The sequence below is a fragment of the Carya illinoinensis genome, chromosome 7 (genome assembly GCF_018687715.1).
Source record: "Carya illinoinensis cultivar Pawnee chromosome 7, C.illinoinensisPawnee_v1, whole genome shotgun sequence".
NCBI classification, from domain to species: Eukaryota; Viridiplantae; Streptophyta; class Magnoliopsida; order Fagales; family Juglandaceae; genus Carya; species Carya illinoinensis.
The window spans coordinates 16,084,646-16,142,500 of NC_056758.1; the positions used below are offsets into that span (position 1 = coordinate 16,084,646).

Below are 57,855 nucleotides of genomic sequence, written 5' to 3' on the forward strand. Positions count from 1 at the left end.
ACCCTTAACAATAATGGCAAAAATCCAATTCTGGCTTTATGTTACCAAATATTTAATGAGTATAAAATAGTTTCATAAGGTTATCAAAACTTTATGTTATTATATTACTTATCAAAAAAAAAAGAAAAATATTCAAGATTATAACATTAAGAAGTTGGGTAGGGGCCCTCCTGAGCAGGAGGTTAAAAGGCTCCCTAGAGACCCCAATTTGGGCAAGAAAGGCATTGAAAGGAGACCCTACAGGTGGGTTGCTCCTGGCTGATCTGGTCCTTGTGAACAAGGCAGCGCAGTGAAGGTGACAAATTTGCTAGCGGAGATGTCTTTTACCTCGGGAATTAGTCGAGAACCAGAGCCTTATCTAGGGCAGTGAAAGTTCTCAGATACCTCGTCATCAAAAAAAGAAGTTGGGTAGGGTCAGCACCCCACTGTCACTCCACTGTAGAGGCTGAGGCAGCCTTCACACTTCCCATCGAGATAGAAAGGTAGAAATTAACTAATTACAAAAACCCAACAATAAAATTTTTAATACCATTCAGATCCACTCAGCAGATGCAGAATTCTTAAGACCAGAGACGATATTATCATCATGCAAGTAACGCCAATAAGTTATAAAGTTTAGTGAACCAATAGCAACTGATTCTATGAAACCCAGTTTTTATTTTATATGTATAAACCCAGTTGTTCAAGTAAGCCTATAGAATAAAAAGGCATGGAAGGAGCTAGCAATTTTTAAAAATTTACAAATGTAATTTAACTTTATTTCAGAAACAACAAGCCTAATATGCACTTAGATGAATCCTACTCTTCCCTCACTAAATAAATGTTTTACATATATAATTATGTTTAAAACATGATACACACCTAATTATGCCACTGAATTTTTCTCGAACAGACTTGGGACCAACACACATGATATCAGCTGAAGCCATCTTAGCCATCACTTTCGTAACCTACCATAATCAGGAAAACAATATGAGATTCGCACACACGTACGCGCACGCATGCTAGTGAACATAGTTCAGATAAACAAAGCAAGTTATTAATTATTAAACTTGATAGCAACAAGAAAGCACCTGACAAATAATGAAGCAGAGAGCTAGAAACATATATTCAGTGGCCACAATTTAAAGCATGTAGCCAAATTTGAAATACTTTTAAGGAAAGAAAAAAAAAGGCTTTAAGAGGATAATGAATATGACCAAAGAGTGAAACTTTGTCTTTATCTCTTACCTGAAAACTTAATAACATGATTCATTCTCTGATTATAAGACAACCAGAAGTTAATTTTTTTTTTTTTTTTTTTTTTTTACAGGTAAACCCCTAGGGGCTGGCTCAAGCAGTAAGGGCCTTGGTCAAGGAGGTATGCTCCCTTAAGGTCTAAAGTTCGAGCCCTTGGGTGCAAACAATTTTTAGGGGCTATCAAACTGGGGGTATTTCCCCTTGAATTACCGAATGTGCACTTGTAGGAAAGTCCTTATCAAGAGCTTGTGCATCCCCGGTATTAGTCGAGACTTTGTTCCAAGACACACAGCGCCAATCAAAATAAAAATTTATCAGTAATAATAGTCTTTATTAACAAGTGTGAAAGGGGGACAACCAGAAGATGAGTGGCATAACATATCGAGGGAGGCCCCAAATATGTCTATAAATAGATATGCATACAGATGTTATATTCTTGGAAGAACCTTTCAGCTCTTATACATATTATTAACATATGTGGATAATAATTGAAAATAATTTATCCACACATAATATTTTCAATTATTTTCAATTATTGTTTAATATTTCTTATAACATAAGTTCTCAAAAAGGAAATGCTTCACCTTACGACACGCCTATTCTTGAGTACTTTTGGACTTGCTTTCTCGTGAGCGGCAATAGATTTCTAACAATTCCTTTGTTCTTAACACCCCTTAATCGATGAATTAGTCATTTAACAGTCTTTGATGATTTCAATTCATAAACCATTAAGGATATATATCAACCAAATACTGGTATAATGATTGGCTTTCAGATACCAACATTACAATGGAAGGGTCTGCAAACAGGCCACTTACTCTGGCAATAACAATGGATCCCGGTTCTGGAACGGCACCATGGGCCTTGTGATCAGTTATTTCCACAGTGGGTCTCTGTAAATAATAAGGAACCAAGTCAACAACAAGAACCCAATAGAACAAGTGCGTATGAGATAAACTTCCACTGAGTTAAATTAGCAATTGAAGAGAAATATTAACTGTTTTCGTACATCCATGTGGGTTCTTTTTCCTCATGAATATTTTCTAAGCTCAAAACTCTGATTAATTGTTAAGACCACAGAGTTTGCACCAGCATAGAGACTCGGGGGGGCCAGCCCTTATCAGTTGGCATATGCTACCAGTCAGATTGTCACTTATTTAAAAACTCGAATCCTAGCTATAAAATATATAGTATTTATTACACAAATCGATCATTTAAAGAAAAATGAATGAGCAAAGAAGGTGGTACTTGTCACTAGTTAATAACACGGGCCACTATTGCAGATACGTTAGAATCTAAAAAGGTATGTTAGTTCAGTAATTAAATAATAATAATTAAATCCTACAATTGTGTTATGGGTACCACGACCGGCAAGACAATACATAAACCGAACAGAGGAAAGAGAGAGAGAGAGAGAGAGAGAGAGAGAGAGAGAGAGAGAGAGGGGGGGAGGAGGAGGAGGGGGGGGGGGGGGGGGGGGGCGCAAGAAAAGCTTTGTTTCGAATAACTGATTATGTTTCTCTGGCAAATGAAACACTTAAGTCAGTCCAGTCCAAAACATTCCCTAGGCTTTTGTTTTACAAATCATAAATTTCAATTACAATACAACTTTTGAATATGATAATTCACCTATTATTTCTTATTTTCATGTATACAGAGTCTTAAACTTCAAACTTACGCATCAATTCAGAAATTCAATTCCAAATCCGAGTATCTCCAAAATGTCCAACCAGTCGCTCAACTGATACAAATAATGAATACAAATTCTATGCCTAGTCGATTAAGGAAAAATAGCAATATGATATAAGTTTTCCAGCATTTCCAAAGATAATTCACGACTCTAAGCAGATTTTCCCACTGAACAGCCAAGTTGATACTTTTTTTAGCGTAGATAACAAAAACAGTACAAGTATAGAAATTTGTTGATGCAAGAGAAAAAGTACCTGGTCGGGGGAGTCGGGGGAAGGGGATAAGGCACGGCGGAAGCCGGTGAGTGAAGCGTAGACCAAGTTGTTGTGGGGCGCCAAGTAGGCACCTCTCCCTGCTCTCACATCGGATGCCTTCCCCAGCACTTCCCCAGGTGTCACCACCTCTCGCTCTCCCTCTTCTTTCATTCTCTCACTCTCTCTCTCTCTCTCTCTCTCTAAACAGGTTACAGCAGAAGCAGCAGCAGCAATAGAGGGTTCATTACTAACTAGACTTCTCTGTTCCAGATGCAATGGAGAAAGAGCAGTTAGAGCGGCGGGGAACCGGACGCTATGTCCTCTTGTTTGAAAAAAAAAAACCCCAACCAATAAAAAAATAGATATTGAGATTTTTCGTTTTAGGGTTCGGTTAAACAGTATTGTGCAACTTTCACCGTTTTAATCAAATAAAAAAGAAATTAAAAAAGAGAACTGCTATACAAAAACCGCGCACACCCCCACACCAAATTTTACTTGCCAACGTGACTTTTTTAAAATAATAAATAGAACTTAAACCCATTGTTTCTAAAGCAAACCCACCGTACGCTTTTTCTCTCTAAACTCATCGTTTTACTTATGATTTGATAGAAAGCAAACCCATCGTTTTTATTTTCAGAAAATCAGAAGAAGCTTATCAGAACTTTAGCTCTTCAAATGTTGGTTTTGATTTAGTTCACTTTCTTCGGCTAAGTATTGTGGATTATTGGATTTGGTTCTTTTTTCTTTTCGGTTTCCTTGTTTGATGTCTGAAAGTGAATAACGGGAAGTAAATGAAGGAAAGCAAATGTTGCACTGGGTCTCAATCTTTGTATGTTTGTCTAGAGATAGGGCTACTTCATGAAGTGGGAAGTAAATGGAGTAAACGATAACACAAACTTCACAGAGAGATTCTGCAGGATTTTGAGGGATGGTGTTGAGGGAGGATTTTTCTCAGATCTTGAGGGATGTCGACGGCATACAGGGATTTGACAGAGGGATTTTCTTTAGGGCACGCAAAGAACCCAATTTCTACAAATTCTAACAAATGTTTCGATCATCCCAATTTCTACAAACTTCTCACCGTGTTCTCTCCCCTATTTTACAAACACAACAGCTCTCTCTCTCTCTCATCTGCACATTCTCAATGATATAAAAAAATTATAGTTTATTTTGCTCTCTTCAAAACAAGAAAAATGGTGGATGTGTTAAAGAGGACTTTTTTCGCAGATGGAGGGAGAGAAGGAGGGAGGGGGGAGGGTAGAGAGGGAAGTGGATTTGGAGGGAGAGCAAAGAAGTCAGGAGGGGAGAGGGCAGATAGGAAAGTGGATTCGCAAGATTAGACCATTTTCACCTAAACCCAGTTTGCCACATCAGCTGGTGTGTGGAGTTGGAGAGGAGACCGGCTTTGGAGTAAATTTTTTCTTAATTATATTTCTCTCCCCAGCCAAGTTTCTCTCCAACGTTCTCATTGCTGCACCCAGAGTTGTTGCTTCGGCTCCACCCACCTCCCCTCCCTGCCAGCCACAACATTTATTTTTATTTATCTTTGTTTTTTTCTTTTTTTTTTCAATTTTTTTTTCGTTAGCATTGTTCAAATTTGTCGATTTGCTACTTTCCAACGACCTAGGGTGGACACATGCCCCTTCATTAGCTTCCCCAAGTGTCGATCGTCAAGCTGGCAAAAGAAATCTGCCCATACGTGTGGCGCATACGCCTCACGTGCAACTTATGCTACACGTGATCTTCACATGTTGCCGCACCTTGGAGAGCTCTCTACCACCACGTGCGACAATTTCAGGATCAATAGCATCGTATCTTCTAGATCCGACTGTTTTCTTCACTCCATATGTGGTGCGTGGCCTGCATGCATTGCCACCGCCAGTATCATCCCCTCGCCTGCGATTCATTATAGTTTTTGATTGCTACACTATCTTCCCGTTTTCCCTAACCAAGGATCGAGTAAGAGTGGATGTGACAGTTCCTTCCAGCTAATCCAAACCAACACATTGCAGCACACACACCCCTCTGTACTGCAACTTCTAACTGCAATTTTATAGTTTGTTCATCACACTATTTAAAAGTCGTCACCATGCAGTCTTCTCTTGTGGAAACTGGGTGGGAGCCAACCTTTTGGTTCCAATCACCCCTTTTATTCTTTCTTTTTTGTGTTGTAATGTGTATTGGTTTTGGGAAGACAGTAAAGGATTCTCACGCCATCAAACTTGTATCCGCTAGTTTATCTATAAATATCTTATTTGCTGAGGAAAAAAAAAAAACTACCTATTTTCAGTACACACTTGGATATTAAAATTTTCTATATTTTCCTTTTCTTAAATTTTCTCTCTCCGTCTTCTTTATTATTTTGGTTTGAAGAATTATATATTCAAATATTTATTATTTAACAATACTATTTTAACTTCTCTCCAAAGACTCAACCCTAGAAAAACCCCGTCTAGAGGAGGGTGGAGCTTCGACTCCTCCCTCCATCCTCCCATCTGATTAGACCAGAAAATGTATAGCCCTTTATTTTTCAGTTTTATATTTGTTTTTCCTTCCAAAGTATGGCGAAATGCCGATTTGTTATTTTTCGGAGCCAAGTGACCACCACGCGCCCCACCGCAGGATTCCCAGGCCACCGATATTTTAGATGGCCAAAGATTTTCGTCGAACGGAGCAACATGTGAGTCACATGCGCTGGTAAAGTGCGCAAGAGATCCAAGTGCCATTGCATTGAGAAGCTCATACTACCGCCACGCCCAGCATTTCTAGAGTCAAGGACCTTGGGTTTTTCAAACTCGACTGTTGCCACACTCCTAGTGTGGTGCATGTCCTTCACGCGCCACCACAATCTCTTCGTTTCATGTATTTTACTTTCCTTCAAGATGAAAAGGCGGATATACAGTTTCCTCATACACAGGAGGTGTCCTAGGCCGTATGGCTAGTTTCGAAGTCTACTAAAGTAGATCTAAGTTGTAATTCGTCATCTTCATATCCGACTTTATGTTTATTTTTATTTCCTTTTATTTAGGTAAAAATAAAAAAGAAATAGTCTATTGGATTTTTTGTCTATAGAGTGAAAGTCCTCTCCTTATCTGGATGGTGGGATATGAAATTTTTACTTTAGGCAAAGTGTCATCTCTCAGATAGCTTATCTGTAGAGAGTTACAGAAATTAAGATCATATCAGTCACAAAGGAATTTGTGTGTGAGTGGAGTCCCAAATGTGAGTAGTTGGCTTGCAATCTAGAAATTTTCCTACATGTATCATGTCAAAATTGTAACTTCGCTTTCATGAATGAATGAAGTCTAATTCTCTTTAAAAAAAAAAATACTATTTTAATGGGTACATATTTTTTTCCCTAGAGTCATATTTTTTGAAGTATATACAAAGAGAAATGACATTCGTAGTTGTGGAGTGCGCAAGCACCGTGTAATCCATTTGAAATAAATAAGCAAATATAAAAAATAAAAAAATAAAAACTAATTTTTTGAAAGTGGAGCCCACTCTTTTTTAAAAAGATTGCGTGACGCTTGCGTACTCCATGACTAAAATGGATATTTAGGGCCTTGAAGGAATAAGGCCATGTGTTGAAGGGCCCAAGTCTGAGATGTCGGGGCTAATCTACGGGATTGAGGATTGATGATATTGATATACATTGTATAATAGAGAATAGATAACACCTCTGATTGATCAATAAGGTGATCAATCCACTCAATTCAGAGAGTCTTCAAGATAAACTAGTCGTTATCACCATCATCACACTCCTATAAATAACACATAAAAGAAATGTATTCACTCACTCACAAACTTATATTGAGATCACTTCTCTGTAATTTAGGCATTGGAGTTCTACTAGACACCCCATACCGCCCTTTCATTTTGTTGCAAGTCATCCATGCAGTTTGTGGTATGGAACATGTCCTTAACAACGGCGTAGCATTACTAATATACAAAACACTCATTGATGATTCAAGTAATCAATTGAAATAATTTATCATTTGAATTGATATAGCACTGAACTTTTGAATGGTACAAAAGGTATTTATAATTTTATAGCACATTTGTCCAGTGTTTAAATTAAACAAGGAATCAAAACGTATAATAGCACATGAACTTTTGAATAACGAAGGAGGGGAGCACGACATTATTTTTTTTGGGTCAAACGTTCATCAAGAGTGATTCTTTACAAGGCCACTAAAGATCTTTAGTTAGAACATTCTCAATGGATATTATAAAATACATTTTTATATAAAATATAAACAATGTTGATCAAAACAGAATTCAATAGATGTTGTAAATGTAACCCCGCTACACCTAGAGAGTTGAAATACCGTTAACCCAAATAAAAAAATAAAAAGACGTAATTCATTCATCTCTCCTAAATTCTTTTTTTCCCCCGGCCTTTATCCTAATTTCGTTTCAGCCCGTCTTTGAAGTCATCTTCCATTGAAAATGAAATATCATCATATCCATCCTGCTTTGTCTCAGATCCATGCTCAAAGCAGCACCCCTGATTTCGCTCTGCATAGTCCTTTTCTTTTCTACAATCAACTTGATTATCAAATTTAGATATAAAGATATCATTGGTAGTTAGAGAAAATATTTGAAATAAATAAAAATTTTAAAAAGTATAATATTTAAATAATATATAGAAAAAATAGATAAACTGATATATAGTATATTGTAAGAGTTAATATGTAAAATAAAAAAAAAAATGAGTTTTTGTGATATATTTTAAATGATTAGATAAAGAAGTCATTGTGAATGATCTTATTTTGTTGATCCATCAGTATTCTCAAATGTATTTGGAGGATGTTTATCATGAATTTTTCTTTTATCTACATATTCAATTTGGGTTAAGACCTCCCAAGACACTTTGCCATTCTACTTGAAGTTAGTTAGTGCTAGATCTATATATATGTACACGGTGGAAGAAATATACCTCATGCTTAATCGTTGCAGTTGTTCCACTAGAGAATCTAACGTTCCATATTTCGTTGAATCTGAATTTTTTCTACATGATGGTTGATTGTACTAAGGACAAGTTTGGAGAGTGATAAGATGAAATGAGGATTTTATAAATAGTAGTAAGATAATTTGTAAATAGTAGTGAGATAGTTTGAATTAATGTTTTATGAGATTTTGATAAATGAGACAAAAATAGTTAAATAAAAAATATTATAAAGTTAAAATATTGTTTATATAAAGCTTTTTAATATTATCTTTATTTAGAAATTTTAAAAAGTTGAATTATTTTTTAATTTTTATTTAAAAATTTGAAAAAGTTGTAATGATTTGTTTGAAAAAGTTATATTGATTAATTTAAAAAACTTTGTAATGATTAGTTTAAAAGTATTTTGTTTTTGAATGATGTTTGAGAATGATATGAGATGAGATAAAATTGATTTTCTAAGTGCAGGTTATTAGACGTCATTGGCAAGAGTGCGAAACACGTCTACAACAAGTCCATGGGAAGCTAGGCAACAATAATATTTGAACTTAAAATAGTAAAAAACATTGATATATTAAAATATTTAATATTTGATTTTCATGTTATTTTGTCAAAAATAAAAAATAAAAAATTGAGGACTACTTATTACGTAAGCAAACAAATTGGTCTGCATTGCATTAAGACAATTTATAACTTGCTTGACTTGTGCTTGTTATGTAATCAATGTATTTTATTCTTTTAGCATATTTCGATATATCATTTTGTTTTCAAATTCATGATATTCCATCCACAAGAAATTTTGGACTTTTCAAATTACGATCCACATCTTGTGTCATAATATATATATATATATATATATATATAAGGTCTTCACTTATGAAAACATACAATTATTCAAGCCATACATTGGGACAAGAATAGTTATTACTATTGTTCGGGTTTTGTTGTTTCAGTTGACGCATCAGGACAAAACAACTTTTGACGACCATTATCATATTACTGTATACTTTTTAATATTTTTGTCACATGCAATTATAGAATGCACTATTAGGATACCTATAAAAGGAAGGGTATGTAGAGGGGGAAAGGCATTTTAAAATGATTATCTACATTATCATTTTGGTATAGACACTTATCTTGCAAGTACCCTCCAACTAGTGACATTAAACTCATAAAAGAAAATTTTATATACCATACTATCAACTTACTTGTATCTTACTAAATAAGATGTGACACATTTATTATTGCTGAATGATTTTTTTTTACTCAACTATTGAATAATCATTTATTGCATGTTTCTTTATCATCAAATGGTAATAAATGTACCACATCATATATAGTAGGATGTAAGTGAGATGATGATGTAGTGTATAACATTACTTTTATATAAAATAGAAAAAAATACACAACCTCTTACTATTCACACCACCTTCACACACTACATTTTTTCTAATTATTATTATTATTTTTATGAAAAATTTAAAATATAGATAATGAATAAAAGAATTCAATTAATTTAAGAAAAATAAACTAAAAAATTAAAAAAAAATTAAAAAATTTGAAAAAAATGTGGTATTTTTGAGGTTTTGAGAGGTTGAGGAGCCTTGCTTACTTAATGATTTTTTAGCAAACAAATTCTAATATTAATAATATTGCTCTGGTCAGTTGCATTTATGAATTTCGAAATACCTATCTAGACTTTTGTCTCTCACTTAAATTGGAACTCCAAAATCCATTTCGTCAACCAAAACAAGCTGTCAAAACTCAAGGATCTGTTAGTTTGCTTGGGGGTCAAGTTGGGTTTATGACTTTTAGTTTTAAATATGTTAACTTATATATATATATATATTTTAATAATTAAGAAAATAACTATTAATAAATTTTTATTTTTTTTCTTACTAGTTGTGGATATTTAAAAAAATACTTCAAAGAAAAAGAAAAAAATAACTTACACTGATATGCATATTTGACATACACATTTAGTGTACACCCTAATATTGTCCTTGCCAAAAATATGCTCGGTAACTTCAAAATGTTGGAAGATTTTCCGAGGAGTGGCTCTACAACCACTGACTCGAGACTAAAACAAGTGTAAATTTTATTTTATTTTATTTTTACTTTTTTTCTCATATATTTTTAAAATACTCATAAATATTTTTTTAAATAAAATAAAAGTCACAACATCAATAAAAATTACTTAATCGCTAAGTAAAAAAAAAAAAAATGGTATCGAGAGAAATGCTCAAGATGCTCCATTGAAGTTCTAAGCATTTCTCTTTTCCGAGATTTCCAGATGGGGGGCGTATTGGTCCAACACATACTTGTTCAATAAAAAAAAGTATTCAATGCCATACTATCTTGACAATAGTATATGTCTTTAATCAGTGTTTGTAAAGAAAACTTCATGTATTGAAAAATAAATAAATAGAACATTTTGTTGTAATGGGACCTACATATTTTTGAAAATCTGATATGCTCATATTCAATTTGAAAGCAGAAATGCTAAACCCACTGAGTAAATCTCCTAAGGCTTCCATCCTTACTGACGTGTCTACAGCCACGTGGCTCCTTCAATTACGAGAAAATCGAGCTAAAATTAAAAACAAAAAATGAAATCCTTTCGTAAATCTCCCTCCCTCCCAAATCAGAAACCCTAAAACTAATCTCATATCTCCTCCCTTCCTCCCGTTCATCCATCCCTCCCTCATTTTCGTCCACAACTCCACCCTCTCCCAAATCAGAAACACATTGACTCCCCAAGGCCTAGAGCGTCACCAATGAGCCACCGTCTCCTCCATCCCCCAGATTTGTGGTTGTAACCTCGTCGCTCCATCCCAAAGCTTGAAACCGAAGTCTCTCCAGTGTCCTCTTCCAAATTTGAAATCCTAAGAACTCTGTCGTCTCCCCTCTATTGGACTCCCCAAAGCCTGAGGCCAACCCCCTCACCACCAAGCCTACCATCGCTGATGGTTGAGACCGTGGTGTAGATCTCCATTTACGTCGTGGTTTGGGTTCCCTCACATAAAAACCAAGGTCATCACTCTATATCTATCTATTATGTAATTTCTTCTTTATTATAATTTTTCTTGCATGGATTGTCCCTTGAATTATTCTATGGATTTATGTTTTATAAGATATGACTCCTGCTCGATGTGAAAGCTAAATTGAGCCTAGAAAATCTAGCTGAAATGGAAAGTAGTTTATGAAATTGTCTGCTGAAATGGCCTTAGGATTATAGTAGTTTATAAATTTATAGAATGTATAGAAAGAGGATAAAAATAGTTTAGTTTTCTAAAATTGGATTAAAATTTAGGAAAGTATTCAACTCGTGGCATTGGCAATTTGGCATTTAGGAAGTTATAGAATGTATTTCAAGTGGAGAAAAATAGTTTAATTTAGGAAAGTATGAATCATAGAATATGTGTATTATATTACTGTTCAATCACTTTACATTAGAAGAAGAAGCAAAACAAGTGTATTTTTACTAAGAAAAAAGGAAGTGTATAGACTTTTTAACTTTTTATAGCGCAAATTTGGAGCCAACTTGGGCTAGCTTTTGGTCTTTGGAATTTGGTTTGGGAGTAACTTCATTTCAATCTATACAAAGTCAACCAGTTTGTAACCATGGATTCAATGCCATTGGGCGAGATTAGACATATTGTATGTGCTATGAGTTTTATAATGCATAAAATGCCACAGCCAGTGGCGGAGCCAGGAATTCATTCTGGGAGGGGGGGGGCAAACAAAACTAGAACAATATTTATAAAATATTTTTTATTGTACTTTTATAAAAAATTTTACGATTTATAATAATTTGATAGGAAGATTTTCAATAAAAATAAAATACATTTAATACAACTTATGTATTAAAAAAGTATTTGATATGTCAAGAAGAACATATCATTTTGAGTGTCATGTTGGAAAATTCTAGCACATGTCTTTAAATCTATTAGAAATTGCATGTGCTTGTCTCACTTCTGGATTGAGCACAATGTAGACAGAGTGGAGGAAGGGCCATAACACGCTTCTTTTTCACACTTTACAATACAAACTGCGTAGTCAAACTAAAATAATCAATAAAGTATATATGGGGAGTTGAATATGTTATCTACTATATAATCTTGAAAATGAGTGTTGTAGGAGACAAGGAGTTACACTGCAAACGTATAGCGGGGATAATTTAGATAATGCTTTGCAAATCAGCTATAAACAAACGTCTATGTGAGCACTTGCTATAAATTTCTTCATAATCAAATGAAGGGTTAATCTTCTACACTTGTAATCAATGCTGGCCTGCCGAGTTACTACTTTTAAGCACAAGATGACAGTCAGGAAGAACTGAATTGTATTAATAGACATAAAGCAGATTATGAAATAGCTAATATAAACTTTATATCTTGTATTCATGCATTTTTTCTTTTGAAAAAATATTAATGGGGTGTAATTGCTGGGTTGATAGTTCTGAAAATGTCATTGGGGGTGAAAGATTTTTGTAGTTCATATTGACACAATGTCTGAAGCACGTAGTAGCACTAGCATATCTTACGATCAAGAAACTCTCATAAAAATGAATATCTAGTATGTCATTGTGGTATTAAAGCATGTTGGCGAACTGCTCATATAGAGGATAATGAGGGGCGCCAATTTTTCGGTTGCTAAAACTTTGAGGTATGTTATTTGTTGGTACTCTTGTTTGCTAAAAAGTAATTGGTAATCTTGGTTTGCTAATATGTATTCTTTGATTTTGTAGGCTGGGCATTCTTCCAGGTTTTTTTTTGTTTGTTAATATGACCCAGAAATATTACTGTATGGTGAAAAGAGAGTCAACCAACTAAAAACTGAACTTTAAAAGATACAACTACTAATGGATATCGAAACAACTCGACATCGACTGGAAATAGAGACCGAGAGGCTCAAGAGAAAACTTGAGTGTCAGTTTAGTGATAGTAATTTCAATATTGTGGGTACTTTGTTTACGATTTTATTTTGGAAAATTCTGTGAAAATAATGTGACCAACTCCTTGAAGCCTGAAACAGTTCCTTCCAAAAGGAACTAGTGAATGTGGAACCACGATAAAAAATAATTGCTTTTGGTAAGCCATGAAGCTTAAAAAATTGTTTAAAAATAATGAAGCTACATGAGCAACTGTGGTAGTTGCTCATGGGTGTTTTAAAGGCATAAAGTGAGCATATTTAGATAATCTGTCTACCACCACCATGATGACAAAAAACCCTCTAGAAATAGGTAAACATTCCACAAAATCTATGGAAAGGTCAGTCCAAATTTGATCAAGAATTGGTAAAAGCTGCAAAAAACTTGTTGGAAGCACATTCTGAATCTTATTTCTCTGGCAAGTATCACACTCCCTAATAAACTGCTCGACATCATTTTTAAGACTAAGCCAAAAAAACTTAGCTCGAGCTCTATGTAGACACTTGTGAAAGCCAAAATATCTAGCAGCAGGAATAGTATGCAGATATCTCAGAATTTGTTGCTTCAAAGGAAGAGAATCAAGGACAAAAATATGTTCCTTCTTAAACAACAACCCATGCATGAGTTTAAATGAAGGAACAAAAGAAGGATCTTTTTGCAATGCAGCAAGTAGTTGCTGATCATTCTGATCTGCAGAATAAGCCAACTTCAAGTCTGAAATCCAAGTGGGAGTAGGGAAAGAAAGGGTTGCCGAGTCAGCAACTACATCAAGCTGGTCCCTTCTAGATAAGGCATCTACTACCCTATTTTCAATGGTGAACTCATATCCAAGTAGCTTGGATAGCCATTTCTACTGTGCTATAATCCTAATTTTCTGCTCAAGTAGATACTTAAGCTGTGATGATCAGCTCGAATGACAAAAACACTGCCCACAAGATAAGGCCACCATTTCTTAACAGCTAACACTAAGGCTAGCAATTCTTTTTCATAAGTAGAGAGAGTTAAGTTTTTTCCTTTCAAAGCTTGACTCAGAAAAGCTAAGGGCCTTTGGCTTTGCATCAAAACTACTCCTACTCTAGTGGCACAAGTATTACACTCAATAACAAAAGGCTTGCGAAAATCAGGAAGAACAAGAACTGGAGGACTCGTATCAACAAGCTTCAATTCATTAAAAGATGTTGTGGCAGAATCTGACCACACAAAAGCATCTTTCTTCAATAGGGCAGTTAAAGGGGCAACAATTAGACCATAACCCTTAATGAATTTTCTAAAATAGCCTGTCAAACCTAAAAACCCTCTTAAGACTTAAGAGTTTTAGGTATAGGCCAATTAAGCATGGGATCCAGGTTCTTAGGATCTGTTCTTACTCCCTCCTTAGAAATTAAGTGCCCCAAATATTCAATTTCCTGACATGCAAACTTGCACTTGGACTCCTTGGCATAAAGCTGATGCAAGCGCAATGTATCCAACACAATTGCTAGATGAGATAAATGAGAAGCCATATCCTTGCTGTAGACCAGAATGTCATCAAAGAAGACAATGACAAACAGTCTAAGAAAGGGCCTGAAAACCTCATTCATGAGGCCTTGAAAAGTGGAGGGGGCATTAATGAGACCAAAAGGCAGGACAAAGAACTCATAATACCCTTCATGAGTCCTAAATGCAGTTTTTGGAATATCCTCATCCCTCATGCGTATATGATGATACCCAGCTCTTAGATCTAACTTAGAAAAGAGTGTAGAACCTGAAAGTTCATCTAAGAGCTCATCCACAATAGGAATAGGGTATTTGTGCTTAATAGTAGCTTCATTTAAAACTTTATAATCAATGCACATGGGCCATGAACCATCAGACTTTCTGACAAGTAACATAGGAGAAGAAAAGGGTGATTGACTAGGCCTCACAACACCAGAATGCAAAAGTTCCATCACAATCTTTTCAATTTCAGCTTTTTGATAAAATAGATATTGATAGGGCCTAACACTGATAGGACAAGTCTCCTGTTTCAAATGAATCTTATGATCATGTGATCTATGGGGTGGTAACCCAGTAGGTTTTGCAAACACATCCCTATAATTTTGTAGCAACTAATGTACTTGTTCACCATGCTGAGAAGGAAGTTCAGTTATACTACAATCAGACAATTGTAAAAAAATGTCCTTCTTGCCATAAGTAGCCTCTTAAAGGGACTCACTATCATCAATCAACTCAGAGTGAGAAGCTGTTAGGCCCTGAAAGCAGATGTCTTTGCCACCATAATGAAATTTCATTTGTAATGCACCAAAGTCCCATAACACTGGCCCTAAATAGGATAGCTATTGGACACCCAACATAGCATCACAACCCCTTGAAGATAAGGTGAAAAAATCCACCAAAAAAGGAACCCTTTGAATCTGCACAGAAAATGCAGGACAACTCCTATTACTTTCAATAATTTCACCACTAGCTACTTTGAATTGAAGAGGTTGTCTCATTTGCATCATCAACTTACATCTAAATTCCACGGCAGTATCCCACAAAATTGTGAGTATTGCCAGTATCAATTAAGATCACCACTCTCTTTTTACCAAACTGGCCCTCCAACCTCATTGTTCTAGGGCCTGAAGCCCCTACAATAGATTGTAATGAAATAGAAGCTATTTCAGTCTCATCCTTAATCTCCCATTGCTGTAACATTAGCATTTAGGTCAATGCCCATCTCAATGGCCATATCAGGAACAAAGTCCATTCCTTCTATCAAGAATAGTTTTGGCTTAAGGCATCTATGGCCTTGGTGCCGCTTCTCATCACAAAAGTATCAAAGACCTTTCTTGCGCCTATCTTGCATTTGTGCATCAGAGAGTTTTGGAAGGGAATTTTAGCCAAGAGTTGTGTTTTTTGTGCTCCTAAAATAGAAGCAGACTGTCCAGATTTCAACAAATTAGGCTTTGAACTGAATTTACCAAAATCAGCAAAGGAACCCTTCCAAGACTTCCTAAGGCTGAATACATACTGTTCTTGGATCTTAGCCAAACCAAATGTATCATTTGATGTCACAGGCTTCAACAGTTTCACAAGAAGTCTAATATCATCACGCAAACCACTTAAAAAACAACTCGATTTATTTTTCTCAGAGATTCCTCGAATTCTATTTGAAAGGATCTCAAATTCTGTCTTATATTCAGTCATAGTACTGAACTGTTTCAGGCGAGTTAGATCCTCCATAGGATCATCACAAGGCGAAGAGCTAAACCTAATTTGGAGTGCTAGAAAAAAATCCTCCCAGGAATAAAACGTCTGTGTCTCAGTAACATCCTCAAATCACATAAGGGCTAGGACATCCAAGTGAAATGAAACTACAAAAATACGCTGGATAGGAGGAATCTGATAACATAAAAAATATCGATTCACACACGAAATGCATATAGAAGGATCATCTCCAGAAAAGCGAGGAAACTCCAGCTTAATTCCTCTAATAAGGCTTCTGTCATAGGTCTCACGATGAGAATTTTGCCCTGAGCCTTCGTAAAATTCAAGATTCGTTTGCACAATTGGAGGTTCATTATGATCGCCAGAAACATTACAAGAGATTCGTGAAATTTGTTGCAATAAATCCTGAAACTTCTTGTCATGTGCTTCGCATTCAACCTTCGCTGCTTCTTGTTGCTGCAACAACAATCCAATTGCATCCTCGATCTGCTTCTGTTGCTGATTCTATTGTTGTCGTAAGTGATTCATCGAGTTGACGATCTGTGCATACGAACATGTACCTTCTGCCATGACTGATTGCTAATACCAACTGTAATGAGCCCAAACACTGTAACAGACTGCTTCGAGAGAGTCACTCTCTAGAAATTAGGGTTAGAGGAAGAAAAAGAGTGAGAGAGAAGAATAAGGGGACTTTGAGTTGATCAAATTCTGGTTGAAGACCTTTCCCTCCAACTTCAACTGTATTTATAGTGAATGAAGACATACGAACGCATCGTTTTACCACGCAAAAGACTAATTCAACACTGAAAGAACAAAACGATGGCGTTTGACTTAATGAAAAAGAAAACATAGAAGGAAACATAAAACGACAATGTTCCACTAAAACACAACAACCACACACATACTAAAACGACTGCATATCAATCCTTCCCCTTTATAGCATAGCAACTAGCAACTACCTCCTTTCCCACACGTAACATCTCCAACTTTGCAGCTTGCCCTCTCTATGCTTCCACTCCAAGACCTTCATAGCCCATGACAAATTCCTAGTCATGCCTTCATTAACAAAAAAGAGTTGCATTGAAATATCCCATAAACAAAGTTAAAGATCCCATATACGTAAAAGGTGTGGAACGAAAAGAGGAAAAAGAACAAAGAACATTAAGCATTGAGATATCCTCTGTACAAAAACAAGTTGCACTGAAATACATTGGAGTTTTAAGCATTGAGACACTGATATCATCAAAAACAAAATTGAGCAAGTGAATGGGAAAGAAAGAAAAAAGAACCAAATATCTTGTACCCTCAGAAAACATGAACGCAGAAATGAGAAAACTAAACCAATCATTCTCATCTATTAAGATCAATTGGGTTCCTTCTTAAAGTGTGCAAAATTAACTATAAAAAAAGAAGAAGAAGAAGAAGAAGAAGAAAGAAGTTTAAAGACAGTGGGGGAGGCAACAATTTACCGTTCAGATTCCTGGTGAAGCGAGGCTGGATAGAGGGGAGCTGGAAGACGACATCGGAAATTGAGGGCTGCTAGGGCTCGAAGTGAAGGCTATTGCCGAACGGAGAGAGAGGTAGAGGGATTCTGTCGATATGGGTAAGGTCATCTTTGTGGATGAGAGGTATTTCTATTTCAAATCAATTTCCCCCCTCTCTTTTTTTTCACATTGCGTGACATGACAAGTGCTTTCAAGTTGTAAAACTCAAAACTAAATTAAGGACTAAAAAATCATGAATCACAAAGTATTTGAATATTTGTGAAGAAAACAACAATTTCATGTGCCCGCATTTTGTTAATAGATAATGATAGTTACAATCGTGATTATATAAATGTCATGCAATCATTTTTAAAAAAGTGAATAAATACAATACTTATATTAAAAAAAATTAATTTTTTAATAGTAGACCCACTCTTTTTTAAAGTGTCTGCACGATATTTGTACATTATACAACTGTATGCAGCATTACTCGGTTGGTAAACCTAGTCTCCTAAAACTTGTTTTGGAAATTGAGAAACTCCCATCTTGACCAAATTATCAGCTACAAGATTGTCTTCCCAAAACGTGTCTTGTAAACTAATGTGCAAAACATAACCAAAACCATGTACATTCTCCCAAGGATTATAAAATTTCATGGAGGTTTGTTCCTGATGCCGATTAAAGCATGTAGTTCACAACCAAGGAAGAATCAAATCAGTTATTGTCTTAGAAATACAATGAGAATTAATGACAATAATAGAAATCATGTAGCTTTGCATTAATGCTCTAATATAAAATGGCTCGAATGAGTGTTCAGAAACCTCCACTTTCCCCATTACTAGCTCTTCAAAAGCTAAAGGTGAAACAGACTTGAAAGGAAGAGTAGTCTGATCAAGGAATAAAGTTCATGTAACCATTGAGGGATCTTTTGTTACAGATCCACCACAAAACAAATAGCTCTTTGAAATCAATATTTAAGGGAAAACACTACTTCCCCAGAAAATTTCTATATTCAACCGAATTTCATATATATATATATATATATATATATATATTTTAACTTAATGATTAAAAAAGTGTTTTTAAATGAATTCCGATACGTTCTTTATACATATTTAATATTGTGAAAACCATGAGAGTCAAAATCCTATAATTATTTCGAAATATCATGTAGATCTATTTTATTTAATGTAAAACTTGCAATATTTGGATGTAAAAGGTTGTGAAATTTACACCTCGAAAAATGTTTAAATGCTATGTTTTTAATGAAGAAGTTAAATATGCTAAGATCAAGAATCTTATATGTTTGGAAAGAAGCTAGAGAAAGACTTTATAAACAAAAAATTTACACTAAAAATACTCTCATCCACAGGGCACAGAAATTTTATGTTTTTTCAAGAGACTGAATTGAAACCTCCTGTATCATAAAGTCATGGGCTAGCGTTCCTGTGAGATTCCTCGAAGCCTTTGGCATCAAAACATTGGCTCAATCAACGGCTGTAGAACAGAATTAAGCACAATGCCACAGCTCAAATGCATGGCTAATGGATCACAAAACCTTCGATTATAGAATGCGACATACTACAGTTCCTTTCCACTATCAGATGGACCTGTGCAAGTTCCCAGAAAAGTAGCTCTATCGTGGAATTGGTTAGCAAGAAATAACAGCTACATTTTGTATGACATTCAGAAAATATAAGTTTAACTTCTCTAAGCGGAATCTCAATGACATGATCTCTGAGCCCTCTAATGGTAAGTAACAAAAGCAAGGACTTCTTCACAATCCATCACAGGCTGTTACAGGACTCTTCGAAGCTCATCTGCCATTCCTTGCAAGAGAATAGGTTTCCGAATCACTCCACTCATTCCCACCTGTAGACATCTCTCCATCACATATTCCTCGGCACTAGCCGTTAAGGCTATAATTGAAGGCCAATTCTGGCTGCAGAGTTTCCGTATTCTTAGTGCCACCTCGAAACCATCCATTTCAGGCATATGAAGGTCCAAAAGAACAATTTTGAATGACTTTTCTGCAGTGGTAAGAGCAATTAGACATTCAAACCCAGATGAAACAGAAGTTACTTGACAACCTAGCTTCTCAAGCAGCTTCTTGGTAACCATCCTATTTACACCATCGTCATCAGCTAGTATAACCCGAAGGCCTCTGAACTGTGAGTTGGACACCGGCTCTGTGGAACGTCCCTGGGCAAATATAGCTCTTCCAAAAGATGGTCGGGTATGGAACCTGAGGACAAGTGTCATACTTTGTGCAACACCAATCACATTCGGAGATATCCATATATTACCTTGCATCATCTGCAGATATTTTTTTCACATAAATTAGGACTCTTGAACAACAAAGCTACAAATATATATATTTTTTTTGATAAACTAGCTACAAATAATACTTGAATGACACAAACCAAAATAGCAATTCCATCGCATCACAATTTTGGGACAAGCAAATGCATAATGAGGTCATAAATGTTCATGAGCTAAAAGAATGATGGTCAAAAGGTGGAGGCAAACTTTTCTAATAACATATTAAATGTAAAAAAATAAAATAAAAGAAGAAAACTATCCCATGATAAGCAACTTGTAAGGCTTAACATGTGTAAATGAAAAATAAGCAACTGTCATTTTAAAGCAAATTCTCCAAAAACTCCTTTTTTCCAACGTATATTTGGAGTGCATTAGAGTTTCAATGCCTCTAAATGGCATTTTAAATAAAATATATACAATAATATAGACAAGGATCTTACAGGTATTTCATTTAATCACATCACACCAAAAAAGTATGCATTTCTTAGGACATACACATTTCATAAGAACTCTGACCATCAGGCATTTGCCTCAAATTCTGAAAACCCTAAATTCATGAACTATAATATAACCAAAGAAAATTTCTTATGTGAGGATCAACTAGTAGCATGCCCTAAAGACGGGTGGGGGTGGAGATGGAGGTGAGGGTGTTGGTGCAAGAATGCCCGAAAGGAGTGGAAAGGCATGCAGGAGAGGCATTGCCGCATAAAAAAATAACCTCATATTTATAGATTCGTAATAGCCTTTACCCTTTTTTTTTTTGGGGGGGGGGGGGGGGGGGGGGGTGGGGAAATCCTCATATACATGCAGATACAATCTCAATGCTGCCAGAGCTCTTAGAAGAATAATTTTTTCCACATTTGAAGTGTTTTTATAACTTCCTTCCATTGAAAACCTATCACCAATAACCGTGAAGTTGATTTATAATAATAGCAAAACGGAGGCCTTTTCCTTTCCAGAAAAGTATGAATAACTTCATTTAAAAATGTAAAAAGGTGTGCACTCAAATATGTAGGAATGACTAGAGAGAACCTAAGAATAAGAATTCTTCAAAATTTAACAAATCACAATGGTAGACTGTCCAAAGCAAACCATTCGTACAAAAATCTTGAAAATATATCTTATCCAAAATCTTGTCTTGTTGAAACTTTGATTATTTCTTTCATGCCAAAAAGTCAGTCCTCCATATCAAAAACTTTTATGGTGAGCATTCACCTCTTCTAACAAAGAAGAAATTCACCCCATGGACCCCCAAAAGAAAGAAGACACAAACTGATAATAAGGTTCCCTAGTTCTTGCAAATGGACAACAAAATAAAAGGTAAGAAATTGTCTCACTGCTGAACTTACAGCTACACTTGTCTACTATAATAATCCTCCTTTTAATAAGGTCATCCGTCATCAACCTCTTTCCTAAACTGGCTTTCCAAACTGGAAAACCCCATGGTAACCTTAGCAACCCAGATAATTTCCAAGGGAAAATATTGAGGATTAAATACAAAAGCAGTCCTTAGGTTTTACACGATTATCTTTCTACTCGTCAAATTTTCAATTTTATACCCTTGCTCCTTGAGTTTGTAATTTTTTTACAATAACCCTCCATCAAATTCCATTGAGTAATTTAATGGAATCTGGCATTGCATACCAGATTGAAAAAAACTAATAGCAGAATATAAAAATCTTTTGAAAAATAAAAAATCAGATAACATGCATCATTTAAAAAACTAAATATAAAAATAAATCAAAACTGTCATAATTAAATTTTGAAAATTGAATTTAGAAACAAAGAAAATTCACGAAAAATAATATTCTTTAAATGGAAAAAAAAATCAAGTTATTAAAAAAATTCACCATGAGTACTCGTGCCATCCTGGATGAACGAACGGCTGCCAGGGGCAACTGGAAGCACCCATGGTAGCATTGTTTTTCTTTTTATTTTCTTTTTTTATTTTATTTATATATATTTTTAATCTCTAGGTGTTGGCTCATGTGGTAAGGCCTTAGTCTTAGCAGTATGCTTCCTTTAAGTCCAACCGTCCAAGGCTCAAATCCTTGGGTGCAGCAAACAATTTCAAAGAGCCACATCCCATCGCTGAAAAGTTTGATGATTTACATGACTCGTTTGATGGGGACACATTACATGGGTTTAGGTTTTAACCTGATAAGAGACATGTTGCATTTGCACGGACTTTGAGATTACACGTTATAAAATATATATATATTTTTTTGGAATTTAGATACTTTTGGATTTTAAAAACTACTTTTCTCTTTTCTATTTACTATAATGATATGACTGGTGGAAATGAAACTTCCATGTGTCAGCTTATCAAAAACTAACACGAATTATTGGCCTTGTGGTACATTGTGACGTTAAAAGCTTAATGGGTGATAGACAGGTTTAAAATTGCAAGTTTAATAAAAACCCATGGATGAAATGTGGAAAAGGGAAAAGGGGAAATCAAGTTTCCAGGAACTGATTCAACAATTAACCCCTTTTTTCTCCATGTGTGGCACACCACTTTAGGTTTTTGATGGAGGGTTCTTATTGAAAAAATTACAAATCAAAGGAGCAAAATGATAAGATTGGAAAAGCAGAGAAACAAGAACGTAATCGTGCAACATCCAAGGACTGTTTTATACTTAGACCAAATAATAATAATAAACCCTCTCTGTAATGCCCCAATGGAAAGCCCAAATCACATGACCTATACTCCAAAAGGACTAATCAATGATACAATTGGAGCCACATTGGAACATTATAAAGAACAAGAATGTGGGATCTCATACACCACCTACCTTATCCTTATCATATGGGGTATCACACTCAAAATTATAAGGATCTGCAACCAAAACATTGTTACGGCTTAACCTCCAAAACATTCTTCTTAGTTTCAACACAGGAATAGAGATTCTAATACAACTCAAGAAAGGATTCTAATTTCGTACCTTGAAGAATAGTCACAAATCAAGGATTTCAAGCTCGAACAACTCCATCCAAAACGACCATTTAAGAATCTACTAGAGCACCCTTTCACTTAGTTATATAAATAAATGAGGAAAGAGGTATTCCAAGGCAACCTCGCCACACTGCACTCCATGCCAAAATACCTCCCCACTGTCCAACCATAGATAATGTCCCCTAAGTCCCAAGACTTCATGCTTCACACCAATTAGACAACTCCAAAGTTTCTCCCCTTCTTTTCTATTCCACCATACCCACTTTCCTAACATTGTTAAATTGAAGATGTTTTACGCCCTTCCACCAATTTTAATGGGACTGCACCAATTCCAATCCACTAAGTGGATTTTGAACTCATTACCAAAACCCACCTTATAAGAAATCTCTTTATAGAATCCTCAATCTATTAGCTGCTACATGAGTAGGAATGGTAGAATGGAAAAGGAAGTAGAAGACTGATAGTGTACCCATTAATAATAGTAATTCTTCCCCATTAGATAAGTATAATTTCTTCCAACTCGTCGAACTTATTTCCATTCTTTCCATCACATGGTACCACACTGCATGAACCTTAAAAGAAGATCCCAGTGGCAATCAAAGATAAGCCATTGGCAAACAATCCACCAAACACTTCAGGCAGTCTAAAAGATCAAGCTAACCACTACTACCATCTCACTCTTACTCATATTAACCTTCAAAATACAACATAGCTTCAAAATCCAACAGAATAATTCCTATCTCTATTGATCAGGGCAGCATCATCAACAAGCATAGTGCAAGTGGGAGATCAATATTGAACTACCAGTATTAGCTCCAACCTAGAAACTAGATAAATCCATCAGGCATGGTTATTAATAGTATCCTGCTAAGAAATTCCATAACCAAGGAGCAAACTGAAGTTGGAAGGTAATGATGCATATGGGTAGACAGCATCAGAGCGTTAAAGAAATAATTGTCACCACCTTCAATCTAGATGATCTTGACATTCTGGACAATCAGCCTGAACGCATCTCATAAATGACACCTGGTTTTCAATGTCTCTAGTCACTGGCACAACAAGGATAACAGAGTAATGGCTTACGGATGCACTCTCACAAGAAAAGTACTCAGTTTACATCTTGACCATCTGACAAGCAACATCATGCTTGGGTTTTTAAAGAGGTTGTCATGAACTGTCTAAATTTTGTACATTGGTGCACACATATGGTTCCATTTGTGGCAAATTTCATGTGTTATAGTCTCATTTCTCCTCTAAGCGTACATGCTAGGATTTGAAGCCAATAGCATTCAGCGAGAAATAGGACACCAACCATTTTTGCATTTTTGGCCTGTAGGATGCAGAAAAAAAAAACTAAATATCTTGGATTCTCACAAATAGAGAGACCAATTACACTGGTAACTTCAGCTGTGGATGTGGAAAGAGCATAATGCTGACTAATGAGTTGGATTTTGACATTTTTTTGCATAACTTAAAGCTAGAACAGACTTGAAACATTTTATTAACTATTTGGTTGCAATTCCATCTTGTCAAAAACTGAAAATAACTATGACGCCTCTGAGCTGGAGTTACTGGTGAAACCAAATATGAATTGCAATGCAATGCGTTAGCTAATCCATCATCAAGACAGCTCACGGAACACATCATTTAAAGAAACTTTTGTGTTTTGAGTAGAAAAGTAGCAAGTTACCAAATTGGTTCGACTAAATACAACAATCAAAACTAGAAATAGTAAAAATCCATTTTTCGAGAAAGATTATGTGTCAACCCATGGGAAACAGTTCACTGTATTTAATACTGATCCACCAGAAGTCAACATTCTCTGTGTGAATATTCAAAATAGGTACAAAATGCAATGAATTGAAAGAGGGATCACTCATTTTGCCAAGGGTAAAATCAATCACTTGCAAAATGAAATCAATAAAGTACAACAATAGAAGAGAAAACTGATTTATAGACAAAAAAATATTAGAAAATACCTGCACGAGCTTTTTACAGATGCTGAAGCTCAGGCCCTCCTTAACTTCATTGCTGATGTGCCTCCTACTGGCATGATTTACTGCTGAGATTGATCCATCAGATTGGGAGCTTTGCTCACTAATCCCAATGTCAAACTTTATGTAATGCTCATCTGGCATGCTTGATCTCCACACTCCCAACGTTTTATCATCCTTCCCATCAATACCACTCTCCTGAGAAACCCGAAATATGACAGTTCCCTGTCCATTATAGACATTCAATAGATACCCAACCATGTACAAAATCACTTGAAAGGCCCTTCTCTCATCACCTATCACCTGATCAGGCAAAGAGATCTGAACATTAAAATCAAAACTAAAGCCTTTATACATACACAAGCACTTGGCAAGACAAGAAGCTTCCTTGATCATGGAATGTAGCCCAAAAGGCCGCATCTCTAATTGGAACCTTCCATTATCCTTTGTTGAAATCTCCATCACGTCATTTATCAAAGTTGAGAGAACATGGCCAATTTTCACCATTGTGTCAACAATAATCCTCTGTTCAAAGCTCATATTCTCCTCTTGAAACATTGAGAGCAGGCCTAAAATTGAATGCATGGGCCTCCTCATTCCATGACTCATCACCTTCTGAAAGGAGTTTCTTGCCTGACTTGCCATCATTGCATTCTTCTTAGCTTGTTGTAATGCCAGATTTTTCTCACCTAGCTGCTCGCTCATTAGTTGAGACTCTTCAAGCACTGCAGCATGAGACAGAGCCACAGCCACCTGGTCAGCGACAACATCCACTATCTGCATTTCATGATAACTCCAAACTCTAGAGTTTGCAGCAGGAAGAACCAAAACCAGTATAGCATAGCAAGTGTCAACCAGCTCTGGTGTGCCCCCTTTGAAATTTGAAACTTGAAGCATTGGCATCCGAATTGCAGCCACAGCACCTGACTCAGAAGATCCACGACTGCTTGCAGCCCCTAGTGCTGACTCAGGCCTCAGAATCCTCACTCCCTTGCTCCCTCTTATCTCTAAGACATCTGGGTCATTAATTGGGAGAGAAAGGTGGTAATTATTTGAAGAACTTGTTTTCAATTCATGGGTCAGGTTCATCTCTGTTCTGCTCTCATTTGGCATCCAAACTGCACAATTCTGCAAATCCAAAATCTTGGAAAGCTCAACCAGTGTGGTATATAGTATAGTATGCTTATCAAGCGACTTTCGGATTTCTCTGGTCAGCATTCGTACATGCCAACTTGCTTCCTTCTGTTTCTTCATCATCCCAACCTCTTGATCTAACTCAAATACATTTTGCCTCAAGAATAGCTCCCTCACTTTGACTTTGAGAAGAAGAGGGATCAGAGTCAACAGGGTAATTGCAGTTGCACATGAAACCAAAGCTGTGAGAAATTTGGCAATGGTGAGGGACAGCATCAACTGGAATGAGTGTTGGCGATAGTAAGTCCATCCATTGAGCAAATGAGTCAATCCACAAAGGACTATAAAGGCGATAAACTGAAGAAGTACCCATTTGAAAGGAAAGTTCGAGCAGCTAACAAAGTAAAGGAGCTCAACAGGGATCGAAAAATATGCAACTGCAATCAAGAAATCACTCACTTTCTGGCATTCTAAAATGCTATGGATGCCCCAAAAGCCCTCATCGTCGCAGTTACAATTAGTAAGGTCATTATCGATCGCAACAACAGAGAGAACGAGATAAGCAATCAACGATCCAAAAGCTAATGCTCTTAACATTGCAGCCAAGTCGTTGCTTCTTCAATCAAATTTTCCACCAGTTCTCATTCCCGCAATCCCTAACTCACCAAACTGCAATATCATGCATTCAACTAAAGCCCTCGAACCCCAATTCTGAATTGTGATCTCCTATAGCAGAACTCCTCGAGGAAACACTCGCACAACCCGTATCACCGAAGCTCATCTGCCATCCACAAATACTAAGCTAGTTTTGTTAAAAAGGTTGAATATCTATCCAATAGATCCAAAGATATCAGGCATCCATTTATTCTGATCCTCTAGTTTCCCAGAACAAAATGAGTTTTCATATTTTCCTATCAGTTTATATTTCCTATTAGTTTGGTAATGAAAAAAAAAATGTCTACTTCTGTCACTGACCCGCTAAAGAAGAATGCAGAAAAAGCAATGACTTCTACAACCCACATAACTGAACAGCCAATTGAGAGGAAAATGCAAAGATCGCCCAACTTCAATCTATCAAAACCATCTAAACAGAACAGAAAAAAAAATAGAGAAAAAATAGCTCAAAGCAAAAAACCTCGGGCCACAGGAGGCAAAACCAACTTCAAATCATATTCATAGTACGCAATTCCCACCACTTCCACTAACCAGTGGCCAATCTTCAAACCTCAGTTAACTGGCACAGAAAATGACCCCCAAGAAAACAAAGCAAAAATCCACCTAGAAATTACCTGGTTAAGTCAGATATTTCCTTGTACTTCCATTGAAGAAAAAACAAAAAGAGAGATTTTCCATACATCATCTAACAAACCCATGTCTCTCTCCCTGCACGTCTCCCTCACTTTGCAGCTTCCAAAGAAGTATTTGCAGCTGGGGGAGAGAGAGAGAGACAGAGCAACAAGGAGAATAATAAAACTTCGAGAAAGCCATAATTTGAAAAGCTCGGGGAGAGAGAGAGAGAGAGGTGGGAGTGGGACCCAAAGACCTTTACATGAAGAGAACCTAGACACTAAACGATCTCTCACTTTTGGCTCCCGGGTCCGCATTCCTCGTCAAGACCCACAAAACATTTGTTTATTTTTGTTATATTATTAAATTACTTACTTATCATCCTTCTTACATTCAAAGTCTTTTTTCTATTATTCTTAGGAAAACGAGTGTTATGATGTGAACCGAGAGTAGCCATGTCTTCGTTTTTCCACCGTCGCATCTTCTTCAACTCGTATATGATTTAGATCTACACGAGCAGTGGGCACTGGCATTTTTCATTTTTTCAAGGATTCCGTGTTCTGACACCCAAAACAAATTGTGTAGTTACAATGGTTCTATGTCCAATCCAACTTTTCGTGTCGAATTGTGGTATGGACGCTTTCGAGATACGGTTGTTGACTCACACGTGAAAAGTACTGTTAAAAGAGTGCATTCCAGCGTGCATTGTACAGCACATCTCTATCTATCTACCTATCTATCTATTTATTTATTTATTTATTTATTTTTAAATGCCAATCAAGTAGGAGCATAAAAAAGTTTATTTTTAGATCCAATACATCTTATTTATTTAGAAAAGTTCTGAAAAAAAAAAATACATATTAGTCGTTAAATTTTACAAAATTATCTTTTTGCTCCTTAAATTTTTAAATTTGTTTTTTTAATTCTTCATGACATAATCACATGTTAAATAAATAACCAACATAAAATTGTGAAATGTGTAAATATCATATAATTATTTTGAAAAATAATATAAATGATTATTAAAAATTAATTTATTTCATATAGATATCGTATTTACTCATTTTTTAAAAGAATTATGGAATACTTACGCATTTCACGACTGCAATTATAATTTTTCTTGTTAGTAAAATATACAATAATATAATAAAAATTACAAAAAAATTAATATTCAAACGAAATCAGTTTGGGCTGAGGCACGGAAATATCGCTCTCTTTAAAGAGATTCAAGCCCTCTGTAGTGTACAAAATCTCAAATTAACCGGTGTAACATAACTTCTCTTGATTTGACTCCTCCAAGATATAACAGTTTAACTGATTATCGTATAGTCTGAATCAACTCTGCACAAATATTTAAGCTCAAACTCTACTAAAAAAATACATTTCTTTTATCTAAAAATACTCTCAAAACATATTTGCATACAGCCCTTTTATTATTTTATGATATATCAAGATAACACTAAACTCAAAACCTCTAAACACATTAGACGGACGCTCCCAATATATAAAAAGCCAATCATGCATGTAAAAAAATAGCCGTTTGTACATACGGCATCTGGGCAATAAAAAAGATAAATAATAAAAAAGGACGTTGGCTATCATCAATGATGCTTAAAAAGGACGTTGGCCAATTAACGATTGTTGTTACTCGATTAACACAGACCAAAGGTAAGTAAAAACAACGGTTAAAATATTAATTAAAAAAAAATACCAACATTTCTTAATTATTATACATACTGATTCCACATCCTGTAGCTACAACGCGACCCCTAGACTGCTTGTAACATAACTTAACTTATCGTTGGTAGACTGACTACACCTTCATGTAAACGTTCTTTGCCAGTTTTCAGGTGGCTTACACACCCACCTGTCTCTTTGCATTGGTACCATGTAACTTTTATGACCATCCTCTAATGTTATAAGCATTCTTCCACATAACTTAGCTAAACTCAACAACCGTAGTGAATGCAAGTCAAATTCTCGTCTTAACTTTAAAATTCTACATTCACATTCATTGAGATTAGTAGCCGCTTTGTTCCTTATGCTCAGTGTCCATACAATATTTTTTTAAAAATTTATATATATATATATATATATTTTATTATTTTTTAAGTGAAGATTTCATCAATTTGCTTATTCACAATACATGGTTAGATAATGTAGCTGTACAGACTTTGTGCTGGGTCTGTAGAAGTGTGCATTTACGTCTTGTCCTTTTCAAATTGGTAATGGAAGTTTTTACATTTTTGAACAATGCTAAGGTGACTAAAAAATGTGCCTACCAAATGTGCACATTAGTATAAATGAGTTTTTTTTTTCTTTAATCATTTTTTTAAATATCCTTAACCATTAAAAAAAATAAAAAAAAATATAAATTTACTAAGAGTCACTTCTTTAACCATTAAGAAAAAAATAAAAAAAAGATATATGAATTAGCACAATTGATGTTCATATTTAATAGTCATCGTATCATTTTCCTACTTCATTTTGTATTGGATTAAGAGACTAATCTTAACCCGAATGGATAAAAAAAAAAGTTAAGGACAAAAAATGGACGTTTGAACGTATATTCCAAGACGCTTATCTCTAAATGACAACACCAGCACCACTGCCAGGAAAGCAGTGCAAACTTTCTTAAAAGGGTATCATTCATGAATATTGCTTGAATTCGCATTATCCAATAATCCATTTTTGATAGAGTTGGGAACGGAGTTTGGCTTCTATATAAATAAAAATAAAAATCCAAAGCAAATGGCCAATTGGTACTACTCTGAAAATGTAGTGCAATTTGCATATAGCTTACTACCTTATTTACCTTGGTGTAAACAAGGATTAGCCAGTTACCCATTATGAAATACACTTAAAAATAAATGCAATTATGCCTTGAGCAATGAAGACAGAAATATTTGATACGAAGTGCACAAGCATGCAATTTTGGGACAGGTGGCGCATACTATATAACAGCATCAGCTGATAGAGCTACGAGGTGCTGGGTAAACATAATATTATACATTTCTCTACCTCAAAACAGTGCTTTCTATCCCCAAAAGTAACCCCTAATCTGGAAGTTACTCGTAATCCCCGTTTTCGGGAGATTGGTGTCCTCCGTGCCCTGTTCTTCCTGCAAAATGAAACCATTCTATTTCACTCCATGCGTGTGTTTGGTTGTGTGTGATAGAGGGAAATGATACCTGTCAATTCGTAAACAGCAGCACTTCTAGCATCAAGACCTATCCTCCAATCTGCGGGCCGCGAAGTTGTCATCGGCATGCCCTGAATCAGGAAATGACTCCCTCCAATAGCTTGGGGCTCATCATTTCCCCTGACTGAATTTCTTCCAGAAGAGTCTATAGCTGAGCGAAAGCCAATACTTGATACTGCTGCCCCACCAACTGGTGATGGCATTTTGCTAGCAGAAGTATCACCCTTTACCCCCGCATTGATATCCTTCTTGGTGTCAAACAGAAATGTACCAACAATAACCTGTGGATGAAATTAAATAGTACGTCAAATAACAGATCCAACCTGCTAACTAAAACAAACAGAAAAAGGCCATGAACTTGGGGAAAGGAATCTTCTAACGTCTGATACATGGCAATGAACCATTTCAAAAACTTATCAACGTTCAAATCACCAAGATTGAGTGATCATATCAGCTAACCCACCCCAATCATGCCCTACGCACACAGTGTGTGTGTGTGAGTATAGTACCTGTACTGGGCCTGCAGCCCGTAGCGGTCCTCCAACTCCTCCTCCAATAATTTGGCCATCTGTACTAGATAGACAAACACTCAGCCCGCCAGTCCTCCCTCCAAGCTCAGTGCGCACATAAGATCCAGAGAGTGAAATAATCTCAAACCGACCCTAATATTGGGGTATTTTAGGAAACAATTATACATTGACAGATGAAGAAACCACACGTCAAGCTATCAAATTCTCTAGTGGAACAAAGGAATGAACCAGATGAAAATGCATAATTGTAGGTAACTAACAAACTAGTACCGAACAAGAATATCACCCCCCGAGACATTTAGGCACTTAAAAGAGAAAACTTCAAATCTTGTAAAAGCTGATATGATATGATTAACATGATAATAAAGAGGTGCATTTTCTTTTTTTAAAATTTTATAATAACGGTCTGTTTCCCAACCATTGACTGGGGTGATTCAGACATTCAACCAGCTGTTCTAGGCAACTGGAACCAAATAATTGGAAGATTTCTCTTAGTAAAAGGCGGTCTGAGAAATTTTTCAAATTGTATCCATCCATATTAATAGACCGAGAAATGATAGTTGCAGTAGTGAGTGCGCAAGCGCCATGCAATCACTTTGAAAAAAGTGAATAAATATGGGACCCACATGAAAAGAAATTAATTTTTTAATAGTGGAACCTATTCTTTTCAAAGCGACTGCACGACACTTGCACACTCCACGACTATATGTAGCATTAATCTTTTAGGATCTTCATATCTCTCATTTTCAGGATTTCATTTTCATTTTGCCTCACCAGATAGGCGGAAAGAAGAAAGGCATATTACTACATCATAGTTAAGTCCAAATTAAAAAGAAAAAAACACCTGCTAAATCAAAACTACTTAACATAAACACGATAAGAATAGACTGTAGGAATATTAACACTACGTAGAAAGGGGAAAATGCATTGTCTCCAAACAATGTCTGTGCCTTAGTTTAAACAAGCACTTAAAGTTTTTTTTTTTTTTTATAAGAAACAGGCACTTTAAAAATAGAGGGGGAAAAATTTCAGCAAAATGCCGACAGATTAAGCCTCATTTGAAATCCTATAACAGGTAGAATTAAATGAAACTTTCTACGGGGATATTCAAGTGTAGATGGGCTACACTTTAGGCATCACATTCATCACTCCAATCAAAAATATGTTTTGACAGCATAATAAAGCTTCACATCTTATAGTTTACATTTTAAGAAGTACTAATCTTGGACAACAATGTATTCTTAATGGCAAATAACTTTGTAGCATGGTATAGAATTAGTGTTAAATGTTATTACTGATCCTACATTCTCAATCCTACATTCTCAATTCATATTTTAGGCCTTTTTGTTTGAAACGTATATGCCTAAAAAGCATACGTACTTATAAGATTTTTCCTTGCGAAGCTAATAATTCTAAATTATCGACAAAGACCTTATTTTCAAAGAGTAATGCTAGATACAGTTGTGGAGTGCGTAAGCGCCGTACAATCCATTTGAAAAAGAGTGGGGTCTACTATTAAAAAATTCGTTTTTTCTTTTAATGTGGGTCCCGTATTTACTCTCTTTTTTTTTTTCAAAAGGATTGCACAACGTTTGCACACTCAAAACAGCAAATATCATTTCTCATTTTCAAAACTAAATTTGTTTAAATCAATCCATAAAGCTTGGGCACAATTTTCTATCATGATATTAGAGCTCTTGGCTAACGCCAGGCTCTATCTTGTGAAATATTTTACTTTTTTGTTCAATCCCTTTTTTTTATGTTGGGGAACCTCTCCAAGGTAGAGTCCGAAGGACCCACCCCTGCAGAGTAAACCCCGGTCCCGTGCACCACACCCTTGAAAGTTTCCCTACAAGGAACTAGTTAAATCGCTGGCTTTTCACAAAGAGGTATAGTCCCAAAAGATTGTTTGCACCCATGGGGTGTTGAACCTTGGACCTTAAGGGGAGTGATACCCCAAGACCAAGGCCTTCACCACTTGGGCCAACTCCTTGGGGTTACTTTTTTGTTCAATCCTTCCACTAGCTTTATCTCTTTCATAGAATCTTCATCATTGTTCAACCATATTTGTGCTTTTGGAGTATCTTTATTGGCTATAAGCCTCTTTTCATTGGGCTCTTTGTTAGCTCAATTGTTCTTTAAGGTTTATTGTGAGCATTGTTTAAGCTCCAAACCCATTTTTGGCCTTCTATTTTTGGTCCTATAGTTGAGTGAGACCATCTTTAGCCCATTGTTGGCTCAATTTTTCGGCCTATTGTTAGCCCTTTGCTGGCTTTGGCCTATTATCAACCCATTGTCGGCCACAACTCCAAATTTGATGTTCAAGCTGCAAGTAACTTCATTGTCACCACTGCCACTTTCATCATCTCATTGGTGATCAACAAATGGATATGAAGGCTACACTAAAATTTCAAACTTAAGATTTTAAAGTTTTTGAGAGAGGGTGTTAGAGAGAGGTTGATTTGATTTTTATCTTGATTTGGTTTTCATAATTTTAGTTATTTCATTACTTTATTTTCATATAAACAAGCTATTATTAACATTATTGTTTCCTTTCCTTTTATTAGAAAACCCTCAACCCCACAATTCTCCAGGAGGAGCTAAACCCAAAGCCAAACCTCTAGCCTCGAAAGGAGATGATCTTTTGGGTTGTAAGGCCAAAAGATTTCCTTTCAAATTGATAAATGAAATAAAGACAAAGCATATATGGATTATTGAGTTTTTTTTATATAGGTAATCAAGAAGTTTTATTCAATATATGGATTATTGAAAATAATTTCTATGCAGAAAACATAGGTGTAGGTTAAATTAGCATCCTCTATTATTCATACTTTATAGTGATTATTGACTAGTACATTTGATCTAGCCAAAAGACTGGGAAAGGCAAATTACAATTGCAAATTGCTAAAAGGCTTAGTCTTAGATTACACCTTTCATGAGTTCAATTTCAAGGAACTCAAATACTAAGCTCCGAGTGAAATGAATCGACTTTAACCAACATATTAATTATTAATATAAAAAGGACCTAGCCTTAAAGTATAAATGGCATTCAAAACGTTCTTTGGATTCACTAAATTTTTTTGTCTCAACTTTTGAATACTTCTATCAAATTTTCATGAACTTTTTCCGTATCTTTATTCTACCTATTAAAAAAAATATATCTATCTCAAGAGAGTATGGCCAGCAATTTGATGTCGAAACTTAACATTACCATGACGAAAAGATTAATTAATGAAATTCAAAAGGGAAATTTACATGCCAATAAAGCATTCACATATGCAAAATTAGTAGACATATGCAAAATTAGTAGAATATATAGTTGCTATGTAGAATAATATTGGAACCATACTCGGATATTGAGGCCAACTTAGCAAGTAAAAATGTTAAAGCCTAACGGGTGCATCTATGTGACTTCTTTCCACTTGCAGCCCACCAAGAATCTAATGCTAATTAGGGGCTAAGACAAAGTAGTGGCCAGCCATTTGCAATATGATGCTTTAAGTATATTGCCACCATGCAGATACAAACAATGCAATCATCAAATACTGATTCTATTGACCAGATAAAGAATAAGAATATTCTTTTTGCATCGAAATATAATTTATATATATGTATATAATAGAAGATGTTTTCCAGCACAATATACCTCATTAAAAACAATTGACTGTAGGTAACTGGAAAACTACGTGGAATTGCAAGAGTTATGAAAATTAAGCCCCGTGCCTTTTTTTGAGAATGGGCAATTTTGAAGTTGTTTACAGAAAGCAATTATAATTCATATGTTTAAAGCCCAAGAAAAAATTACAAACATGCCATATTTCACTACTAACTTGAATTTACCAGTCCAAATCTAATGGTCCAATAGAGCCATGATTTAATCAAGGCCAGGATCTGAGATAGCACACATAAGGAAAAACAATTCCCACATTTACTTACAAGCTTGAATTTCAGTTTGAGACTTTACTGATCTAATTCAACACCAAGCTCATTTTTCACACACAATCTTGTTGTGCTACCTACCCCAGAAGAAGCCCAACCATGGGTTCTATTAGGCCTTGTTTGGAAATAATCTCATCCCAAAATCCTCAATTTCATCTCATCTCATCTCCTTCCCAAACATAATTCAAATACAAAATTTTCAAACTAATAATTACAACTTTTTCAAATTAATCATTACAACTTTTCCAAACTTTCAAACAAAAAATAAAAAACAATTCAACTTTTTCAAATCCCCAAACAAAAATAATATTATAAAACTATATTCTAATAATATTTTTTATTCAACTTTTTTTCTCTCATTTCCCAAAACTCAAAAAATACTCAACTCAAATTATCTCACTACTATTCATAAACTATCTTACTACTATACACAAAATTCTCATCTCATCTCACTCCCCAAACGAGCCCTAAGTGTGTGTGTTTGTGTCAAATGAACTTTGACCTTTTTTTTTTCAATCACATCATGCCATATTAAAGCAAACAAAAAGTCACCATATAATGGGCCAACGACAACCAAACTCTGTTAAGGATACACAAGATTTTAAAACATTTATTCTTGATACTCCTAGAAGTTTTTTCTCCCAAAATCTGCATTCTGGAAATTCCCATTTGATTAAAGAAAAGAGTACCTCATACGCAATGTTGCCCCCAGAAGTTGCTGGCTGTCGAAGTGAAGCATTAGAGATCGAACCAGATGCAGATAAAATACATAGTTCACGCTTGCTTTGTTGCATGAACAACATAATTTTCTGGCCCACATCCTAGTGAATGCATCCATACTTTGTGTTAGGTGATAAACACTCAAATATCATCCATCTTAACTAATAAAGTAAACAAATCAGTATCCGACAAGCAAGGTAAGGACAGCCATCAAGGATAGATATACATCAGATAGAAAGATGTAAGCACGTGAAAATCTCAAAAAAGGAAAAATAAAAAGGTGGAAACCAAGCATGTTAACTTATTCATCATCTGCGAGGGGGAAGTCAACAAAAAACTCCACATTCAACGAGGACATTTGCAGTTTTGAGATAGAAATGTCTAAAAACATCTTCATCCATGAAATCAAACTCATTGGAGCTGCTACAAAGTATTTTCAGTTGGATCTGGCTTCCGTTGCTTTCATTTTTTACTGGTCCATGCATGATGCTCATGAAAAAGGCAAAACAAGTGGGGCCCCCCAATATCCAAATTATGCATGGCCCAAACAAAATCAAAGGAATTATTAGTTTAAAAGGATCGAAGCTGTACACTATTGAATAAATATGAGATAAATTTATTGTTAGAAAAAGAGACTTCAATATATTCAAATTAATTCCTTTTCATAGCTACTGGGTGATTCATTGGCAATATGGACTGAATATAGTATTCAATGCCCCTTGACAAAAAATTTATTCCACAAGGCACTAGCTATCTCACAACGAAGAAAATTGTGGTCGACAAATTTCCTGCTCTTTATGCACATACAACACCAATTTGCCATGCTAATATGACATTTCTTTAGACTATCCATGGTGAGGATGCTCTCCAGGAAGGTTGTCTAAGCCAAAACAAAAATCTGCTTTGTTGGTGCTTAGGCCACTAAAGACTCTTCCATTGAAAGGGATCACTATAATAAGAGATAAAGACCATATGGAAAGATCGAATGCTGAACTTCCCTTACTTGGGAGGGGCTTAAAGAATCTTATCCACACCTTCAAACGTAATCTAGTAGAGTATAAGAGATTGAAGAACTAAATGAAGGCATGGACTTGCTAGTCGCGAGCTGATCTAAAAAAACTAACCTTCCAATGAGTGCCATTGGAGAAAACTACAATAAATCAGCCACTGACCACTCTTGCACATGTGCAATACATATACCTCTAGGAGAACTTCCTTGAGAGTCCTGTCAGCATACTATAAATCGTGTTAAAATCTAGTCCCAGAGCCATCACCCACCTCAAGTCAAGTATTACCAGAAAAAATTCCATATCCTTTTCTGATACTTTTACATAGCCCCACCCTGTGCCAGCCATGTACCTCATTTGTACACCAACCAAACCAAGCACAACCAAATTTTGAAGCTATTGTGGCTTTCCACAACAACTACCCAATGGAATAATTTTGTACTCTTATCGCCCTCCTCTAGCCACAAAGCCCTGGACAAGTCTCCAACTCACCACCTCCAAAAGGATGATCCTTTCCAGCGCAGTCAAGACCTCAGGCCTTCTCAACCTCTCAAACTCGAATTAGGCTATCTTCTTCAATAATATCAAGCCTCGTAGCTCATCCATAAGGAGACATCATCTACCCAACATGGCCAACCACCTCCTCATTTGATTTTCTAAGATCTAGCTTCAAGGCTCGCAGTTCACTGGCCATAACAAATCTAGGAGGTCCTTGAAACTCATATGACAACCACCATTGTTTCACCTCCAGTGTAACTCACTCAGATTTTAGCCACATGTTGTTAAACTTGAAGTGCAGTTTACTCCAAACGACATCCTCGAATCAAGCAATAATGGAAATGATCCAAGAGTGTTTATGGCATTAGGCCATGAGGGGAGAGGCATGATGGAGCACAAATGAGATTAGCACATCTTTGGGGATGGGGGAGTGGAAAAGCATCAGGAAAGGATGGGACAATTTCTCTCCATGTAGTAGATTTGATGTGAGGCATGGGTCTAAGATTAGTTTTTGGCATGATTTGTGATTCAGGCATTAGCCTTTGAAGACAACTTTCCCAGCATTGTTCAGAATCTCCTGCTGTAAAGAGGGGTTGGTAGCAGAACTTTTACAAATCTCTAAAATATAGACACCAATGGAACATTACTTCCATTAGATGTACTTAACTTTTTATCGCTGAAAGAGAAAAACAGTAAATCACATGTGGCATCGTTTACTTAACCTTCAGTAATGACCACAGACGTTCACCCAATTATGGCATCATTAGAGATACAAATAATTGGACATGGAGATGATATCTTCATTATTTGGTTATTTTTACTCTACCAGGCTGAGAAGTGGTGTAGCAGATACGTAATTCGGGTTCATTCCAAAATACAGACCTTCGTAGTCAACTCCTTTTACTAAACTCTCACCCCCCAAGATGGCCCTTTGTTTCCTTGGAAGATTGTTTGGAGAAACAAGGCAGCGTCAAAGGATAGCATTCTTTGTTTTGGTTGGCAGCATTGGAGAAGCTCTTAACAGTGAGTAATTTGAGGAAGAGGAATGTTGTAGTAATAGGATGCTACTGTATGTGTACGTGAGGTGAACAAAGTGTGGACCATTCTCTTCTTCACTGCATGTGGCTTGAGACATACACATTAAAGTTTCGTACTTTTAGATTGTTAAAGTCATGCCTTAGTGGGTGATGGATTTGATAGCTAGTTGGAGACGTTCCCTCACGAGCCCCAACAACTTGGAAGCATTTGATGGTTCCATTATGTCTGATGTGGTGTATTTGGTGGCAATGTAATGCTCATACATTCGAATGCTGTGAGGACAGTGTTAGATTTAAGAGCCATTATGATTTCTAAATAATTTTTAATTTTTTCAGGGATTATTAGGGACTTTGTTTTCGTGTTCTTTTTCTTTAACCCGCTAGTTAGGTGTCTCCAACTATATAAATCCTCTTGTGTACTTGAGTTGTGGCACTTTGTGATTTAAACAAAATTAACTTACTCATAGAAAAAGACTTATGTACAAAAACAATCTATGGGTTAGGTTTCTCCGTTAAAGTTCCATTAATTGATCTCACGGTAATGCTAACATGCATGCCATGTGTCTGTTTTTGGACAAGTGGCGTGCAACATGGATAACAAGCAAACTCAAAACAAATGCTTAAAAAATCAAGTTTTCATGATGTATAAATAAATATTTATTTAATAAAATTCAAATAATATAAATAAAAATAAATGTCGAAAATAAATTTGAAAATAGTGTAAAACATAAAAAACATATAAAAATAGATCTAAAACTCAAAAGAACATTAAACCAAAATAGAAAACCAATATAAACTAGAAAAAAATAAAAAAAATACAAACATAAGTGTCACTTGGGTGACCAACCCAGGACCTAACTGGGTTTGTTGACCCTGGCAGACGCCTAGGTTAGCCCACCCAGAAATTGTAAAACTCAGGAAGCAAAACAATGAAATCGAAAATCTAATAACCAAAAAGATAATCATACAAACTGCAGATTATTTTTATACCCATCCCAAAGAAGAAACGTCAATAAAAAGAATGACAATAGCCCATTGATCAGGTCACAAAATAAAAAGCCATGAAATGCCTATCAAGAATCAAAGACATTTGGATACACAAACAGAGTTTAACCCATTAAAGATCACTTTCAGTGATCGACTTCTTTCACCGTAATCACCAAGGATGGTGGCTCAATGATCCTTGGGTTAATCCCAGATAGTTTGGCATGTATTAGGTCCATGGTTTGCATCTGAATATGGATTCACCTTACACTATTGGTATTAGCTGCCTAAGGATTTATTGAATTCCCTAGTGAGGCTGGGGACTAAACGATGGCTCAAACCCAACTTAAGGGAGGGTTTGCAGCTTCCCGCCACCTAGGCTCCTCCTGTTCAGTTCCCAATGAGTAAGATGTTATTACGGTCAAGCCTAGGTAGGAAGGCCACTTCAGGTTGCCTCCTCCTACCCTTTTTATTTTTAAAAAAAAAAATAAAAAATACCTCTTTGGCTGTAATTTGTTGATCTAATATGTTTAGTTTTTAAAATTTACATTATCCATATTAAAAGGTGGTATTCTCTATCTATTCAACTTCTCATGAGTGAAAGAAATTTAAACTTCAAAGGAGACTTCATCATTATCTCCATGATATTTTCTCTCCTTTACCATCATCTTAAGTAGTTTCTTCCAACCATACGTTTTAACTGTAATGTATTCTAATATTCTCATCTAATCTGAACGTATTAAATAGATATTCTTACCAGCACAAAAGACACTACCAATATTACTGTTACATCTCCAACCCACTCAATACGTTGATATTATGGGGCATAACCGCTATTTGTTACTCATCACCATCTTCATATTTTCCAAAAGCACTCCACACTTCTTACATGGAGTTATCATGATCAATTAAGCTCATCAACTTATCCTCATAGTGGTATCACCACACAGCTACTACATTGCAGATCTCATATGGCTCAGCCAGGAGCAGGTAGCCAGCCCTTGTGGTGCTCAAATCCAAAACTCACCTCCTTTACAGAGGTTGGGACTTCACAGAGAATTGTCTCACAAACACACATGGGAGTGGAACACCAGTTTGACCAAGTGCACCATGAGGCAAGCATAGGCACTCGGGTAAACCGTATGACAAAGTACCCACATTCTACGTGAAAAATATTTGCAATGTGATGAAATCCAGGTAAAATTCAATGGTTGCAGGCAGTGATCAGCCTGAATATCATTCAAATCTACAGTGGTAGAAGTTTGCAGATCTCTGTTAACAACAATTCCCAGTAAGACGGGCTGGACCTCCAAGAGTTATTGGGCACAAAACTAAATCCCTAAAGGAAAAACATAGAAAATTGAGAAAATATTCGAATAACTATCATCAGACGTGGCCTCCAAGTCACTAACTTTCACCGACTTCAGAGTTTAGACGCACAAAATTTCATCCTTAGATAAAATCATAAACCAAGAAAGGAAAGCAACCTAAAAGATCAAACCACTCCAACAACTAAAAAGGGAAAATGAATTACAGAAAGTAAATAATAAGGCATAAATCAAAATCAAACCTTACTAAGATTATTTGCATATTACTTGCATGTGCGCATCTTCAAGAATGTATTGCATGCATGTTTGTACATCAAAAAAGACAAAACATTAAAAGTCTTCAAGTCAAACAGAAAATTTATACCTCACCAGCAGCTACAGTAATGATATGTGGCGTAAAACCTTGCCCCGCATTGCCTGCATCAATCAGTTGGAAGTAGGTGCACCTCATAAGTATTGTAAAGTTTACTTAATGCTCACAAATCAATCAAAATAAATATAAAAAACATGATAGGTAAAACAATAAATTTTCAAAGCTTATGATGCTTCAGGCATTTGATACTATTTGACAAGGTTTCTATAGGACCTGAGGATTCTATTGATCGAAATCAAAGGAAAGTTTAGGGGAAAAAAGTAGAAAGGCGAGGAGCAAAATGATCAATTCAAAGGCATCCGGCATCCAAATGCCTCAGAAAATGTGTAATTTTCACTATGAATAAGCCATAATGCATCTACTAGCTTAAATAGAGAGGAATTGGATACAAATGAAACGCTATATAGCTAACCAAATCAAACAGGAATGAAAATCATGGTATAAATTTTTTTTGATAAGTAAAAATCATGGTATAATTAATACACCATTGCCTAACTAAATGGGATTTCTATACGATAGTTCAAGCATTTTGTAATATTTATTAGGGTAGTTCAATCGTTTTACAAAGTCAAGGTACAAGGTGTGTTAGATTTTATTAAAACGATAATATTATTATAGGTATTTTAAATAATAATGTAATATTTCATTTTTCTTATATGTTCAAATAAAATCTTGTGCATTGATGGAGAATATACTCATTGAAATATATGAGAAGGAAATGGTTATACAGCAATTGTTACATAATAGAAAACTAGCCATTTTCTTGCCATTAAGACAACATTTGTTACGTAACAGAAAACTAGCTGTTAGCATTTGTTACGTAACAAGAAAACTAGCTGTTTCCTAGCCATTGGAATGCATCTTCTAAAAAATATCTCTCTATCTTGTAATTCTAAAAAAAATGGTGTCCGAGTTGTTCTATAATAGTGCAACTGTAGAACAACGAGATTATAGAGGGCTTCATTGTATCCTAGGAACAATTTTTTCAATATTCTATAGCACGTTGAAAGGGGACAAATAATGTTCTAAAGAAATTTTCATTACGGTCAAGCCTTGGAGTCTAGATCTTTATTTTCTGCCTTTGTGAATCCATTATTTTCATTATATATATATATATATATATATTTTTGATAAGTAAGAGATAAACATTATTGATATGAATGAGATAGGCATAAGCCATGTACACCGGAAGTATATAGAAGAACACTATAATGAAATATTTTCATTATAATTTTCTAATAGTTTTAGAACATATTTTGTATCATGGAGGCAATGCAGTCCATCCAAGTGAAGAACCAAGACTTCATTTGTTTTGATCGTTTCGATGGTCAGAACTTCATTCACTGGCAGCAAAAGATGATGTTCTTCCTTGCCACTTTGAAGCTTGCATACATTTTGCAAAATGACTAGGAGACGATTCCCGATCCTACTCCAGAAGAGTGTGCCGAGTTGAAGGAGAAGCAAAGGAAGCGGAGAGAGGACGACTTTCTATACAAAGGCCACATCCTCAACGCGTTGTCCAATTCAATATATGATGTCTATCGGTATGCTCCTTTGGCAACAAATTTATGGATTTTAAGATGACTAACGATAAGCTAGTTTTCACCCAAGCATATGAATTATTGCTTATCATTGGTGATCTGAAATTGATGGGAATTGATATTGCTGAAAATTTCTTGGTATGAGCAATTGTTAATAAATTGCCCTCAACATGGAATGATTACAAGAGGAAACTTAAGCATGATGATAGAAAATATTCTTTAGAATCTCTTCAACGCCATTTACGCATTGAAGAAGATTCCAGGAATAGAGACAAAAAATATGATTCTTTTGAAATGAAAACAAAGGGTAACGTCATTGGCATTAACAAAAACACGCAGAAGAATAAGTTCATGCAAAGAATGATAAAAAGTTCAAGAAAAATGACCCTAACCCCAAATATCAAAACAATAAGACAAAAGATCATTGTTTTGTTTGTGACAAGCAAGGGCATCGTTCCTATCAATGTCAATATAGGAAAGAATAAAAAAATGTTGTGACTGAAGATCTCGTGGCGACGGTTTGTGAAGCGCATGTGACATCCGAGAATGGATGGTGGCTTGATACTGGACCTACAATTCATATTTCAAGGGATAGAAGTCTTTATAAGACTTGTGAGATAGATGATGATGGAACCGAGGTGAAAATGGGTAACAACATTCGAACCAAGGTTGTCGGAAAAGGAGCCGTCATACTAAAGTTCACCTTTGGAAAAGTTTTGGCTCTTGTCGATGTACACCATTTTCCTGACATGTCAAAGAATTTAATTTCGAGTGTCTTTTGAATAAGAGAGGTTTTAAGCTTGTGTATGAATTGGATAAATTTATTTTATCCAAGAATGGACTTATCAAAAAAAAAATTTATCCAAGAATGGGGTGTTTTTAGGAAAAGGCTACTCTTGTAATGGAATGATTAAATTGAATGTAATGGATGAGAATTCAGTTTATATTGCGTCGTCTTTTAATTTATGGCATGATTAGGACGTGTAAATTATGGTTCCATAAAATATGTCTGATTTTGATTTTATTTCTAATTTTGATGATAATGTTTAAAAATGTAGATTTGTGCTCAGTAAAAAATAAGCAGAATTCTTTTCAAAATGTTGAGCGTAAATCTGAAATTCTTGAACTTATTCATAGTGATGTTTGTGATCTTAAAAATGTTGAATCTCATGGTGGTAATAAGTATTTTCTTATGTTTATTGATGATTTTACTAGATATTCACATGTTTATTTGCTCAAGAGTAAAGATGAAGTTTTTTCTAAGTTTTTGATTTATAAAGCGAAAGTAGAAAATCAATTGGGCAAAAAGATTAAGGCCTTAAGGTCTGATCATGGTGGTGAATATTTATCAAATGAGTTTACTAAATTCTGTGAAACTCACATGATAAATCACCTAGTCATGGCCCCTTATACACCTCAACAAAATGGTATAGCCAAAAGAAAAAATAGAACTCTCGTTGAGATGGTGAATGCTATACTGTTAAGTTCTGCTCATCCTCTTAACTTATAGGGTGAAGCAATTTTATCCATTTGTTATATTTTGAATAGAGTGCCCCATAAGAAAGTTTTAAAAACTCCTTTTGAATTATGGCATAAACATTTTATTTATAAAAAAAAAAAAAAAGAATTATGGCATAAACATCCTCCATCTTTGAACAGATTAAAAGTGTGGGGGTGCTTAGCCTATGTAAGAAAATCGGATCTTAAAAGACCAAAATTGGGTTTGTAAAACCTATAGGTGTGTTTTTATTGGATATTCTCAAAATAGCATGACTTACAGATTTTTGGACTTAGATTCAAATGAGATATATGAATCTAGAGATGTTTAATTTTTTAAAAAATTTGACTAAGTCTGATTCTCAAAATAATAGTACTCATGTCCATGTCCCTAGCACTTCTGAAAATGAAATTGAGCATCCTAGCAAATTTGAACAAAGGAGGAGCAAAAGGCCTTGAAAAGAAACATCACTTGGCCCTGATTTTCTTATCCATCTCATAGAAGGAGATAGAAATGAGGTGAAGAAGGAAGTTGAATTCGTTTTTAATATTGAAAGTGATCCTTCATCTTACCAAGAAGCTATGTCATCTCAAGATGTTGCTTTCTGGGAAGAGGCTGTAAATGATGAAATGGAATCAATAGTTTCAAATGAAACTTGGAAACTAGTTGATTTACCTCCTGGTTCAAAAGCAATACGATGTAAGTGGATTTTTAGAAAAAAACTTAATGCCGATGGCTCTATTAATAAATACAAAGCTCATTTAGTGGCTAAGGGATATAGACAACGAGAAGGTATAGATTATTTCGATACATATGCTCCTGTTGCTATAAAAAATATGCTCCTGTTGCTATAAAAAATATGCTCCTGTTGCTAGAATATCCAATGTTAGAATTTTAATTTCTCATGCATCGCTCAATCATCTAGTAGTTCACCAAATGGATGTAAAAGCTGCCTTTTTAAATGGTGACCTAGATGAAGAGATTTATATGGAGGAACCCGAGGGTTTTATCATGGCTGGTCATGGAAAGAAAGTTTGTAAATTGATTAAATCCCTCTATGGTTTGAAACAAGCTCTCAAACAATGGCATGAAAAATTTGATAAAATAGTTTTTATCTTATGGTTTTAGAGTAAATGGTGATGATAAGTAGTATATTATAAAGTAGATAGTAATACTTGTGAGATTATTTGTTTGTATGTTGATGATATGTTAATATTTGGAAGCAACCTTCAATATGTTGAAGAAACTAAAAACTTTCTTTCCTCAATATTTGACATGAAAGACATGGGAGAGGCTGATGTAATCCTTGGGATTAAGATTGTGGGAACAATCAATGGTTTATCCTTGACACAATCTTATTATATTGAGAAAGTTATAAAGAAGCATGGAAATGAAGACCAAAATACAGTCTCGACTCCATATGATCCTAGTCTTAAATTGAGAGAAAATATAGGAAGATGTAGATCCCAACTGGAATATACTAGTGTAATAAAGAGTAATGTATGCGATGCACTGCACTAGACCTAATATTGCATTTGCTATTGGGATGCTAAGTAGATTTACTAGCAATCCAGGTAAAGAGCATTGGGATGCGATTTCTCGAGTTCTAAAATACTTGAAAGGGACAATGAATTATGGTCTACACTTTTTTTTTTCTTTTTTCTTTTTATGTCGGGGAACCTCTCCAAGGTAAGGCCCTTCGGACCCACCCTTGTAGAGTAAACTCCGTTCCCTTGCACCACACCCTTGGAAGTTTATCTACACATAATTAGTTAAATCGCTGGCTTTTCACCAGGAGATGTGGCCCCAAAGGATTGTTTGCACCCATTAGGTGTTGAACCTTAAAGGGAGTGATACCCCAAGACCAAAGCCTTCACTACTTGGGCCAACCCCTTGGGGTTTATTATGGTCTCCACTCTTGAGATACTCCATATGATAAGGATAGATTATAAGGATATAGGTAGGTGGTGTATGAGATCCAACATTGCTGGGAAATGAGAAGTTCTTGTTGTTTATAAGATTCCAATGGGGCTCTAATTATATCATTGATTAGTCTTTTTTAAGTATATACTATGTGGTTTGGGCATTTTATTGGAGCATTATAAATAGTATCAGAGCTTATCCCCACCAGAAATATGGGACTTGAGCCGTGTCACCTACGATGGACTGGCCTTATGAGGACGTCAGAAGTTTAAGGGGGGAAGATTGTGACACCCCATATGATAAGGATAGATTATAAGGATAATGGTATGCAGTTTATGGGATTACACATTACTTGGGAATGAGAAGTTTTTGCTCTTTATAAGGTTTCAATAAGGTGCCAATTATATCATTCACTAGTCCTTTTGAAGTATAGGTAATGTGGTTTGAGCCTTTCAAGAGGGCTTCATTATATCCTGAGAATAATTTTTTCAATACTCTATAGAACATTGAAAGGGGACAAAATATGTTGTAAAGAATTCCTCGTTACCATTGAGCCTTGAAATCTAGATCTTTATTTTCTGTCTTCATGATTCCATTACTTTCGTTATAATTTCCTAACAAGGGGTACTTTCCAGGATTAGTAGGTTGATTGGTTGATTCAAAACTTCAAGTATGTGTTTTCAAGCAAGACGTTAATCCTTCCAAATTTAAAGTTCAAGCAAATGGGTGATAATTTTGGGGGAAAGGAAATTGAATTTAAATATATAATCCTGATTAAAGCATCAAATTCCAAATAGGAGTCATGAAAACCCACCAACAGCACCAACATATTAAACAATCAAGAAAGAAACCCAATTCAATAAATTTGAAAAAAGGAGCCCACACAGAAACGAGGAATTGAAGCAGAACCAGGAGAAGGAACAGAAAGGGTAATGGAGAAAGACCCACCGGAAGCGACGAGATGAGATTTCTTGGTGGAAGCAGAGGTGGCGTCCTTCTTGTCCTTGGAAGAGTGGGAGTGAGACGACGTCGTTTGCTGCTGAGCGGCGGCCTTCTTGGCGGCAAGGGCTTGCTCCGGAGTGCCGTACTTCCTGGGCCTCCCTCGCTTCCGCTTAGCCGTGGGCGTGCCCTCCAGCGGCGAGGACGTCGTAGTAGTCGTCGTCGTCACCGCGGAAGAAGGCACCGAGGACGGGTGAGAGTAGACCATGTGGAGCCCGCCACCTTCTGCAGGTGGCATGAGCCCATTGGTCGGTGAGACAGCGGCGTTGGTCGTAGTGGTGATGGGGTTCTGGTGGTGGAGGTGGTGGAAGTAGGAGCTGAGTTGGCTCTCACTGGGTTCCATTTGAGGGGCGAGAGAGAGAGAAAGAGTGTGTGTGGAATGAGATTTTTTTAATTTTTTTTTCTTTTAATTTTTCTTTGAAAGGAATTGATTTTTGTGTTTTGAGTAAAAGAAAAGAAGAAGAATTGTGTGTTCTCAACCGCTCGATTGGATATTTTTTGATTTTTTTTTTTATGATTTGACTCGATTTTTCATTTCCAATTAGCCTCATCTCCATTTCCTATATTTGTTTTAGGTTTTTTTATTTTTTATTTTTTAAATATTAAAATAATACAAATGATATTTTTAAATTGTTAATATTAAAATAATACAAAATCATTTGTATTAAGCGTAGGATTTAAACAAATATTTTAAATAATATTATGTATAATGGTAGAGTGGTTACGTATTGTATAGTTATTATAAAAAATGAAATTTTATTATTAAAAAATTAATTTTTTATATATATTATATATTTATTTTTTTAATAATTATATTGTATTTATATACTTACCACTATAATTATTATTGTCCTTTATCTTTGACCCTTTTGAATATATTAATCAGGTTAAAAGCGCCACGTCAACATCGTTAAAAACAATGATTCTATGCTTTGTTTCGTTACTTATAAAACCTAGGTTCGTTGGTTATATAGGTAAAATAAAATGAGATTAAATAAAAGTTTAAAATTAAATAAAATATTATTAAAATATAATTTTTATTTTAAAAAAATTTGAATTATTTTTTATATTTTATTTAAGATTTTGAAAAAATTATAATAATTAGATAAAATTTAAATAATTTATGAAACCATACGAGACTTTAGTTATTAGTTTTATATTCAAACTTTTGAATAAATTGGTCTAATAATAAAATCACATTACTAGAAGTATTATAATTAAAAAATTTTATAAAAATAAATTTATTGACTGACGTGATTTTATATAATTCATTAGATTTATTTTTTAATAAACATAAATATTTTAGATTTCATAGAATATAATATACCATATACGTCAATCTGGAATTTATATAAAATGGCTTTATTATTAAAATATTTCTATAATACAATTAACTAGTAATCTGTTAAAAATATAAAGAAAAATCTAGTTGTAAGTACAACTACATATTAATATGTGCACAAATCTAATGTGATTGGTCAAAAATTAAATTTTATTGAAAATAGTGCTAATTTAAATCTTGAATATAAAAAAATAACATTAATACGTAAATTAATATACGACTTTGCTTATAAGTAGCAAAATTCTAAATATAATATCAACGCCAATGACCCGTGTCACATGAACTTCAATATGCCACTTAAAAAATAAAGTATTTAAAATCAAATTAAAAATTAAAATAGCAAGAAATCATTTTTAAAATAGACAAATACAAAATGTTTTGGACAATCAAATGAAGAACTTAAAATCATGTGAAAAATAATTTTATCTTTTTAATTTACACTAGAAATTCAATTTTATTTTCTAATGTTAATTTTAATTTTAATTTTATAGTTTAATTTTAGAATTTGTTTTAGCTTGTTTAATTACTTTAGTTTGTTTAATTTAAAATTTTGGTTTTCTTTATGTTTCTTCAATTTTTAAAATTTAATATTCAGGTTTTTATTTTAATTTTTTCATTTCTTTATGATTTTTATGGGGTAACTATGTCTGACAAAATGTCCTTATTAAAGAAACTATAGAATAAAGTAAATCTCACAATATTTATTAAGTATTTAATATTGTCTAGAAGATTTTTTGGACAATAATAAATAATTTATGACCTATTTTATTTGTTTATCTTTCTTTCCTTCTAAGTTCTAATATTTAATATGAACTAAGGGATACTGATTGCTCCAACCTTGCACAAAGATGGGGAATTTTTTGTAATTTCTTTATTTGTATTTTTTCTTTCTTTTATTTCAATTTGAGTGGTTCACATCAAATCTTTGTTTACAATTGGAGAAGTCTTACGTATGATTTAGATATCAAGTTGAGATAATATGAGTTAAGATGATTTGTGGAAAGTAATGAAATATTTGACTTGAGATGAGATGAGTTAATTTTTAAAAGTTTATGTGTTTGGATGTAGAAGTAAGATGAGATAGTTTTAATTTTAATTTTTTTTAAATAAAACTAAATTTTATTGATAACAGAAGACATTACATCAAATCACTTAATACCGTAGATTGAATACATGAATAAATTTCTTCAAATGTATACTTGTCTTCATCAAGATCAAGCACAATTCTTGCCAATATATGTGCTGCCAATTAGTCTCTCTATTTGTATGAACAACATACCATGATCTAAGAGCTATTAATACACCTTTAGTATCTACAATTATTAAACCACCTAAACTCAAATATGTTTCAGCCTTGTTTGCCATGGATACAATTTGCATAGCATCCCCTTCAAGTATAACCTTTGACAGCCTCATCCCTTTGCAAAAAAGTGCAACTAACAGAAAACCATAGGCTTCAACAGTGAATGATTCAAGTTCATTGGTCTAGGAGCTTGAAATGAGCCAATCACCCGCCCTTGGAAGTTTGTAGCAATCACTCCAATGCCAATCCTTCCCTTAGAAAATTTTGTTGCAGCATCCCAGTTTATCTTATAAACTCCCTCATTTTATTTCTGCCATGTCCTTTGTATCTGGGGTTATATAATTCTGTTTAGTATTAAATTAACCTAGCAGTTAGCATTTCTATAAGCTTGAACTTCATCTTTAGCAGCTTGAGAAAGTGCGATTGGGTGTCTAAAGTTCGGTTTGGCCGCTAAGATTTTCCATTTCAAATCCATTTCAAATACAAAATTCTCATCTCATCATTACAAATTTTCCAAATCCCCATACAAAATATAATAAACAATTCAACTTTTTCTTAATTTCAAATCCCAAAACAATAATATTTCATCTTAAAATTTAAAATTTTCATTTGAGAATTAATTCTCAGTAGCCAAACCGAACCTAAGTCCATTGCCATAGTAGTCTTGCTATAACAGCAGCTTCCTCTAGTTCTTCATGTTGCAAACATTTAGTCAACTTCTTTCATATGTCTCTAAATCGGTCACTTTGAATTGTCATCTTCTAGGATCTTTCTGCCGCTCATACTCCATACATCCATAAGCAACTAGACATCCTCATAGCACATGACTTGTTGTTTCAGCAACTAATCCACACACTTGGCAAGCATCCACTTTCACAACATGCCTCTTCATTAAATTGGATAGTGTAGGAATGACTTCCTTGCATGCTCTCCATATGAAAACTTTAACCCTATTCTAAATCCTCAACTTCCATATAGCTTTCCTATCTTCAAGCTGCTCTCCTCCACAAGAAGTCTCACCAACAAAATTATTTTCACGCTCTTTATGCGGGTGATAAGCATTCCCCACTTAGAAGATGTCATTTTTCATGGGCAACCAAACTAACTTATCTTCCCCGCCCGTTACTAATAGGAATGGTTTAAATTAAAGTAGCCTCATGTGAGTCAAAGAGAGCATTCAAAGAGTTAACATTCCAATTCATCATATCAGGATCTATCAAATCTGCAACACAACCATATCTTTCAGATAACACCTTTGGAGATAATACCTTAGGAGCATAATCCCTTGGTATCCACTTGTCACCCTAGATCTTTACCTACTTTCCATCCCCAATTCTCCAGAACAAACCCTTCTTAAGAAACCTTAAACCATAATACAAGCTTCTCTATACATAGGATGGGTTAAAACCCATCTTTGCTTCCAACAGGTTGCCATTCTTAAAATATTTTTGCTTAAACACTTGGGCAAGAAGAGATGATGGATCTTGAAGCATCCTCCAACTTTTTTTAGCTAGCATAGCTACATTGAAGCTTCTAAAATCTCGAAAACCCAACCCTCATTTGTCCTTTGATTGGCTAACATGATATCATCTCACCCATTGGATTTTGGATTGATTTTCATTGTAACCCCCACAGAATTTTTTCAAGAGTCTATTTAGCTTTTGAGTAATTGTCTGAAGCAGCAAAAAAATACTCATGGCATAAGTTGGGATGGGTTGAAGGACTACCTTAATTAGAACTTCTTTCCCATTAGCATATAGCATCTTTGTCTTCCAATTCAAAACCCTTTTCCAAGTTCTATCAATGAGTGAGTGAAAAGCAGCATCTTTGATCTTCCAATCACAGCAGGCAATACAATATACTTCTAAAAAAAGTTAGTAGAAATTCCAGACATACTCAAAATGGATCTCTAAGTAGGTTTTGGAGTATTTTTGTTGGAAAAAATTGAGGTCTTATCATTGTTAAGGACTTGACCTGTTCAACCAACTTGTGCCTCACCATTAACCAAGAATAGGAAATAGAAGTTATGCGATCCAAAACCATAGAGCACCATCTTTGAGAGAACCCAAGTTTGAGCATAACAACTTTAAGGAATGGCCACTCAACTTGATCATAAGCCTTGCTCATATCTAGTTTGAGTGCCATAAATTTAGTTATTCCCGTCATCCTAGAGTTCATGGAATGGAGAGTTTCATAAACCACTAGGAGATTGTCACTAATAAGCCTGCTAGGTACAAATGCACTTTGGTTTATAGAAATAACTTTTGGAAGGATTGCTTTTAGCATATTAGCTAATGTCTTAAAAATAATCTTGTACACCACATTGCATAGACTAATTGGTCTAAAGTTTGTCACTCTTTGGAGATTTTTGATTTTTGGAATAAAGGCTATATATGTATCATTAATCCTATCAATATTCCCTCCATGGTTCGAAAATTGAAGAGCAAACCTGGTAATATCCTTCCCCACTATCTCCCATTGGCTTTGATAGAAATGTGATGGAAACCCAGTAGGGCCTGGAGAGCCCAATGAGTTCATTTGAAAAGCTGCCTACTTCACATCTTCCTCAATAAACTTGGTCCAAAAATACTCATTCATAACATAAGAGACCTTTGTATGTAATCTAGACAAACAATTATCAAATTGTGAAGGGTTAGAAGTGGTAAATAGGGAAGAGAAATACTTGGTAAAAGTCTGTCCAATCTGCTACTGATCTGAAACTTTATTGCCTTTCAAGTCCCTAATGCTTTTGATGGCATTAGTCTTTCTCCTTTGAGTGGATTGCATGTAAAAAAATTTTGTACTCCTATCTCCCACCTTCAATCGATGTTGCTTAGCTCTTTGTCTCCATTTAATGTTTTCTGCTTCTAACTTCTGCTCCACATTCTTCTACACCTCTTTAACTAGCTCAACATGCTCTCCCTGACCATAATCTTGTAGAGAACTTATCATAGACATGCCTATTCTAATATCTCGAGATTCCTGTCTTTGATTGCTAGTATTCCATCTCTACAAGGTAGCTTGACAAGTAGCAAGTTTTTGTCTCATCAATTCAGCTCCAATGCCACCCCCATTACCTTATTCCAAGCCAATTTAATTGTCTTTGTACAATCCTCTTTGGCAACCCAAGCAGCCTCATATCTAAACACAAACTGACCCCTGTTCACCCCTCTTGATTTATTGATCAAACTAACAAGCAAAGGAGAATGGTCTGATTTAACTACGAGTAATACAGTTGACCGGTTCAAAACTGCAAGTGCACAGTATTGTAGTTTTATAGTAAAGTAATAAGAAGAGTATCGTCCTCAGGGATTGGTACCTTACGTTTGCCAAATATCAAAATTATACTAAACTTGATTTTATCTAGAGGAATCACTAAGATTTTTGTAGTTGCAGATTTAAACTAAAATCGACTCAAAGGAAATATGCAAATGAAATAAAACTGATGTTTGAAGATCAAACTAATGGGAAGAAAACTTCTAGGAAATCGATTTCACCTAATTCTTCACTATGCTTTTCTCATCCAGCTAACTTAATTTAATTCTCTTTTATCTATTAGTAAATCTCTAATTCTTCCAAAAGCCTCTTTCGATAGTCAATTGGAAGTGATTCTAGTTTATCAATTCACACAAGAGTATGCAAATTCAATAATCAAGAAAGCAATAAGACCAATGATTTAATTACTACATAGGTTCATACAAGTCTTTCGATCTCTATACTTACCTATGCTGAAATATCCAAGATCTACCCTATGATTCCCTCTTTCGATAGCAAATCACAAGATTACTTATCATCTAATCAATGGCCAGTTAATTAGAAGCAATAAATTCAGGATAAAACAGATAAACAAAGAGAGAATTGCATTAAATTAGCATAGACAATCAATAATAGTTCGGAAATAGGTTACATCGTTTTCCTAGAATGAAGAAAATTTAGCTCATGCTAGAAATGGAATTCAACATAAACGAATTCACCATAATTGTTCTGAGAAGATGGAAAGAAGAAAATAAACACTGAAAAATCCTCCTTGCAGCCTCAACTCGTCGTCAAAAGCTCAAGGGAACGATTCAACGCTTTTCTCTCGTCCGTGCTCGTGTATGATTCCAACGTACGTGCAATAATTGGAATTCCGTCTCCAAAAACAGATGAATTGAATCCCTCTAACTGTGTTTTTCTCTCCCAAGAAGTGTTCTCCCGTCAAAAATCGCGGCTCTAGAGTGAAAAATTGCTTTTATATGATCTCACGGCGGAAAACCTAAAATCTGTCAAAATACGATGTTCGCTCGAGCGGGGTGTCGAGCTCGCGTCGAGCGTTCGACTCTGCCTGATTTCGCTCGAGCATCCCGTCGAGCGCATGTCGAGCGTTCGACTCTGCCTGATTTCGCTCGAGTGGTCAATGTCTCCGCTCGAGCGATCTTTGTTTTTTAGCAATCCGCTCGAGCTCCCTGTCGAGCGGCAGTCGAGCGTTTGAATCTGCCTGAATTCGCTCGAGCGACCAAAAGCCTCCGCTCGAGCGAACTTGTAAAATCTGCAATATGAAATTTTTGCAAGTCATCAAATACCTCCAAACTTACAACTTTGTTTGTCCTCAAACAAAAAGAAAAACAAATGATAGTTTAGGCAATATCGACTCGACCTGAAAGAGAAATATCATCACTCACCAAGCTTTTATGAATTTAGATTTCATCTCTAGTATCTTACTCTTTTAACATTAAAGATGGCAGGAAAATCAATAAAAAATTTTGCAATTTGTCAAGCAAGAGTTAGGCGTTTACTTCAACCTAAAGCTAAGACCTTGAGTGTGTGTGTGATATAGTCAATTTAACCTCAAACCACCTGCAAACTCAGATAAAAGTAGAACAACCAAAATCAAAAGAATTCTCTTAAAACTTAACCCCATAAGTCCAATTTTCAGAAATCCTCTCCACTAATGTAGTCAACACCAAAATCAAAGATCAAAAAGTCTTTATTAAGGTTGTAATGATAGGCCACAGGGTGAGGGTTAAGAAAGAACTGGATATGAGAAATTAAATCAAACTGGGAAAATACTTAGTGAAAAGAACATTAAAAGAGAAACTCACATGATTCAAATCATAACTCTTTCTTGGCAATATGCTCATACTTGTGGCATTATTATTGCTGTAATCACTGATGTAATACCAACACTTCCCTTAACAAAATTTGAGGTAATTCACATTCCCCTTGGCGACTTCTTTTTCTTTTCTTTTCTTTTCTTTTCTCTTTTCTCTCTCTCTCTTTTTTTTTTTTCCAGTCACTTCCTTTCTTCTTCTTCTTTTTCTTTGATCAAATAGAGCAAACATAATACGGTTCATCATGAAACCAATTTTCTCTTTTAAATGTAACTCTCTACCAAAGTATTTTCTCAAACTATCAACGGTAGATTCATTATTTTTCAGGCTTAGAGCGGGCATGGTTTATATAGTTCAAAGAATCAATAAAGGCTCATGAAGGCTCAAGGGGGTTGACTATGGAAACACACCATGTAATGATGGCATGACATTTAGGACGGCTGGGAAAGCTTTTTGGTTATGTCAAAGAAATGCCTAGATCATTTCTCTGATATTTGGTCTCAACTAGGATTTCGCCTCAAGGACCCATCAACGGATTCTAGAGCAAAGCAAAATCAAACCTCCCTCTTTCAATTAATTCAACTTCTTCTCTTCATAAGCAAAATGGACTAAGAGAAAAACGACTATGTGCTCAATTGTGTTCAAGGTCAAAGATTTAAACCAAAATACCCACAAAACTTCACTTGACATAAAAGAAATTTTTGAAAATTTTTCTCAAAACCATCTTCAATCACAAATTTCAGAGTCATAGAGAATTCAATCTTACTCCAATGCATGCTTGGTAAGAAAATCAAACAACCCATCAACAACCCAAGACTTAGAAAACAAGAGGATCAAATGATTATAAGAGTTTACACCCCCAAACTTAAACTAAACAATGTCCTCATTGTAATACAAAAGTAAAAAGGATTGAAGAAATAAAAGAACTTCCCTGGTTGTATCATGAATCTTCCGTAGATTAGAATTTTTCAGTTCTTTATTCTTGCTAAATAAACCTGCATCAAAAAACCAATTTATCAAAACTAAATAAATAAAGATAGTAAATTAAATGAAAGAAAGAAAGAAAGATCTATGGGTTGCCTCCCATAAGCGCTTGTTTTAAAGTCTACAGCCAGACTTTTCAATGATCATCAATTAGGATCTCCAAGAGGAATAAATACATAGTTCCTCTCCATTTGCTCTCCATAGTAGTGCTTCAATCTCTGACCATTAACTCTGAAAATATTCCCAGTCTTGTCCTTCAAATCTACTGCTCCAAAAGAGAAAACTTCATGAATTGTATAAGGACCCGTCCATCTTGATTTTAACTTTCCTGGAAAAAGTTTGAGTCGTGAATTGAAGAGTAAAACTTGTTGTCCTGGAGCAAACTCTCGCCTGAGAATTTGTTTGTCATGCCACTTCTTCGTCTTTTCTTTATAGATCTTTGCATTTTCATATGCATCATTCCGGAACTCTTCCATCTCATTCAATTGAAGAAGTCGCTTTTCACCTGCTGCCTTCAAATCAAAGTTAAACTTTTTCACAGCCCAATAAGCTCTATGCTCCAACTCCACAGGAAGATGACATGCCTTTCCAAACACTAATCGGTATGGAGACATCCCGATAGGTGTTTTAAAGGATGTACGGTATGCCCACAAAGCATCATCAAGCTTTTTCGCTCAATCCTTTCTATTGATTTTGACCGTCTTCTCAAGGATGTTCTTGATCTCTTTATTTGAAATTTCAGCTTGACCATTAGTTTGAGGATGGTAAGCAAGTGCTATCTTGTGCTTCACACCATATTTAGAAAGAAGATTCTCAAACAACTTGTTGCAAAAGTGAGTCCCTTCATCACTAATAATAGCTCGTGGAGTGCCAAATCTTGTAAATATGTTCTTGTGCAGAAATTTGAGCACTACCTTTGCATCATTAATTGTTGTAGCAATTGCTTCCACCCATTTTGACACATAGTCAACTGCTAATAAGATATAAGTAAAACCAAAAGAAGGAGGAAAAGGCCCCATAAAATTTATTCCCCAAACATCAAACAACTCAACTTCTAAGATACCTTTCAATGGTAACTCATGACGCCTTGAAATATTTCCCATACGTTGGCACCGGTCACAAGTTTTCACCAAAGTGTAACTATCACGAAAAATAGAAGGCCAATAGAACCCACTTTGAAGTACCTTAGCTGCTGTACGGGTGGCTCCAAAGTGTCCTCCATATGATGATGAATGGCAATGATGGAGGATGTCTTGCATCTCTTCTTCCGGCACACATCTTCTAATGATTTGATCAGGGCATCTTTTGAACAACAAAGGCTCATCCCAAAGATAATGATTCACATCATGCAAAAATTTCTTACGTTGATGGTAAGTAAGATCAGGTGGTAAAACTTTACAAACTAGATAGTTAACAAAATCAGCATACCACGGAAGCTTGATCTCACATGCAAACAGCTGCTCATCAGGGAATGCCTCTTGGACCACTGAATCTGGTCTTTCTTCCTCTTGCTCTAACCGAGATAGATGGTCAGCCACTAAATTTTCACTTCCTTTCTTGTCTCGAATCTCCAAATCAAATTCTTGAAGAAGGAGGATCCAACGAATTAGCCTAGGCTTAGCATCCTTCTTGCCAAACAAATAGCGAAGTGCTGCATGATCAGTGAACACTATCACCTTTGTACCAATGAGGTAGGATCGAAATTTGTCACAAGCAAACATCACAGCAAGCATCTCCTTCTCAGTTGTTGTATAATTTAACTGAGCTTCATTCAATATCCGGCTTGCATAATAGATGGCTCTAAACAGCTTGTCTCGCCTTTGCCCCAGCACTGCTCCAATTGCAAAGTCACTTGCATCGCACATAACTTCAAAAGGTTGACTCCAATCAGGCACAATCACAATTGGTGCTGAAATTAGCTTCTCCTTGAGTGCATTAAAGGCCTGCAAACAAATAACATCAAAGTCAAATGCAGAATTTTTCTCAAGAAGATTACATAAAGGTTTAGAGAATTTAGAAAAATCCTTGATAAATCTTCTATAAAATCCCGCATGTCCCAGAAAACTTCTGATTCCCTTCACATTCTTTGGAGGTGGTAGTTTCTCTATGGTTGCAATTTTGGCTC

General features: G+C 35.3%; 3 protein-coding genes across 5 annotated transcripts in view; all 3 read right to left on the bottom strand.

Annotated features, from left to right (window-relative positions):
* The window catches only part of LOC122316717 (exosome complex component CSL4), a 20,863-nt gene extending 17,326 nt beyond the window's left edge, over positions 1–3,537 (bottom strand). The window contains exons 1-3 of the mRNA XM_043133457.1: positions 3,183–3,537; positions 2,058–2,132; positions 862–950 (exon numbers count right to left, since the gene is read on the bottom strand). Coding sequence (XP_042989391.1) covers positions 862–950; positions 2,058–2,132; positions 3,183–3,353 — 335 coding nt within the window. The 5' untranslated portion in view covers positions 3,354–3,537. The remainder of the gene's footprint in view (positions 1–861; positions 951–2,057; positions 2,133–3,182) is intronic.
* A 15,712-nt stretch (positions 3,538–19,249) lies between these two features.
* LOC122315922 (protein EIN4) lies at positions 19,250–27,669 on the bottom strand. Of its 2 annotated transcripts, none has more exons than XM_043132260.1 (3): positions 27,435–27,669; positions 24,997–26,926; positions 19,250–20,055 (listed from the first exon to the last, which is right to left on the bottom strand). In XM_043132260.1, the coding sequence occupies exons 2-3, from the start codon at positions 26,740–26,742 to the stop codon at positions 19,537–19,539; spliced, it is 2,265 nt and encodes a 754-aa protein (XP_042988194.1). In that variant the 5' UTR covers positions 26,743–26,926; positions 27,435–27,669; the 3' UTR covers positions 19,250–19,536. The 2 variants fall into 2 exon arrangements, with proteins under 2 accessions (XP_042988194.1, XP_042988195.1); XM_043132261.1 differs by having other exon boundaries at positions 24,997–26,942.
* Positions 27,670–30,195: 2,526 nt separating this feature from the next.
* On the bottom strand, positions 30,196–47,432 carry LOC122316510 (AT-hook motif nuclear-localized protein 14). Of its 2 annotated transcripts, none has more exons than XM_043133089.1 (6): positions 46,961–47,432; positions 41,042–41,094; positions 35,793–35,924; positions 31,144–31,296; positions 30,624–30,915; positions 30,196–30,571 (listed from the first exon to the last, which is right to left on the bottom strand). In XM_043133089.1, exons 1-6 carry the CDS (start codon positions 47,352–47,354, stop codon positions 30,501–30,503), a joined length of 1,095 nt encoding a protein of 364 aa, XP_042989023.1. In that variant the 5' UTR covers positions 47,355–47,432; the 3' UTR covers positions 30,196–30,500. The 2 variants fall into 2 exon arrangements, with proteins under 2 accessions (XP_042989023.1, XP_042989025.1); XM_043133091.1 differs by having other exon boundaries at positions 30,196–30,553; positions 46,961–47,430.
* Between the last annotated feature and the right edge of the window lie 10,423 nt (positions 47,433–57,855).

Coding starts and splice junctions, on each gene's coding strand:
- LOC122315922 (XM_043132260.1), bottom strand. CDS start 26,742: ATGTTAAGAGCATTAGCTTTTGGATCGTTGATTGCTTATCTCGTTCTC. Junction 20,056..24,996: donor TCTGTAAAAAGCTCGTGCAG/GTATTTTCTAAT, acceptor AAATATCTGCAG/ATGATGCAAGGTAATATATG.
- LOC122316510 (XM_043133089.1), bottom strand. CDS start 47,354: ATGGAACCCAGTGAGAGCCAACTCAGCTCCTACTTCCACCACCTCCAC. Junction 35,925..41,041: donor TTACTGTAGCTGCTGGTGAG/GTATAAATTTTC, acceptor TGCATTCACTAG/GATGTGGGCCAGAAAATTAT. Junction 30,916..31,143: donor GGGCTGCAGGCCCAGTACAG/GTACTATACTCA, acceptor TTTCATCCACAG/GTTATTGTTGGTACATTTCT.